The following is a 72,089-nucleotide window of genomic DNA, read 5'->3' on the forward strand; positions in this document are numbered from 1 at the left end:
TAAGCTTTATAATTAAGTTGTAAAATAATCTAAGTTTTAGGATGATATTTAACAAAAATGCAACACGAGCACATGTGTACCCCTTTTAAAGAATTTACGCAATAACTTTGGCATGCTATCCTTTTTTTTTATTGAGATGGAGTTTCTCTCTTGTTGCCCAGGCTGGAGTGCAATGGCACAATCTTGTCTCACTGCAACCTCTGCCTCCCAAGTTCAAGTGATTCTTCTGCCTCAGCCTGCCATGTACCTGAGATTACAGGTGCCTGCCACCATGCCCAGCTAATTTTTGGTATTTTTAGCAGAGACAGGGTTTCACCATGTTGGCCAGGCTGGTCTCGAACTCCTGACCTCAGGTGATCCGCCTACCTCAGCCTCCCAAAGTGCTGGGATTACAGGCGTGAGCCACCGCATCTGGCCTTCTTTTTTTAGTCTTAAGTTTTTATCATATCTTATAAAATGCCAAATGCCATCAAATAGTAATATATTTCAAAAGTATTGGATAAGATAAGCAAACTTTCTTCTTTTTGCTTGGAATTTATATCACCTATTCACATTTACATTGGAGCCTATGGTATAAAACATCTAGGTGTTTCTTCTCCCATGTTCAACTAGGAAAACAGATTACCTTTGTGTGCTCTAGAGAAAGTAATGGCCTATGGTGGCCTTCCTTTAGATTTTAACTGAGTAGGAACAAATTTAACCTTTGTACATACAGGCCTGAGTTGAGAGAAGATAAAGGGAGATACGAAGAAAGTGCCCAGGCCAGTTGTCCCCACAGGTGCTCAAGAGTGTAACCTTGCTAATAAAGAAATAGCCCGTGAAACGGAGTAGAAATCATCTACTGTTCAATTGTACTGGACAAGGAAAACAAAGTAGTTTCTAAATGAAAAGCAATCCACCAATATCAAAATGCATGGCCTTTCCACCTACCTCTTCCAGAAGAGGTTCCCTCCTCTGAGACCCTTTTATGACTACTTGAATTATTTAAAGTGTCCCTAGATTTGCCTATGGATATTTTTATCCACTGAAGAAAAGGAGTCTCAGCCCTGAGCATCCCTAAAATTAGCTCTATTTTTGTCACACTTATTTAATAATTACATTTAAACAAAATGACTTCTTTTTCACTGTTGTCCAGAGTTGTTTTTTTTTTTAAGTGGGGCATTTCAAGCTTCTCTTAAATATCAAAATCACTGCCCTTAAATTAAAGTTAAGGTTTCATGGAGAAAAAGATTTCTCTCTTACAAAGATTTAGTCATTTTGCAACAAAGTTATTAAGTCTCTGTAAGAAATGCCATATAGATTGTTAAATATTTCTTCCATTTTGATATCACACAAATAGTACAGCCCTACAAAAAGAAACTTGTCTTTGATCATGTAAGTTATTTTTAAATCTCTCTAAACATAATACACAATATATTATAAACTATTAGAGGTTAAGATTTTTTAAAAAGGTTTCCTTGTAAATGTAAATCAGATCATGTTAGTCCTCTGCTTATAACCTGCCTGTGGCTTCTCAATGCATTTAAAATAAAATATCTGTGCCTTTACGTGGCCAACAATGTCCATATGATCTAGCCCTTGCCTACTACTCAGATGCCCCCTGCTCCCTTCCAACCACATACTGGTTTCCAGCACAAAGCCATTGCCTCATCTGTCTCCCTTCCTCAAATGCTCCCCTGATGAGCTTGTCCTTAGCTCAAAGAACATTTCCTCAGGCCTACCTACAGTACATCTGAGTAAGGTACACTGTCTCCTTTCCCACCTTGCATTATTGTTTCATTTTTTTCTTAACACTTATGAATATTTAAAATTATATTTTTTTGCTTATTTCTTTGGTGGTTGTTTCCCCTACTAAAATATAAGACCTATTTGAACAAGGACTTTGCTTTTCTTTTCTGGTTCACAACTGTTTTCCCCAAGTCCAGCAAAGAGGCCAACACAGTAGGTTTCTTACAGAGTCTTGTTCTGTCACCCAGACTGGAGTGCAGTGGTCTGATCTTGGCTCACTGCAATCTCTGCCTCCCAGGTTCAAGTGATTTTCGTGCCTCAGTCCCCCAAGTAGCTGAGATTACAGGCGCCTGCCAACATGCCCAGCTAATTTTTGTATTTTTAGTAGAGACAGGGTTTCACCATGTTGACCAGGGTGGTTTCAAACTCCTGACCTCAAGTGATCTGCCCACCTCGGCCTCCCAAAGTGCTGGGATTACAGGTGTGAGCCACTGTGCCCAGCCAGGTTTCTAAATACATGTTGAATGCATGAAGTAGAGCTTGTATTATTATATTTGGAGCTGTTTGTTCAAGATACAAGCTTGATGTTACTATGATAAATCTTTTTATTCCACAGAAATAAAATATCTCAAATGAAATATTAGTACAAAAATTATTTTGAACACAGTAGTTATTCTTAAAGAAATTCAGGGGTGAATACTTACTATGATTGAATCACCACAATGTAATTTATCTTTCTTGAATATATGCATTTTTGTGGGACGGGCTGATGTTTTTTTTCCTTGAAGGGTAGAGCCATTGTATTGATGAAATACCAATGAAATAAACAAAAATGAAATGTGGATAAGCTAAAAATCTAAAATTAGATTAGTTGTTGAGTAAATATATACAATATGCAAAGAAAAAAGATTAGTATCAAAATCCAGAAACAATGGGGAAGGATAGAAATTCTAAATATCTGAAGATGAAAATATATTTACATCTAGTCAATTTAGTTTAACAATAGGTAAATGCCACAAAATGGGTCTCAAAACAATACTGTTACCATTATTCACTAGGGGGTTGATGGCCAAAATTAAAACAACCCTCTGGGTAACTTTTCACCTTGATTTTGCATTTCCCTATGTCTTTAGTTTGGTCACTTCCTTTTCCTTCAAAGATCCCACATTAAGGATGAGGGAAGGGAGTGAATATTAATTTGCAGAGAAGCAGCTCATTACATGATCATTTTAAGTAACACCCAAATCCTTATGTAAACATGGATCATGTGTTGAGCTTTTAATGAGTATGAATGCTTTCAAGGTAGGATTTCAAGTATTATAAAGTTAAATGCTAAAAGTGTTTTGTTTCCAGTGACTAAAGAGCTTGTTATTTTGCAATTAAAACGTAACTGCGAATGCAAGGTAGTCAAGATTCTATCTGTACCTTTCAAAACTTTGGCTTCTATGAATAAAAGTAGTTCAATCAGCCAGGTGAGAATGACCTTCAGATTATCAGTCTGGAGCATTTAGGCTATCCTTCATGTGTGAATACAGTTTATATAAGTTTCTACACTCACATTTTTTAAAATTTTATAAGCTGATAGTAGTAACATACAGAAGGAATTATAACCTCCAAGTCTAGAAATTTGCAGTCTTTCAATGTTCTTTTGTGAGTGTTAAAGTTTTACAATTTAAAATTACAGGTATGCTACAACTTTAATCAATACTTCAAATTCATATACAAGAAAGACTAGACAGTGATGATTCACTTTGTCAAAGAATGTGCCATTGAATGTCTGTAAATAGCTCATCTATGACAGAATATGGCTTCTCCATAAAATCATGGATATCTAGTAACTGCTTTCTTCTTCTTTTTTCAATTAACAAATGGTATTGCCAATAGTATCACATTGAGTTGCTATCTTTTCTTCTGAAGATGCCAAAGCTGCCACATCTGTGACCTTTTTCCATACTTTTTCAGTGGATTTGGTAGTTTAACACCTCTTTACCACAATGTTATTTCTTTTTAGTGATAGGGGAACTGAGGGAGTAATAGACTTGTCAGCAATCACAAAACGAGATTATAGCAAAACTGGAGCTTACTCTTGATCTGTCCAACTAGGAAATGTAGTTTAAAAAAAACTTCATCCTGACTGGCCACATATAATATTTAAAAAGAAAAATAAAGAAGTAATATAGTCATTAATGGATTTTGTTTGGATTTTCTGTTACCCTACATTGCAGCATTTAAACTAGCTTGTAAAACCACAGAGCTAATATCTTACATTCTAAGTTAAATTCCATAAAATATAATACAGGTCTTAATAGGACATTATGTGTATTTCAGTTCAAAATGCACCCTTTACTTTTACCAAATTGCTACATTTTGCTTGAACATCAAAGGTCTTTGGAAGTCAAGGAAATCTTCATTAAAAAAAAAAAAGACAACATTGTTTCATAGTATATTAAACTCAAAAAGAGTATTTAATAGAAGTTTCCTTAAAAACACCTCATTATCAAGTAAGCATTTGTGCATCTCAGTCAAATTATATTTTTCTTTATAATAGTATTTATGGAATTTTATTAGCCTTAGTTCTTTCTCATTACATTTTTTTTTCCTTTTTGGGCAATACCACACAATGGTCTCACTGAAAGGGTTTATTAATATGATATTGTTCCAGAAATGGAACCCTACGAAAATCATAGTAATAAATCAAGTACTACTTATTGAGACAACTGATATTTATTTCTAGCAAATGCTTTGTGGAACCTGAAAACTATTCTCCATTTTGTATTTTTCTATTAGGTTGGTGCAAAAGTAATTGCAGTTTTTGCCATCATGTAAGTGACAAAAACCACAATTACTTTTGCACCAAACTAATAACAATTTGGTAATAAAAAACACAGAAAATAAGCATAAACTATTTCTAAACTCCAGAAAAAATTGTTGACTGGGATATAGGTAGTCCAATTCTTAATACACAACACAGGGAATGTTCAATAAATGTCACTGTCTAACTGATAGTATTAATGCTAAAGGGTTACTTCTCTTTGCCTAGGCCATTGCTTAATTTCTATGGAAAGTATTTTCTTTATCCCATAATGTTTAATGCATCATTATTATTTTAAATATAATATACCTTCATTGAAAAAAAAGAGGTTTTCTTGAGGATCTAGAGTTTACATTCCAGGATTTTCTATGAAATAATTCACCATCTGGTACTGATGAGGTTAGATAATAACCTAGGAAAATTTGGGGATATGATGTTTACAGATGATGAAAAGATCTTGCTGTAGCAGTTTTTTATTTTCATCAGTAGAAACTGTCCTTAGTTTTTAACTGCTTTTATTCCCCTGCTATGTTTTCTAAATGTATCTCCCATGCATCACTGCAATTTGAAATATTTGAAAAAAGTACCAGGTACAGAAGAAACAGTCAAGTTGGGGGCTCTAAGAGCAGTAATCGAGGATTCCCACAGCCTCTAGTATGGTCTCTGGGTACAGGCATGCAGCCTGGTAACTGCATTAAAACTCCTAGTCTTGAGGTTTGGGACTCCAAGGATCTCTTTATTCCAGTGAGTTAGGCTACCATCTTACTTACTAACCACTCTCTATACAGGGAGCATATGTACTTGCATATACATACTGCTTTCTATCATTTAAATTAGTTATTGAAAGGCTTTCGATTCTTTGTGGACCAACTTTTGAATTACATACTTTTTTGTTTAGATATAGCTATGCCACTTTTTGTCCTCTACATTGATTTCCAACTTACTTGCAAAAATCAGAATTCTTATTTCTTTGCAGCAGTTTGATGTAATAAATTCTGTACATTTTTAAGGGCAAATGTATAAAAGTATCTAGGGCTTTTAAACTTTTGGAAAACAATATTTTCAAGAGAACTATTAAACACAAATCCTTAACCATCTAAATGACACTTTTAAAAGTTATAAATCATATGCTTTTCCTAAGATGTCTTTTAACATCTTTAGCCCCCTCCTCACCAGAAATTTAGTCCACTTCTGGATCTCTTCTAAATTATCTTTATCTTTCCTTTCATCTCATAATATATCATTTTAAGGAGAAATGGTCTTACAGATTACTTTAAGATTTTTCCTCTAAATGTACCATTTAAGAGTATCATAACGAGTAATCAAGAAGTTTATATGATAAGATAATGTAAAGGGATGAGCAGGCATATAATACTCATTTTTCCAAAAGCACCACCATCAACACTACCCATTATAACCACCTTAAACATCTGGTAAATCAATCCAAAATTAAATTAAGCTTTTATAAATTCATATTGGGTTTAACCATTTGATCTAACTTATTGATGGAAAACTGCCTCTAACAATTACTGAAATTACAGACTTAGAAATGAAACATTCCATTAGCTATCTCTGCCACAATAGCATAACGTTACATTTTGTTCCATTACTTTCGCCCACCCCCTTAAGAAATAGGGATTTTATGTCGTCTTATTTCACATTCTGACTCCAGTCACTTGGGTTTGGAGTGCATGGTTTCCACTAAAGTTAAAAGATCTAGCTCTATAAATTACAACTAAAGACCTAAAAAATTCTCTGCAAATTTAATTCTCAAAACATCTTTTGGGATAAAAAGTATTTCTATTCTTCAAAGATTAGAGAACCGAGTTCAACGATTTACTGATTTAAGTTATCATTATGTGATTGCTAACGCTGCAGTAGATATGAAATCACGATTTCCATTAAGACTTAGATTTTACCTAAATGACGACTGCTTTAGTATGTCAAAGTTTAGGAGCCCATCCCCATTTTTTTAAACTGCTTAAAAGAATGGCCTTAGTATGCCAAAGTTTAAGAGCCCATCCCCATTTTTTTTAACTGCTTAAAAGAATGGCCTTACCATTTTCTTTGGCCAGGAACTAACTACCAGATGATAAATTTGCCAGTACTTTCTTTTCATAGTTGTTCTTTGCATTGGAACAGGAAAGGGTGCTTTATCACTCGTTACGGTTGTTCATGGCCCAATCCAAATCATATAATACGCTGGCTGCTACTAACAGTTTTAGAATAAACAAAAAGAAGAACTATAATGCAGTAGGTTCTACATTTATAAAGCCCATGAGCTGATTTCGTGCCGAAAGTAAAACAGTCTCAAGAGTTTAAATGAATCCTGGAATCACAGCAAATTCAGGAAATTTAGGAATATGTTGGTAACCCTTAAGCTTTTTAAAAACTGACTACACCCTGGGCAAGTAACCACCCCCTGATGCCGTTGTTGGAGACAGAATTTCTGGCAGGAAGATAATTTTCTGACTCAATCTGGCTTGTCGTTCTTGTTTAATCATCCCCATTTCTCTGAACATTTTACTCCTCTGACTACAATGGTCAACATTTATTTTCAGAAGTTTTAAAGTGATTTAGTTCTTCCAGCCGCACCTCTTTTTATCCCATCTAAGTCTTCCCCAGCCCCCATTCCTATCGCCCTCGTTTCACTAAGATTTTGCTAAACATTAGACACAAGCACATGACCTCCAGTCTTCCACTGTCTCGGAACAAACCGACATAAAAACATCTGATTAGTTCCATTGTAAGCTTCCCTAGGCTTAGAATTTAAAATGGTCTTTAGCTCGTCAATGCTTAAAGAACCTACAACACAAAATTTAAATTTAAAAAATTTTAAATAAAGAAACCGCTCCCTTTTTTAACCTTTAGCCCCGCCCATTGCCCCCCACCCCAGGTTCCACGCGAAACTGCAGGAAACCGGAGGGGGCGGAGCGGTGACGTCACGACGCCGGTGCGTCACGGAACGGCGGCGGCTGCGGCGCTGGCGGTGGTTGCGGCAGCGGCGGCATTTTAGTCGGCAGCGGCGGCGGCAGCGGGGCTGCTGCTCCTCCCAGCATCCCTGGCGCGGCCATTTCAGCCCCATCTTGGCCCAGCGGAGGGAGCTGCAGCCGCCTCTTCAGCAGTTTGAATTTCAGTTTCTTCGGGGTTTAGGAATTGGGCGCACCGAGGAGGAGCTGAAGAAGCCACCACCGCTACCTCACACAGCCGGGGCGCCTCCGGTCCCGTGCCAGCGGTCTGCCGCCGCCGCCCCTCTCTGAGAGAAGCCGCGAGGGGAGGCCGAGACCGCCGTCGCCGCCCGCCCGCAGGGGTGGTTCCCCCTGTAAGGGGAGGACCGAGCCGGCTTTCCCCTCCCCCAGAGCGGGTTTCCGCCTGAGGCAGTCGACATGTCCCTGGGGCTGAGCTCCGGATAGAGCCGGGGAGGGAGGGCCGCCTGCCCGCGCCACAGCCCCACCGCCCGCCCGCGGACCTTCAGCCAGCTCCGGCCCGCGGCTCCCGGCTGAATTAGGCATCTCCGACTCCGGACTCGCCGCTCCTTCCCTCAGTCAGAGAGCCCAGCGCTGACGCCGGCACCGGCCTGAGGAGCCCGAGCGGGGCAGCACCGCCCCTCACGCCGCCGCCGCCACCGCCTCCTCCTCCTCCTCCTCCTCTTCGCCCTCCCACTCCCACCCCCAGCCAAGGCCTGCTGACCGCGCCGAGCGCCGAGCTGGACTGACCACGGCTGCCCGGAGACGAGAGAGGAAGCAGCCGACCCGCCCCTGGGTTCGCGCTCTCGCCGCCTCTGAGGGAATTGAATTGAGGCGCCGCGGCTGCGAGAGCTAAAAAGGAAGGAGGAGCCGCCGCGGGACTGAGACGGGGGCAGAGCCGAAGAGACCGACACGGAGAAGGAAACGAGGAGGAGGATGTCTCACCGGGCGGCCAGCGCCTGGATCAGCCCGTGACTCTTAACAGCGACGGGCCTCAGACCCCAGCGCAGACTCGGACTTTGTCTTTGGGGGCCCGTGCTCTGCCCTCCCCGGTTTCCGACAGGACCCAGAGGAGCCGGCGTGCCTCTCTGCCCTCCAGCCTTCTTCACCATGTCCAAGATGCCGGCCAAGAAGAAGAGCTGCTTCCAGATCACCAGTGTCACCACGGCCCAGGTGGCCACTAGCATCACCGAGGACACCGAGAGCTTGGACGACCCGGACGAGTCACGCACAGAGGACGTCTCCTCCGAGATTTTCGACGTCTCTCGAGCCACGGATTATGGCCCTGAGGAGGTCTGCGAGCGCAGCTCTTCGGAAGAGACGCTTAACAATGTTGGGGATGCGGAGACTCCCGGGACCGTCTCCCCAAACCTCCTCCTAGATGGGCAGCTGGCAGCGGCGGCTGCTGCTCCCGCCAACGGAGGAGGAGTCGTTTCGGCCCGGAGCGTGTCTGGGGCGCTCGCCAGTACCCTGGCGGCGGCCGCCACTTCGGCCCCCGCCACCGGAGCACCCGGCGGCCCCCAGCTGGCGGGCTCATCCGCCGGGCCAGTGACTGCAGCCCCATCTCAGCCTCCCACCACATGTAGTTCCCGTTTTCGCGTGATCAAGCTGGACCACGGGAGCGGAGAGCCCTATAGACGCGGCCGATGGACGTGTATGGAATACTATGAGAGGGATTCAGACAGCAGCGTCCTGACTAGATCCGGGGATTGCATTAGACACAGCAGTACTTTTGACCAGACTGCGGAGCGGGACAGCGGCCTGGGCGCCACCGGAGGGTCGGTGGTGGTAGTAGTGGCCTCCATGCAGGGGGCGCACGGGCCCGAGTCGGGAACTGACAGCTCCTTGACTGCTGTGTCACAGCTACCCCCGTCGGAGAAAATGAGCCAGCCCACTCCGGCCCAGCCGCAGAGTTTTAGCGTTGGGCAGCCACAGCCGCCGCCGCCACCCGTAGGTGGGGCTGTGGCTCAAAGCTCGGCTCCGCTGCCGCCGTTCCCGGGAGCCGCGACCGGGCCGCAGCCAATGATGGCAGCCGCGCAGCCCAGCCAGCCCCAGGGAGCGGGGCCCGGGGGACAGACTCTGCCGCCGACGAATGTAACCCTGGCGCAGCCGGCTATGTCCCTGCCTCCGCAGCCGGGCCCTGCAGTGGGCGCCTCCGCGGCGCAGCAGCCCCAGCAGTTCGCGTATCCTCAGCCTCAGATACCGCCCGGACATTTGCTGCCCGTCCAGCCCTCCGGCCAGAGTGAGTACCTGCAGCAGCACGTGGTCGGCCTGCAGCCGCCAAGCCCCGCGCAGCCCTCGTCCACCGGCGCCGCAGCGAGCCCCGCCACGGCGGCCACCCTTCCCGTGGGCACCGGCCAGAATGCTTCCTCGGTGGGCGCGCAGCTCATGGGCGCGTCTTCCCAGCCCAGCGAAGCCATGGCCCCCCGGACGGGACCAGCGCAAGGCGGGCAGGTCGCGCCTTGTCAGCCGACTGGAGTGCCCCCGGCTACTGTGGGAGGCGTGGTGCAGCCGTGCCTGGGTCCTGCGGGGGCTGGGCAGCCCCAGTCCGTGCCTCCGCCGCAGATGGGTGGCAGTGGTCCGCTGTCAGCCGTACCTGGTGGCCCTCACGCCGTGGTGCCCGGAGTTCCAAACGTGCCTGCAGCCGTGCCCGCTCCAAGCGTGCCTAGTGTGTCTACCACTTCTGTTACTATGCCAAATGTACCCGCGCCTCTGGCCCAGTCGCAACAGCTGAGCAGCCATACGCCAGTCAGCAGGAGCAGCAGCATAATCCAGCATGTTGGGCTGCCCTTAGCGCCAGGCACACACAGCGCACCAACAAGTCTACCACAGTCTGACCTAAGCCAGTTTCAAACTCAGACCCAGCCTTTAGTCGGGCAAGTCGACGATACTAGAAGAAAATCAGAACCCCTACCTCAACCACCACTTTCTCTCATTGCTGAAAATAAGCCTGTTGTGAAGCCGCCTGTTGCAGATTCCCTGGCAAACCCCCTTCAGTTAACACCTATGAACAGTCTGGCCACCTCTGTATTCAGCATAGCTATTCCTGTTGATGGTGATGAAGACAGGTATGGAAATCTCTATTTTAAATATTTGATAGAAATGCTTGGCCAACATTGTAGCTTAGGATGCAACTTTGGGAGATTTGTTGTCAACGGAGGCCCTTAGCATTTTTAAATACAAAATTTAGTGTTTGGTAAAATTGATTTAGATTGCTGATGCTGATGTCAAAGGGTGTAATGAGCGAATTGGTCTTGTCACAGGTGTTTAAAAGCAGTAAAATGGGTAGGGATGCAACATTGTTTACTCAAAAAAAGGTGAATTTAAGCTTAATGCTTACCATTTAATGGTGGTAGCTAGTGTGTTATGCTCCCATAGAATTGTCCTTTTCTTACATATCAATCACACTTGAACACGTAAGGCAGAGAGATTTGTCAGTGTGAGTTTTGAGGCTGAGACATAATATTACCTACAAGTTTTCCTTTCTGGAAAACCAGAAGGTCCTCTAGTGAAAAAAAAAATCCATGTAAGGAATCTTCTCCAGTGTATCTGGAAAGGCTGGAGACATAATGGTGAAATGTCAAATCCGGCTTTGAAGATCATACTTAGTTCAGCCTTTTGATTAAAGGAGGTACAAGGTCACGAGTCTTCCCAGGGACTTCTCTAAGATACTATTTTTTTGTTGTTAAGCAAAAAATGTACTGGAAAGATATTCTTACCTTCCATCAGTCTATTTACTATAGGAAAGGGAGGTTGAGATCGATCCTTTAAGTGTAGTGAAAGCTACAGTTCTTAAAATTAAGAGTAATTTTATAATAAAAGTGTAAATGTTAATAATTGGCTCCCTGTATTTAGGGATGCTTTTTTTAATGGCCTAAATAAGAATTGGTGTATTGCTACACCAGTGCCACAACAGCTGATGTTTGGTTATGGTTTAGTGAGGATTTTTGTGGTTTTGAGGAGATGTCACATGTAAATTTGACATACATATTGCAAAATTTTAAAAGCTGACTTGTTGCAATGTTTTAAAATTATATTTAAAAATTATAGAAAAAGTTTCAGGAATTTCACAGTTAGACATTTCTTTGCTGGGGTTTTTGTTTAGCGAGAGGCTAATTTTAGGTGTTTTTAAAAGATACAAACTAATATTATGGATTTCCAGAATAATTAGTATGTGGAAGAATACAATGACATGTATGTTAAAGCTTTCTCTTCCTATGATTTCTTCTGAGTTCCTTCACATTTCTTAACCTCCCATTTCTAATTAGCCTTGTATTTTTGTTATATACTTCTGTGGTTTGAAAAATACTCACTGACTGAAATTCATTCATCTTCTCTGCTTTTTGTAATTTAAAGTTCATCTTTTTTTGTAGGTGACTTGCTTATGGGGAGTCTTTCTTCACTTGAGAACGCTTAGAGAATACCACGTGTCCATAAGTGAGCTCAGCTAGCTAGTCATTGAGAAATTTTGTGTGTATGGGACTACTAAGTAAACTGACTCCACAAGCCACTCAGAAAAATCCCTCTACTTTTATAGTTGCTCCCATTGTCACACACAGGGACACACCTGTAACACAGATTGAGTTTATTTTTTCACCTTTGGTAATAATCAACAGGCATCTTCACTTTTCTAGCTGCCACAAGCCAATTTTTTCCTGATAAGTTGGCAAATAACCTTTTGCTTTCCTCTGTTCCTGTATACTGCCCATATCTCTTCAAGAAATGATGACTGGTTTCCTGAGCTACCCCGCTTTCTGTACACACACACACCCCTCCACCCGAGAATGCAGATTACATTTTCCCTTCTGTGCACACCTCTCTCAGTTTACAGCATCCATACTTAGATTCCTCAGAACTTTAGTACGATGATAAGGCATGAAGCAGAGACTTCTGTTGATAGATGGAAACTGAAATGTATTCTTTAGGGTATGACATCAAAAATGCATTTATTTTTTCCTCTTACTGTATTAAGAGTCGGTAATCTGAAAACTCTCATTTCCAAATTTGTGAATGGTTGAACTACAGATACTACTGTATCAGTGTTCTTACCAGTTGCCACAGTTAATTCAGTGCAGGGGTTTTGATGTATGTGCAGTCCTATTTTAAACATGACACTTCCCTCCCTTGCCCCAATCATTTAAAATCTACATTGCTTACCAATGTTCATTTCTGATTTTTGTTACAGTCTTTCATTGGTTTTTAACTTGACATGCTAGTTTCCAAGATGTAATATTACACATTTGACTGTTTTGTCACTGGTCCAACATACCTGGTGAAGGAATAAATCCATTAGGTAGAAATAGTTGGGTTTTTTGTTTTGTGTTTTTTTTTTTAATAGAAAGCTTTGGTTAAAAAAAAAAAAAAAAACAGGGTATTTTAAAATTTTGTGTTTGAAATTAAATAACAGTTTTCCAGGCATATGTTTAAATTACTGAGATGAGTACTTTTGAGGAGACTACTATCTTAACTGAAAATTTTAATTTTAATGTGATTTTGGGTTGCCGCCTTAAAATCTGCATGTTTTCAAATTTGAAATAAAACCAACTGGAGTGAGAGGTCTTGACTAATTGTGATTTAAACTTTGCAAGTAGTTTGACAAATTTCAGATCCTAAGGAAATATTTGTAAATAAGATATATGCTTTTTTTAAAAAAAATTAGGACTTTAGTAAACAGTCTATTTCTTTGAGAAAAGAAAGGAAAATGGGAAATTAACAAAAAGATTGAGGTGGTTTAGGTTGACACATTGAAAACTCTTATCTTGAGATTTTGGTTCCATTACCTAATGCAAAGTTCTATATTGGCTTAATTTTGAGATCATTTATAATTAAAGAACCGGGCCTTATAGTAATACATCTTAATATTATCACACCTTTAAAAGGCTGATGGTTGTATATGCAAAAAGTTCTCAATTAGCATTGCCTATTGACTCTACATTATTAATTACCATAAAGTTTATCTTTCTGGCCATTTTCATTAGAAAGGTTTATGGTCAGTTGTTGAGACTCTTCAAATTGATTTTGTGTAAACTGGTGGATGTGCTGGTTGAAAATACAGTTCTTAAATATGTAGCTACTTTTATAGTGAACTTTACAAAACTTGTTTAAACTACGTACACACTTAACAGTCTCCTGTAAATGAGAGGAGGTGCAAAATATTACTGGCCCTTTTGGAAAAGGAACACAGTACAGATCACTTTCCATAGATAGCCAACCAGTGTGAACTCTGTAGGCCGCATTCCAGGAACTCTTAATGAATGGCTGCAATTGTGAGCTGTCATCTGTGGCCAAAAGACTGTAGAAAACCTGATTCTAAGGATCCTTTGGTGGCAGATATTTCTATGTCTTGTTAATGGTTTTATTTGTGTGGTTTGCTAATGATCACTGATAAAGTATTATACATTGTGAATGTTAAGTGGTGTGTCCTGGTATGTGCCATAAATACACATTTTGTTTGTACATTTATATATATTTTAAACCAAATTCTGCTGCTTTTTTTACTTGAAGTTTAAGTGAGAGGATTAAGTAAATGTATACCAGGAGGCAGAACTGTCTCAGTCTTCGACCTCTGTTGTATGAAAGGCTCACTGAATTGAAGTCTCTAAAGATGGAAATTTCTTACTTGAATCTCTGTTTCTTGGAAGCTGACATTTATCTGTTAAATTGTGAAGGTAATTTTGCTCTTGTAGGTTTACAGTTGATGTCTGAATCACATACTAGATACTATCCTATGCCTATCTACACGTTTAAGAGTGTTCTTACTGAGGAGTTAGTAGTAAAAATGTAAATTCGTATATATGTGACATTGTTTAGCATAAAAACTGATACTGATGTATTCATCAGGGATTACTGATGGATACCACATGGATTACTAAAACATACTTTATTCATAAACGTGGCTTGAAATAAAAGAAATGACAGATTTCCAAAAAGGCTTACGATTTTCCAAACTACCCGAAATTCCTAAACCATGAGCTATATCTGTAGGAGTGTGGCCTTTTATATTCACAGTGACACATACTGTATAAAATTTTATGTGCACTAAATCATATAGGCCAAACATTGGTAAATTTTTTTAGAAAACATGATGGCTTATATGTGTGTGAATAATACAGATTTCCAGCTGACTATTTTAGTAACACTTGTTTTTTCTTTTTAGGAGATCACAACCCCTGAACTAAATCACCTTTATGAGAAGTCATTTTATATAGGACTGGTGGTAGGGGTATATATGTCCTCTACTTCCTGAGAATAAATATAATGCCAATTCATTTTTAAGAATCCTGGGCCAGGAGCGGTAGCTCATGCCTTGTAATCCTGGCACTTTGAGAGACCAAGGTCAGAGGATTGCTTGATGCCAGGAGTTGGAGACCAGCCTGGACAACATAGCGAGGCTTTGTCTCTACAAAACATTTAAAAATTAGCCAGGTCTGGAGGCCAACACCTATAGTCTTAGCTACTTGGGGAGGCTGTAGGAGGAGGATCGCTTGAGCCCAGGAGCTGGAGGCTACAGTGAGCTATATTATAATATTGCACTGAAGCCTGGGCCACACAGCAAGACCCTGTCTGTAAAAAGAAAAAAAATAATTCTGATAGCACTAATTTGGAAATAGTGAAATATGGTACTGGATGTATGAATCTGGTACTTCCCAATTAGGAATGGGAGTCTGTCTTTCTCTGCACCAGAAAAGATCAGAAGCAGTTATGAACAAATAGCAGCCCCACCAATCAAGTAGTAGAGAAACCCAAATAAATCTGTTTCCTAATAAAGGAATGGTAGTTAGGAAAGTATAAAAGGAATCTGACCTTCCTTTCCTAAAATGGCAGGAGTTGGGGAAGGGGAAGTGTAGAATGATAGCAGATAATCAAAATGGAAGAAAGTACAGTGGAGTGGCATGAAATATAGTCTCAAAAGAGATAGGAACACTTGTGAATACTGAGGAACGGTGTTCTAATTCTTTCTTTGAAGAATTGTTTTAGTCCAGTGTGTATTTCCTTTTCTGAAGATTCTGTTTATTTCTTAATTGCATTACTCTTTAAATACTTAAAGTATGAGGAAGGAGAGGCCTTACAAAAGCAGGTCTGTCTGGTTAAACATAGCCTGAATGATATTCCGTAAGTAATTCCTTAATTGGAAAAGCAGATTTTTAGTAAGAAATATTAATCATATTTAATTAAGGGGTATGTGTAGCAAAACTCCTAAATTAGAATAAATTATTTAAGTGTATGGTTTTTCTTTATACTAAACCAGTGGGCTTGTGATTTGAGGCTACTATTTTCGATGGTATTGTATTGAGTCCACAGAGAATATGTATACCTGAATCATTGGTATAATGTCTTTTCCACAGCAATTCTTGAACATATCAAATTACTCGATATTTGTTACATTCTTAATCTGGCATTGCTTAGGGCAAAAACTGGGTGTCCCTCATAAAAAGGTAGGAACAGTAGCCAGTTTGCACCATTCCTATACATTATTCCATGACTTTAGGAAGTATACTTTGAGGTATACTCTTCAAATTTGGTTTAGTAATATTAAAGGTATATTGATGGATTGTTTCCTGTATGAAAGTATTGCATAATTTCTGCTCTTAAATCAGGTGAATTAAATTTCATCTAGATTGCTTATCTCAAATTTAAAGCCTCAAATCAGACTTAAATAATTAGTATTTAGTATTTAGTTTGATTCCTTTGTACCCAAGCTAATTTTTGTTTAAAAAGAAAAAGTGCTTCCATCCTTTTAAGTAGTACATTTATTTGTGATGTTAGTGAAAGTTCTGCAGGTAACTGAGTTAATTTTATTAGTGTTTGCCTGGGACATATACCTATTATTAGGGTAGGCAGGACAAATAAGTAAAGTCTAAATGTTAAATTACTTAAAGCTTCTTTTCCCATAAGCCTTTCCTAAAATTTGTCTAAAGAATATTGCTTTGTAGAAGATGGAGTTTGTGATTAATGTGTCAATTATTGTAAATAATGATGGCATAGTTTTAAATGTTAGTTTTAGGCTGTTCATCTTATTACACAAGTATATAATTTAATCTGAATAAAGGATTCCCAAAGGTAAGTGTAAAGCCGCTAGTTTCTAAAGTAGAGTTAGTATTTAGTTTTTATCAAGTGGTTTTATATGTTAAAGCAAAACAAATCTTTGCTTGGTATACCGTCTACCTAGTCTTTGAAGACAAAACAAAGGAAGGAGGAGCTGTTTTGATCAAATAAAACCAGTAGCGTGTTTAATTATGTGTTAACATATGTGAATGACCATTACAGAGACAGTAGAGTCAGACATACCCGGGCTAAAATCTAACTGCTACATCTGACTTTGAGCTAGTTGGTGTAGATGCCTTGTTTCCTCTTATGAAAAATGGGGATTGTACCTACCTGGGAGAGTTTTAAGGAATTAAATGATGTGTGCAAGTAATTTGAACAGTCTGTAACATAATATATGTGGCAAACGTATATCACAGTAATGTTAATATTTCAGTGTCCAAACTGCTCTCCCAGATCACCCCTTTACATGTTATAAATCATACCAAGAATCTTCCATTTTAATATGAAAGCGTAATTGTATGGTATGGATGTAGTCAGAAAAAAGGAGATGATGTTTTAGTCTAGAGGAGTCATGATGTTGTAAGAAGTATAGGGAATTGTGTTCCAGTCCTGGCTCTTCTATCATTTAGCTGGTTTCTTTGGTCAAGTCATTTCACTTGTCTGTTTTTCTTTTTTGAGACTTTGTCAAATTTTAAGATTCCTTCTAGCCTTATGTATATGAGACCATACATTCAAGTGTGCTTCATGAGAGAACTGCAAACTTAAACTTTCTTCTTTTTACCCCTTTCCTGCCACTTGACTATTGTGTGGCAATAAATGAAGTTTGTAAATACTCATTAAGTAGGTTGATTGCCCAAGAAAACATTTAAAACAGCTTATCAGTCATTCAGCTTTCATGATGCTCTGTGAGTAGTGAGCACTGGAATACAAATATGAGACTATGCTGCCCTCCTAGATCTCAGGCATTTTCATCATCATGAAAATGATGATCAGATGTATACTTTGACATACATTGTAGGTGGTGATGGAGTAATATAAGGTGCTAATGGGAACAATTTGAGACATCAGATCAGATTGGGATTGGGAGGGTAGTAGACTGACTTCTATTTAAAAATTATTCTCTGCATAGGTATTTATATAGTTCAAAACTCAAAATATATAAAAGAGTAAAATCGAAAGCCTCTCTGCTACCTCTGTCCTCCAGCCACCCTGTTTGTCCTTAGAAGTAACCCATTATTACTTGTACATTCTTTTGAGGCTAACTCTTGAACTAAATCTTAAAATGGTCATTCAGATTAGGTCACTAAGAAGAGAAGGGGATAGTTTTCCAAGCAGAGGTAAAAGGCAGTTTGTATAATGATGTGAAAGAGTGAGAATCTATCATTTGGAAAATGGTATTGTTAATTTGACAAGAACCAGAGTGAAGGACTTTAAATGTCATGGTAAGAAATTTAGATTTTTATAGTAAGTTGCTGTTAAAGGTATTTCTGGAAGCTTTTATTGTTAAAATAATATATATCTTGAAACGATTTCAGTATCCTTTTAGTGATTATTGCATTTTAAATTATAATCTTATGATAAAGCTGTGTTAAGGGAATACCTTCGGAGCGCTGAGTCCCAAAAATCAGAATTCTTACCTAATGAAATGTGCTAAATATTTTGGTACCCCTGGCTCTAAGTTTAAGTATTCTGTTTCCCTCAATATTACCTTGATAATGTCAGAACATTTGGTACATGTTGAGATACTCTACCAAAATTTGATTTATAGGTAGCATAATTTGGAAACTAACCTTATATTAAACACAAAGCAAGCTTACTTGTGTCAGGTCCTATGTATATAGACTTTCATTTGATCTTTCCAACAATTTGTAAGAAAGTGGTTTCTTCCCTTCCCCCTTTCTTATGGATTAAGGAAACTGAGACTCTTAAAATTTGAGTCACCTAGGTATTGGGTGACAAAGCATAGACTCATATTCAGACCTTTAACCTAAAGCCAGTGCTTTTGAATATTCCCAGAGTTAGAAGTTTGTTTTATTACTTGGCACACAATAAGTTAGGAAGAAGGAAGAACTACCATAGCCTCTGATTTGTTGTGTTGTAACCCTTTACCTAAAGGATTTTTTTAATCATTTAAATTCCCCAGATAATAATACTGGAGATGGTGCTTGTTGATATTCTTCATATTGTATGTCCCTGGTTTCTATTTAGAGATCTCTGAAGTCGAATTTTGGCATAGATTAAGAGAAAGAGGTGTTTGTTGAGTGCTCAAGTACCTTATGCTTTAAGCTTTGACAATTTTTGTAGCTTAGTTTTGAGGTATGGAATGTTTGTTTTTTTCTCCCTGTTGTACTTAGTTACCCTACAAAGATAGTGTCTTGCAAAAACAGGTAGACATGCCACATGCTTTGAGTCATTTTCTGATGTAGTATTTTCACATACTTGGAAATTAATGTGATGGACTATTGAGTATATAAAGTCAGAGAGAAAAGAATGTATTTTGTTCAGTGATGTTAAAGAATGTTTACAAATAGGAAAACAGCATTTTTGTTTAGGTGGCTGAAGTACAGTGTAAACCACATCTCAGTCTTCCTAGAATTGCTTCGTTGGCTCTATATTTAGAATGGTAGTTTATATTAATATCAAATAAATTGTTAAAAAGCTGGTTTCAAATTTTATTTCTTGAGTGGAAGAGAATTTGTGACCACAGCTGCATAAAAAGTTAGTATTTCCTTCTAATAAAATTTTTAATTTCAGTTGCCTCTTCATGCTTTCAGGTTTCATGGACTGTAACCTTGAAATGATCCCATTAACAGCCTTTTCCTTGGGCTCTTAATCTCCTCAATTTTATGCCATTCCAAAATAGAAGTCTCTCTGATGATCAAGCCCTTCAATCTTTACAAATGGCTCTTTTCCCTTCTACTTCCTTGATCAGTGATTTCACAGACTTGACTCCTTTAATCTGTTAGTCAGTGTTTGGAGACTAATTATTGTTGCTGTTTGCTACAAACCCCTCAGTTTATGGATAACATCCCAGTTATAGTATCCCAGAAACAAAATTTCATAGCTTATAAGACTATCTAAATTTTTACCCTTAAAATCTAGACTGTTTAAAGTTTTATGTAGTACATAGATTGTGTAACTGTGTACTATAGAAAACCATGTACTGTGGCTTCTTCACTTTGAATGTATGTAGAAAGAGTGATTGTTAATTGTTAGCTTTTGCAAATTAAGTGTATTCTAATATGTGCTGAAAACTTTAGGTCCATTTATACAGTATTTTATTTCACAGGTTCTTTCCACATCCCAGTATTTACTACTAACTACAAATATGTTCATTTTTCACTTTTACATTTGACTTAAGAGATATTGCACTATTCTGTAAAACTGCTGGAATTTTATAACAAGTCATATGACTTCATTTGGAACCAATTTACCTGGAATATGAATTTGATTCAAATTAAATATTTGTATTTCCAAAGTCAGAGGATCTAAAGGTCTTTTAAAGATGCCAGGTGTGGTGGCTCATGCCTGTAATCCCAGCACTTTGGGAGGCCGAGGCGGGCAGATCACCTGAGGTCAGGAGTTTGAGACCAGCCTGGCCAACGTGGTGAAACCCCATCTCTACTAAAAATACCAAAAATTAGCTGCGCGTGGTGGTGGGAGCCTGTAATCCCCGCTACTCGGGAGGCTGAGGCGGGAGGATCATTTGAACCCAGGAGGCAGAGGTTGCAGTGAGCCGCGATTGTGCCATTGCACTCCAGCCTGAGCGACAAGAGTGAAACTCTGTCTCCAAAAAATAAATAAATAATAAAGTTCTTTTAAAGAATATCATCCTTATAAATATATTGTCAGTACTCTTTAATGAATTTTGAATTGTAGACTTGCAGAATAACTTCCAAGATACTCTTTCTTATTCTTTTGTATATACTACTTTCCTCTTTGAGTCACTCCATTTAAACTGGAGGTCTCCAAACAGACCTTTGAGGATAGCAAACTAGTTCCCATATGTTCCTGGGCAAGCCTGTTTTTTTATAAAACAAAAAGAAACAACAACCAAAAAAAAAACCAGATTGAATGTTCAATTGGTTCAGTTAGTTTTCATTTGATTTGGCAGACTGACTTCTAAGTACAGCGAAAAAAGTGGCCTGACAAATACATCTTAAGAGGATGTAAGCCGTTAAATAAACAGTAGGTAGAAGCCTCTTAAGCTTTTCTTGTTATTAGCAGGTCTAATCAGTGCCTTTGATTGCCTTAGACCTAGTTAGGAGAAAAGCGGAGAAAGGGTTAAAAGAATAGAAAGGAGTTGAAGTAGGGCAAGCAATGAGAAATACACGTATTAGTCTCCTAATTAATCAAACAGTTACTTTGGTGATTCTCTGGCATCTTGGAAGTCATTTTTTTTTATTGTACTAATAATTCTGCACAGACTTTAAGGCTCTTAATAGGACCCCAGAATTGCCATGTTGTATCTAAACCTCATTTTGTAGATTAAAATAATGCTATTGATGATTCACTGTATGCCAGGAACTTTACATTTAGTCTCAGTTCTTTAGCCTGCAAAGCTAGGTAGTAATGTAACCAGTTAACAGATAAAGAGACAGACTTAAAGAGGTCAAACTTTAACACTGCTATGTGTTTAGTGTAGTGGTTTAAGAGCATAAACTCTGGAACTAGATTGCCACCTACTAGCTCAGTGATGTAAGGCAAGTTACTTCTATCTGACCCAGTTTTCTCCTCTATGAGATGGGAGTAATAATGGTGCCTACCTCTTAGGGCTGTTGTCAGAATTTAGTTAATGAGTGTAAAGCACTTAGAATAGTGTGTGGTACCTAATAAACACATTCTTAACTGCTGCTGTTCTGCTACAGTGTGGGCTAAGAATTTTAAAAGTTATGTGGCAAAGTTTTTTTGGCTTCCAGATGTACAGTTTGAAGGTGGGGGAGACTATGGAAGTTGCTGAGGAGGAGGGAACAGGTTTGTCAAAAGTTTAAATCCCCGTGGAACCAGTCCCTAGATTTGAAGTGAATCATACTTACTGGGAGATAGTCCAGAAGAGCCCATCAGTTAAGAGTCTATGGTGAAAGCCCTAGGGAATGGTAGAAATGAAAGATAATTATGATAAATAGGCTTTTACCCCTAAAGTAACACTGTACCAATGCTAGAATCAGAAAGCTGCCAAACAATTGCAGCGCCATTTTTTGCCCTAGACGAGGAAAAAACACATATAAATAAATGGATTTTGAAGGTGGAAATGTGTCAAGTCCAACCCAGGAAAGAATTCTTCATTGTTAATCAAACCTTTGCTACTTTTAACAGAGCCTAAGAAAAGTTTTTACATTGTGAAGATATAGCTTAACTTACTTTATATGAATACCTAAGAACAGCCTTGTTAAACTGCTAAACAAGATAGATATTTATAAAGGCATTTGATACAGAAGAGTGTTGATTAGGCTATGAATTTGTCACATTTATATGCACGCACACAAAATTGGATGCTACTTAGTGTTTAGTTTCATCTGCATTACCTCTTTATTTTATAACTGTGATCCTGAATTATTGTTGAAGTCTGCTGGATTTTGTCCAGTTTTTAATTTCTTCTAAAGTGTTGTTTTAAGCAAACTTATGTGGTTTTTAAATCTTTTTATTATTAAAAGTTACACTGTATTAGAAATCTAAAATCTTCCATCTTCTTTTGAAAAGTAGTGATTATACTGTACGTTCTCAACCTCATTTCCATTTGATTCTCGGATCTCACAGGAATCCTTCAACTGCTTTCTACCAAGCGTTCCATTTGAACACGTTAAAGGAATCAAAGAGCCTCTGGGATAGGTATGAATACTTACATATGGAATGCATACATGCAAAACTGTATGCATGAATTGCTTTGCACTGTACTGGTTTCTCATTAAAACTGATCTTTGTTATTTTAGGGGGGAAATCACATGGTATCTAGCATGGGACAAAGCAGCAAAATAAACCAAAAGGACAATCTCTATTTTATATAGAAAGTAAACATACTTTTCTGCATCCTGTGTACTTTAAGTATATCTATATTTTTGAAGGGTTCATACTGTGTTGAATTTTTCTTATGAAATAGTCACTTCCCCAGTGTATTTTAATGCAAATGCATATTCTATAAAATAAACTATATTTTAATTTTTGTGCTATTTTATGTTTTTTTTCTGTAAAAGCCATAGTGATTCAAAGCAAAATGTTATTTCAAATTATGAAATTGGAGGAGGAACAAGACCAAGGTATCAAAGTAATCATTGTTTAATTTTTGGCAAGAAACTTTAACTTCAAGTTTGTTTGCTAGAATTCACTAGGTCTGCATTACTGATTTGTAAGCCCCTAAAACAGTTTGCTTTCTTACAGAAATGTTGTATAGATTTTACTGTTAACTTTTAAAAATACAGAATGAAGTCTTGGAGTTCTTTTATGGCAAAAGATACTTTGGTTTATCTTTCTGCTTAACACACATTTTAAGTAGTGTATGCTCTGTTCTATCGTTTTGCTGAATATTTATTAGCATTCCATCACTTTGTGTTTAATTAATAGAAGTTGAGTTCAAACAATGTTTTTAAAATTCACAGAAAGCTCGTTAGATTCTTTTAACTCTGCCTGGCAACGCATTTGTGTCTTCTGGCATAGTTTTGGATAACACTCATGAACTCAACTCCATCTCTTTCATTAGAAAAGAGTATTGCTAAGTGCATGTACATGTCATATTAAGACATGATACACATTGCCTAGAAATGCTAAAACAGTCTTAATTCTTCGGCTTGATTTGCTTGTGTGTGTCACTCTAGGGAAATTTTCTAACAGTATCTTTTTGATGGTGTGTTCCAGAAATCTTTTTAAATAGTTACTTTTAGAACAGGAAGTTTTAAAATTTGTAGTACCATGTTTATAAAATAAATTTTTAAATAGTTTTCTAGCCATTTAAATTAATACATAAATGTAAATTGTGAGATGAGATAAACATGAAGGTTTAATCTTTCAAATAGTTTTCCAAATGTAGCCAGAATGTGAGTACTTTGGGGTATGCTTTATAGTTTCCCTTAGAAAAAGGAAAAATAGCACTCTGTTTAGAAATGTAATAAGAGTAGCTTTCAAAAGTATGATGATTTATTTCAAATAGCTAACTTTGAGCTGTCATGATGTTGATGTGAATGATATATATTATTTTTATCAGTGTAGGAAGGTTTGAGCTATATTTTTGATAATTTGAATATGATATTGAAAGGTTTATTTTGTTTCATAATAAAACCACCATAGAAGTTGCCTGTACATCATTTGTTGTTACAGCTAAATACTCCTTATATGTTTTCTTTTTTTAGATACCTGAAACTTTTAAGGTATCAGAAATGAGGCAAGTTGCGTATCTATGGTTTCTCATGGGTTGAAAATATTTATTTTCTCTCCTCCTTGGAGCCTGTTGTTCAGAGCCAAAGAAGTTAGTGGATATTTGTCTGTAGTGTGTTAATGCCAAAATATAATAAAATCAAAATATAATCAGATCAGCCATTCTTCACTGTAAGTTGGCCTCGTTGGTACTAAGGTGACAAGGCCAACCCAATGGAAACTGACTAGTGGCTTTCTTTTAACTTTTCAACTAGCTTATTAAATTTTCCACTGAGAGGAGCAATCATGGCTAACTTTATTAGTTTTAATAGTCTACACTTTCAGTTGGCAACTATCTACAGAATTACTGATAGGTATATCAGCTAATAAAGTATCATGAGACCGTTTATTCCAAACGGGTTGAAGATCTGTGTGTGTTAAGCTTTAAAAAATATTAAATATAACTTCTGACCTTGATTGTTCTGGACATCACCAAATCACATTGTTCATTTTTACTATTATAAATTTAGGATTTTTTTTTTATTTTACTACTAATTTGGCAAATAGGTATTTGGCAGGGGTGATTCTCCTATTAAAGAGAGACATAGACTGGGTGCAGTGGCTCACGCCTGTAATCCCAGCACTTTGGGAGGCTGAGGCAAGTGGATCACCTGAGGTCAGAAGTTCGAGACCAGCCTGGTCAACATGGTGAAACCCCATCTCTATTAAAAATACAAAAATTAGCTGGGTATGGTGGCACATGCCAGCTACTCAGGAGGCCAAGGCAGGAGAATTGCTTAAACCTGGGAAGCGGAGGTTGCAGTGAGCTGAGATTGCGCTATTGCACTCCAACCTGGGTGACAAGAGCGAAACTCCATCTCAAAAAAAAAAAGATGTTTGGAAGTTTAAGGGACTGCAAGTCCCTAATGTTATCTTCTACATTATCTATCTATTTTGAGGCATAAATTTGTCTCGCTATTACTAGATAACAAATTTTAGGCTCCTATTTATGAAATGTTGGAAATCATTTTCAGTAGGGGCAGCTTTTAAGTGCCCATTTTCAGTAGACCTACCCTAAATAGCTGAATATCCCTAGTTTGATTTTGTCTAACTAGAAAGACAAGAATCTCCTTTTTTCCTCAGGAATCTTTCAGTTTAGCAGAATATCTTTTAATCAAAATGTAAGTAACTAATATACCTTTCTCATATTGACTTAAAGTTCTCTAATGGCCCCTTTGTTTCCTTCCATATTTAAATTAGAATTGGCAAATTAATAGACTTTTCACCAAGCAGCCTGCCTCTGCCTATATTTAGATATTTCTCCTTCCATTTATATCCAGTGCTTTACTCAGTTATTGTACTAAAATTGAAGCTACCCTCAAGCCTTCCTTTCCCTTTTTGTGTAGGTGCCATCATGGTTTCTGTCTTCTCTGTTTGCCATTTGCAGAGCCCTCAGGGAATCAATCAGCTGAACCATCTTCAAATGTAGGGACAGTAGATACTGATAACGCAAAAATAATCCAACCCTTTCTTCAGTAGCCCAAACTGTTTTGAGTTGACTCTTTATTAAAATAAATACTATAACTTCCATAGTTAGCTTTCTGGGAGATTATCTTACTATGGAGGAGTTAATTTTTCCTGAGATCCTAGCCTACTGGCATTTGAGAATAGTAACTTTAAAATTTGACTTCCTGTTTTCTAAAGAACAGTTTTCCAAAGTTAATACTTGGCATTGCTTTGTTAAATTGGCAGAATTAGTTTAGAAACCTATCCTGATGATCACTGGGGAGCGTCAAGCAGGTTCTCATTGGGAGTCCTTTGTTTACAAAAGCTCAGCGTAAGGGTTTATAGCAAACAATTTTACCCTCTTCTAAATACCAGGTCACTAAAGTAAAGGAGTACTAAGGGGAAGAAACTTCAGCTAGACTAAAGGAAGAAATCAGGTAGCTTGTAAGGCTTTAACCTCATCGATAAGCACTTGCAGGGCTTTTGTCTTCATTAAGAAATGCATAAATGTAGTTAAAACAAGTGAGAGAACAGTTGCTAGGTGTACATCCCCTTGAGTCTGCTTGTCTGTCCTTATGATAGCACCAGTATTTAGAGAGAAGTTAATAAGGAAAGTAGTAGACATGGGTTATTAACTTAAAATGAAAGTCTAGTAAGTTTATCCTAAGTTTTTTTACTAGATAATTGATGATCTCTCAAATTGTTTTCTACAGTGATTATTCACTTATTACCTCTAATTTTAAAATTATTGGATAGAAAAAGTCTTCTTATTTAAATAGCCTCAAGTATTTTGTGTAGGGAACGCCTTCCAGTATTTCCTATCATTGTTTCCTATGAGATTTTTTTTTGAAGCTAGGAATAAATTAGAACTAAGCTGTTTATGTCATAAATACCATTGGTACCATATGAGACAATTTATTTTGTTTTGCTCATCTCTAAGAATCTTGGGTCCATCATTAACATCCACCAGTACTTGTTATCCCAAATGGTAAAACTCAAGTTATGCAACTTAGCTGATCTAGTTTTTGAATGCTTGGTGATAGGACTTGTAAAATTTTTTTATTGAAGTATAATTTGTATCAGAAAAGTGCACCATTCATAAATGTATAGCTCAAATTGAACACACCTGTGTGGCCAGCACCCAGATCAATACATAAAATATTATAAGCCCCTTTCATGTCCTCTTCATGCCCCCCATCAGTCACTTCCCCTCCCAATCCTAATTTCTAATGTGTTATATATGTAGGACCATACACTATGTGTTTTGTGTCTGACCTCTTTCATCCAGTATTGTATTTGAGATTCATCTGTATGGTTCTGCATAGTTGTAGATATGGACTATATAATTTTAAAGAATCACTCAAGTAGCTTATTTGTTGGAGATCGGTATTGGTTAAATGTTCTCTCCTAGTGATTATGCATAAGTATCTTGAGGATATGTACCTGAACCATTTTGTGACCAACCCCAATATATTCCTTACTAATTTGTACCTAGTACTTACATAATTTATTATCTGATTATATTTCAACCTGTTCCACTAAAAGACATCTAGTAGAGGATAGTCCAAGAAGCTAAAAATTATAGTATAGCTTTTTAATGATTGTCGCCTTTTATTCGTCCTCCCTCCCTCCCTCTTTCCTTCCTTCATTTCCTCCTTCCTTTCTTCTTCTCTTCCTCTCCTTCCTTCCTTTTATTTTACTTTTTAATCTGAAATAATTTTAGATTTAAAGTTGCAAAAATAGTGCTGAGGCTTTTTGTATGTCCTTTACCTAGCCTCCCTTAATGTTAACATGTTGTACAACCTTAGTACAATTATCAAAGTTAGGAAGTTAACATTGATAGAATACTATTAACTAAACTACAGATCTTATTTTAATTTTACCAAGTTTTCCACTTTTGTAAGTGTCCTTTTTCTGTTCCAGGATCCAATTCAGGATTCCACATTGTGTTTAGTCATTGTGTCTTCCATTTTAATTTGTAACATAGCACTGTTCCTTTATTGAACATAGGGAGTAGCAAGTCTGGTCTTACTGGTGTGGAGAGTCCGTTAACTAAGATTGCCTACAAATTTCCACCTTTTCTGCAGTGCTTACTACAGTTGCTATTCTCACAGGACTCTTTCATATCACGTATATAAATGTTTTCATCAGTAGTTTAGTTTGTAGTTCTTAAGTGGGGGATGGGGCAGGCCCAGGGTAGGAGGGGCAGGTAATCACTGGTACTTAGAGGATGAAAGCTTTATATATTCCCTCTAAAACTCATTTTTGGATCCCTGATTTAGATGGAAACCTCAGGGCGTGGTTATGTTCAGATGACATTAAATCAAGGAAGTGATAGCCATTGTGAATGACAGCATTTATAAATTTAACTGAAACAAATACAGAAATCAAGAAATTGGAAGAATTTATATGTAAATTCAGGGAGGTTGAAACCTAGGTTGACTAGGTATAGTAAAAAAAAAAAAAAATACTTAGATATGTGTGTTAATGGCATTTTGTAGTATTGGTTAGCAAGTGACAGCGCTGCCACAAAAACTAATGTGATTTTAGGTGATGTTGAAATGATGGTGACTAATCTGTTGTACTACATTTCTACAGAACAGTTGTTCTAAATACAAAACTAACTAGAAAACCAAATTTCTTTATACTCTATTTGCATATCCAGGGGTATTTCAACAGGCAGGCCTGAACGAGCTTACTGAAAAGTAAACAGATCCCTTGGGAACTGGTCTTGCCATCACTAGAAATAATACAACTATCTTCCTGTCTGTTAACCAGGGATGCTGATTTTAAGTGAAATTTAATTTTAGTTACATTTAAAATGCCTACTCTGGAGTTTTATTTCCCCAACTTTTCTAAATGGAAAAGAAAAGAGGTAAGTACAAGCATTGGAATTGAACTCCTTTACTTCTGTTTCGTCATTATTGGCTGTGATTATCAGTAAACCTTAAAGAGCTGTGTATTTGCTTAAGGAATGGAAGGCTAGCAAACTATTCTGCTTTTTTAGGGAAGAATTCCATGTCAGAGGCAGTAAATGTTGATCTGAATAGAGAAACCAATGGAGCTTCCCTCAGAAGAAAATGAGTGACAGTAAGCTTATTTGGAAATGAGAATTGCCATAGGAGTGGTGGTAAATGAAGCCCCACAAATAACTAGGCACCAGTTATCACCATGCTGATGATTTCAGCAGCATCTTAAAAACTAGTGAATTCTTCCTACCCAGGTGCCAAGGGGAGGTAGAGTAACTCATGGAGAAAAATAACTACACATTACAGACTGACTGGCAGAATTTAAGGTTAACTTCATTTAGAAATCATGGACTATATATATAAATGGGCATCAGTCTAGGCATAGTCATAGGACTGTAGGGAAAACCAGGTCTCCAAGTTTTTAAAAGCCACATGCTTGGTTATGAAATTGATGCTCTCAAAATATAATTCAAATTCTTGTTGATCTGGAAATAAGAATAGTGTGTAGGAAAGAAATAAATTGTATGTAGAGTGTAGTGAAGGTAGGTCATTGGGATTTTAATGGAAGATGAAAGAAGCCACTTAAAACTGTTTGAAACTCATGCCTACGGTGTTCTGAAAAGCTACTTGGGAAGTTCAGTAAAGTATTAGATGCTTGGTCATATTATAAAGTAGTCTCTTTAACAATACGTGTTTGTCCCCAATTATAGTTACTTGCTATTTAAGGCATTTTCCTGTTACCATCTTCAGTGGTCTTAGATCACCTTTTCCAACCAAAAGATTCTAAAGCCTTAAAAATCTCACTTTTTTAGAGTAACTCAGAATGAAGCTAAGGGAAAATACCAGGAACGTTTGCAATTACTTGACTCAGCAAAAGTTTGTTCTCCTATAATTAAATACTAGAAGAAACAATAAGATTTAGTAACTGCTTTCAGTGAGCTTGGTCTTAATATGGAAAATGGTAAATACATTATCACATGATTGAAAGTAATAACTCATATAAAATGTAAGCACTTCATATCTCTCAAGTACAGCTGGAGGGATTGGTCAAAGCTTCTTCAGGAGGTGGCTTTTGAGTTGGAAACTGAAAGGTGGGTAGAATTTGGTCAAGCAGAATTAAAGAACTGAGGGGAAGGGAACATTCCAGTTAGAGGAAATATTGTGCACCACTATGGAAGTACTGGCCTTATATGGTAAGGATAAAGTTAAATTTGGTAGGTGTATAACATTTGAAGACAGGAGAGGAGAGCAGTTAGATTAGAGACAGAGATTCTAGAAAGGTACTGAAGCCTGAATTAGGCAATGGGGATGAGATAGGAATTACAGGATTTTACAACTGATTGGTCATGATAGGGGAGCAGTCAAACTTGACTCCAAAGTGCCAAACCTAATTGACTGAGGGAATGCTGGTACTGTTAGAAAGTATTAGTGAAAGAATTAGTTTGGGAAGGAGAAAGTAGTGATGAGGTTTTTGTTTTTAGCTGTTTTTTTGGATGAGTTGATAAGCTGGTACAAAGTCAAGGTGAAAATATTTGGGGTGCAGCTGAGGCTGCAGACTTGCAGCTTGGTATAGAAATTAAAGCTAGTTGAGATTTGAGAATGTTTTATTAGAGTTCAAGCTTTAGGAAAGGCCAAGGTTGCCAAGGATTAGAGTAGGGTAAAGGGTCAAGCCAGGACCTTAGGCAATACCACCTGCATTTAGATAACAGAAGGAAGTCTGAAGAGGATGATTGGTTTTAGAGATTAGACCATTCTGAGGATATTATTTTCTAATCAAAAAGAAGAGAAAGGTCTGAATCTTTAATTTGAAGTAATTTCAAATTTACAGAAAAATTACAAGAATAGTTCAAAGAACTCAATCTTCTTACCACGATTCAGTGTTTGTTAACATTTTGTCATATTTGCTTTATCATCCTAACATATTATTTTAGGAACCACTAACAAGGTGAAACCCCATCTCTACTAAAAATACAAAAATTAGCCAGGCGTGGTGGCAGGCACCTATAGTCCCAGCTACTCGGGAGGCTGAGGCAAGAGAATAGCGTGAACTCAGGAGGCAGAGCTTGCAGTGAGCCGAGATCGCGCCACTGCACTCCAGCCTGGGTGACAGAGTGAGGCTCTGTCTCAGAAAAAAAAAAAAAAAAGAGTAGATAGGAAATACCATATCCATTTAACTTCAGATACTTCAGCTTATGTTTCCTAAGAAGATTATTCTCTTACCAACAATATAATTACCAAATTCAGGGTATCTTATATTAATGTGCTATTATCAAATATGAATATACAGTGCATATTCAGATTTTGTCAGTTATTACAATAATGTCCTTCATAAACATTTTTTAACCTGTTCGAAGAGCCAGTATAGGTTCACCAATTATACTTAATTAAACAGTTGTCTTTTTCCCTTCCTGTCTTGTTTGAATATGTAAGTACTTGTGTTAGTCACCTAAAGGATTATTTAAAATTTAAATATTTAATAAAAAATGCAGTATTAATGTTTTTGGATAAAATACTAGAAAAAAAATGTACTTGCTTAGCTAGTTTGTACTATTGGGAGTATTCGAAAGGCAAGGGAGTACTGCCTAAAATCCAGCTGAAACGACTACTAGAATTGGTGAAGTTTTATAAGGGGAGGTCTTTTATTGCTCAGAGTTGGGTGGTGGGTGGCAAGAGTAGGAGAACATTTGGATATTAATGTGTCCCTTAGAATAGAAATTGAAGTATATTCATGTACTTCCCTTTCTGTACTGTGATTTTTATATGTATGTATTAAATTGGGCTTTTAATTATTTTGAGTTGGAAAAAATAGTGTAATTTGAAGACATTTTACATCACCACTTGGGTTTGCAAATTATGTATTGCTATCCTGTATATACTGTTGTATCCTCTTAGTTTTATTCTGGTAGTTGTGTTAGGTGGCTTGTCTGCTGCGAGATTTTTAACCACAAATCTAAATCTCATTATTCGAAGTGGTGTTTCACTGGACCCTAAACATCTCTTCTCTTAGCTTTTCTATGGCTAGCTGAAGTGGGACACTAAACATTCTGACATCTATTTTCGACACATTACCAGGTTTCAGAATTGGCAAAGAGAAATTATTTCTTAACTGCTCACCCACCATTATATATGCTTTCCATCCATATGTTTACCACCTTCCTCTTTAGTAAATTTAATATGTTATTTAATAAATTTCTAAACCTAAGTCACCCCAGCCTATTTTGAGATGTTTTGATAATTATTTTCAGGTGAAATTTTAGAAACAGTTTTGAAAAAGGTGGGAATAGCTGGTAAGGTCTCTTTATTATTTATTTATTTATTCATTTATTCAATTCTTTTTTTTTTTTTCTTTTCACCAAATAGATTTTAGGTAAACCAAGGCTTTGAATAGAACAGAAAAGTGTATGTATGTTTGTACATGTGAACTAATTCGCCAAATTCGATGTATTTTTTTCTACCGAATCTAAAATTCTATTGAAGAGCTTTTTTTTAAAAAAAAAAATAAATAAATAACTGAACTTGTTCAGACAAGAAAGAAATTTAAGGAACCTGGAATTGTTGAACCAGGATAAACATAGAACATCTTTTAGGGTTTCGTCATTGTTGTTGGTTTTCCATTCTAGTCCTCAGCAATTTAAAATTTTAAATTCACACCTCTTCAGTTGTATTTAAATCCGCAGTTGGGCAACCTTTTGGGAAGAAAGAAATATTAATGGAATTATTTTAGTTTTTTATTTTTATTAAGATTTGGGGTGGTAGGTAGAGGTAGAAGAAAGAGATGACTGACTCTATTCTAGCCTGACATTCTTTTTGTTTGTGTGCATAAACATGCTGATAGTATATTCCAAGTTACTCAAATCAGGGAATATATTAAATTCTTGTGATTGATACAGAGCTTTTAAATGCCTTAGCTTACCAAAAATTAGCTCCTGTGTTTAAACTTTAGTTGGCTACTTCTAAAGTATTTTTCATATTTGACAGAAATAAATTTAAATAAGTGATAATAATTTAGAATGTTTATCCATTAGTAAATATCCTCAAGAAATAACATTTTTATGCCAGTTTATCTCCCAGTTGTTTCAAAGTTTGAAGATTGTTGGTTATAAATACTAAAAGATTTGGAAGGTGCTATTGTATTTTTCACTTTTTAATTGTGTGATATTTGGCCCAAAAATAGTGGTGTCTTCACTAAGTTAAAGTATGTATGCAGACAGCATGGCTGTCAGTGTCCCCAGCTATTTATGTGGCCACATATTGAGAATTTTATTTGTAATTTCAGTATCAATGCTAATGGCGGTATCCATAGTAGCTACGTATTTTCTACCAATAGCAAGATGTTCAGAATATATGTAACCTTTGTCGTAGAAGACAGAAACATCTTTCTGCATATCTGCCTGGTGATAAAGAAGGTATATTTTCCCTAGTCCTACACAGTATCGGAAGGGGAACAAGGAGGGAAAAGAGTTGCAGTGTCTGGCTGATAACACTCCTGTTTACAGTGATGCTAACCATTGGTCTTCAGAAAATTTCTGCGTTTATTTGCAGTAGCTGTTTTTATTTTGGATAGTACTTAGTCCAGAAAATGTTGCTAAATGTATTTTTCTAGAGTAGTCATAACTACTTTTGTTTCAAGAAATAAGAGATATCAACTCTTCAAAAAGCATAATATATTATGGTTTCTTTACAAGTTCTGTTTCTCCCAAGCACAGTGGCTCATGCCTGTAATCCCAGCACTTTGGAAGGCCAAGGTGGACAGATTGCTTGAGCTCAGGAGTTTGAGTCCAGCCTGGGCAACATGGCAAAACCTCATCTCTACAAAAAACACAAAAATTAGCTGGGTGTGATGGTGCATGCCTGTAATCCCAGCTACTTGGGAGGCTGAGGCACAAGAATTGCTTGAACCCACGAGGTAGAGGTTGCAGGGAGCCGAGATTGCACCACTGCACTCCAGGGCCACATAGCGAGACTCTGTCTCAAATAAATGTATAAATAAACGTTCCATTTCTTTTATGTTAGCTATTATTAAGCTCAGAGTCAAAAAATAGGAGGGTTTTTTTTTTTTTTTTTTTTTTTTTGGGACAGAGTCTTGCTCTGTCACCCAGGCTGGAATGCAGTGGCACAATGTTGGCTCACTGCAACCTCTGCCTTCTAGGTTTAAGTGATTCTCTTGCCTCCCGAGTAGCTGGGATTACAGGCACCACCACCACGCCCTGCTAATTTTTGTATTTTTCATAAAGACAGGGTTTCAGCACGCTGGCCAGGCTGGTCTCAAACTCCTGGCTTCAAGTGATCCACCCTGCCCTGACCTCTCAAAGTTCTGGGATTACACATGTGAGCCACTGTGTCCAACCCAAATATTCAGCTTTCTGTTAACAAAGCATGCAGTTCCTTATTATACATATATTTGAGTATTATGTAACTGGCTTCCACTTCCTTTGATTTTCCATTTTTAGAGGGAGCTCTACCTTTAATTTCAATATCTTTTTCCTTTGCCTTCTTTCTAAGCTGTTTCTACTCCTTTGAAAGGATCAAGTGTATAAATCATTTGAGAGTAAACATGTTAAAAATACCAATAGCCTGTCTTCTTAGAGCTGTTTTTCAAAGGTGTATTAATGAAATTCTTTAAGCTGTGTATTTGGTGTTTCTTCTACCAATAGGTGCATTTGCTATAATGCATAACATACCAAACACTTTATATATGTGTATATACATGTACTTATGCTTATATATGTATGTGTATATATGTACATATGCTTATATATGTATACATATATTTATATATATTTAGTTTCTGGCTTAGCTAATTGTGTCTTAAATTATATCTTGGCTCAACCACAGATATATGAAGTTTCTTGTCATTGTGTGTTATGTGTCTTTTTATTTATTTATTTATTTATTTTGAGATGGAGTCTTGCTCTGTCACCCAAGCTGGAGTGCAATAGCACGATCTCGGCTCGCTGCAACCTCTGCCTCCCGGGTTCAAGCGATTCTCCTGCCTCAGCCTCCCGAGTAGCTGGGATTACGGGCGCCCACCACCATGCCTGCCTAATTTTTGTATTTTTTAGTAGAGATGGGGTTTCTCCATGTTGGTCAGGCTGTTCTTGAACTCCTGACCTCAGGTGATCCACCACCTCTGTGGGATCCCAAAGTGCTGTGATTACAGGCGTAAGCCACTGCATCCGGCCTTTTTATATGTTAATTTTTTGGAACATACTGTCTTCTTAGCAGTTTTATTTTATTTAGGTACATTTGTACTAATTTTTAAAGTAAATTTATCTTTGATATTTTAAAGCTTATTTTTTCAATATATATAACCTATGGAATGACTCTGTGTAATTTATTGGAGGACATAAAGGGTTGCCCTGTTTCCCCCCTTTCTCCATTTAAAACTAAGTATTTCTGACCAAGCATTGGTTTATCATGGCTAGGATTTCTCCAAACAATGTAGTGAACTTTTTTGAACAGCAGGTTGAAAATCTGGCTATATTAGTGGGTAGTCTTATAGAATTTTCAGAATCTTTTAAGGAAATGTGGTTTAAACCTGAAAACAAAATTTTCTATCAAACTAAGATAAGCACATTCATTAAAAAACCAAGTTCCTTTAGGAACTCTTTTAGACCTGTTTGATTTAGCATATCCATTTTCAAGTAATTACTTGGAAATTATAAATCATCTACCTTCTTCCCCTTTCACTGTTTTTTTATTTTAATATAGTTTCACCTTCTCACAAAAGGAAATGATAAATAACTGTAGGGAATATTTGGGATTTGGTTTTGGTAGCAGTCTTGCCAGAGATTCAAGATTATGATTGATAATATTAGTACAGTTTTCTCATTAAATATTCATTTTTAGGAAGAATTCTAATTTTAAATTTTGAAGGGTATCTGGTTAATCTGAACGCTGTTCATCTGTACTTTAGTTACCCAATTTCATTTCAGGTTGTTAATAAGGATGTCCTACATGTTGGAATTTAATGACTTAAACTCTTGAAATATGACCCTGTACTTGGTAACAACTAATTTTGAAAATATATGCTTAGGAAAATTTTGATATATAACTTTTGTATCTTTTAAAACGTATACAGCTCTAAAGTCCTGATTTAACCATATATTTGTGTAATGTATACACCCTTAAAAATTTTTTTTGTAAGTTTCGTAGTAAAATAACTGCTTCATATGACTGGTTTAATTGTATCTTCCAAAAAGACTTTCCAAGCATTTACCATAACAAGGCTTTTTTTGTTGGCAGGCCCTTTAACAAAGGGTCAAGCAGTCGGCCCTTTAACAAAAGGTCAAGCAGTCGGCCCTTTAAATGACCTTAAATTAAAGCCTTGCAGACAAGCAGATTTACCAGCATTATAGATAAGTATTTCAGGAAGTATTTACTTTACTAAATATGACTGTATATTTGTCCTATAAAAAGTAAATCTTCAAAAGATTTTAAAAATTACAGTATTTTGGTTGATAGGAGATAAGAATTTTATTAAAACTTTCTTAAAACATTTGGTAATACATTAATGAAATGACCACAACTTTAAACGACCACTTATCCTCATAAATATGGATTTTTGCCTTCACCAGGTGATTACATTATAAAGCTGTGCTTTCACAGAAGACAAAATAAAGTTGTATGATTTATATTGAAGTCAAATGTGTTGTGAGATTACATTTGGAAAGATTATATTGGAAAAATTCTAATAGTTTTTCAGACTATGTGAGAGACTTAAGTGACCATGTGTAATAGAAAAGTTCCACTGAAAGTTAAAATCTGTAACAGCATGACCCAACCTGTACATTTGGGTCAAGTATCTTTTGAGATAGCTGCAGAGTTTCCTTTACAATGCTGTCTTTCAGTTTTCTATAGCTTTATGCGTATTGATCATCCTCAGTAAGGGCCCTTTTCTTTCCCCCATCCCTTCCGCCCCTTTATAGTGTTTTATTTAGGGGATTAATTTAGGCAAAACTATGCCCACAAATCTATGGGTTTCCTTTCCTATGGGTTACTGGCAACTAAAAATATAAATGTACATTCTTATCAGACAGAAAATGTTATTAATGATGTTATTCAGTGATTAACATAGATGCCCAATTGAAAGCTTTCTGGTAAAATTTAATAAATTTAACAGGATATTTTTAATGAAGTGATTTTTGCCATTATTAAATCTTCCTACCTCCAGTTTTCTTCCGTGCCCATATACAGGTGAGCAATAGGGACCACCGCTGCATAGGATACATTGTTATTCGGTTACATAAAGCACATAATAAAATTTAATTCTTGCCATTATGTTGTCTATTTTCAAAATTGGGGGTAGTAGAGACAGATGAAGATTTAGATATAGAAATGGAATTCTGTCTTAAGCACTTAAATGATCGGTATGGATTGTTACTGATCCAGCCACCCATGCTATAAGTCTAGAAACTCAGCCAGGCATGGTGGCTCATGCCTGTAATCCCAGCATTTTGGGAGGCCGAGGTAGGCAGATCACGAGGTCAGAGATCGAGACCATCCTGGCTAACACAGTGAAACCCCGTCTCTACTAAAAATACAAAAAAAAAAAAAAATTAGCCAGGCGTGGTGGCACGTGCCTGTAATCCCACCTACTCGGGAGGCTGAGGCAGGAGAATTGCTTGAACCCAGGAGGTGGAGGTTGTAGTGAGCTGAGATCGCACCACTGCACTCCAGCCTGGGCGGCAGAGTGGGACTCCGTCTCAAAATAAATAAATAAATAAAATAAAATAAAATAAGAAACTCATATACATGGATGTGGACCAAACAATATAACTCAAATGCCTTTCTACAGGACTACAAAGCTGTCTGTATCAGGTTATGGTGTTAAATCATAATTTCTGGATCATGATCTTAAGCCTTTAATTGGTTCCATTTCTACTTTACTCTTTACTAACAAGTATCCTGATGGCCTGAAAATCCATGTTGAAATTTGAAGTTTGAATTTTCCAGATCAAATATGAAATTTATTTTCATTTTTTAAAGTACAAAATATCAGTTGTATAATCATGGTAAAACATAAAATTTTGCTATAAAAGATTTTTAAAGGCTATTTGATTAAAACATTTATTTACTTAAACTCTTTGCTAGAATTTTTTTTAGAATTCAGCATCGGAGGAGGAATGTGACATAATAATGATCGAAAGCCGAAAGTTTAAAAGTTGTGATGCCCTCACATGGTTGGAGGGTTATTCTAGCTTCTAAGGACTGAATGTTGTCCACAAGAGTGTCATCAGGTCATAAATTGGTAAGACTTAATGGCTTAGATTTTATGTATTATACCTGATGTTATTGTATTGAGATGAATATTTATGAACAAAATGAGCACATTGTGTAAGAGTATAGTATTAAATATAAGTTAAAACTTGGAATTTTAAATACTTGGAGTATGTAAGCCTTTCGAAGTCTCTTGAGGCTGAAGGCCGTATCTTTGCAGTGGTGTTTAGTAAATACATCAGTTTAAAAAAAGAAAGTGAAATCCTGTATTATAGTAAGATTATTAAAATATTGCTATTGCATCTGCTGTAGATGCCTACAATATAGTGAAGAACCCAAATACTTTTTAGGTGTTATACCAGGAGATATTTGAGAAATAATATATTCATCTTTTCTTTAAAAAAAATCCATTTTCTTAATAACATACAGCTTAATTTTATTGCTTTGGGGATTTTATTTCTTAATAAAAGACATGTTTCCTCTAAATGTCTAAAATAAAGCCAAGAAAATTTTTTCAATTCTTACATTGAGAATACCTAAGATGCCAATATCATATGAAAATGATATATTAGAAGTCATTGCACATTTTTTATATTCCCCGAAAATTAATTTTCTCTCAGTATTGTATTCTGCTTAGAAAAAAACTACTTTGTTTTGTGCAGTTTCTTATTTTGCTTTGTTTTACACAGCTGTATTTTGTAGGGGGACCATTGGAAGGATAGAGTTTAGCTCAGGATAAGACCTTATACCTTTTAATCTCAAGATTATAGTATTTTGCAGATGAAGAAAAGGAGTCTGGATTATTTGTCCAAGGTGATAGAATTGTAGAATTCATATTTTCATTAAAGTGTGGTATGCATATCCTGCATGTCAGTCAAGAATTATTTGAAATTATTTATTTTCCAAAAAAGCCAGAAGGTATGGGTTGATATCAGCTAAACAGGCCACTATATATATTCCAACTTTATCCTTAACCAGAGATATGTTATTTTATCCTTTGCCCATTCTGCCTTTTGAATAATATTCTAAATTGTTTCTGATATAGTATTCCATGACTTCATTACATTCTGTAAGCTTAAGTCCCTTAAGCCAGTAATTGCAATCAATAGTAGTCTGGAAGGAAATACAACAAACTAATTAAGTTATCTCTTATTCCGTATACTTTTCTATTTTCTTTATTTTCTATAATCTACATAACTTTGATAATCAGGAAAATAACTTCTAATTTCTCTAGTATAGGATATCCATATGTAGTAGTCAGTGGCTGGGGTTCAGGAGATCATGAACCATGTGAGATTTTGGGTAGAATTTTTTTATGTTCACTTTTCTGTGAAAGGTTCAGAGCATTTGTCAGATTTTTTTTTCAGAGCATTTGTCAAATTTTTCATCTGTCAAAAACAGTTAAGAAACATTGCTAGTGAATGTTTTGTGTCAAAAGGACAATCCTTGTTAGACACCTAAGTATGAGTCGTGAAAGAAATTTCTAATAAGAACATTGGTCATATGACTTCTACTGATGTTTATTCAATGCTGGGTTACTATAAATGCCCATTAGACTGATGGGACAAATCAGAGCCAAGCCACATTTAGTTTAGGAATTTCGTACTGTCAGTCTCTGTGCTCAAAGGTCAATTGGATTTTTCTGCAGAGTAGTCGTGTTTTGGCTATTGAGTGTCAGGCACTGTGCTGAATATTTTTGGCACATTATCTCATTTAATTTTCACAAAGTCATATATTAATAGATATTATCAATATCCTCAGTTTACAGAGAAGAAAATTGAAAGCTTAGGGAAGTTAAGTAACTTGCTCAAGTCGCATAGCCATTGAGTGGTGGAGCTAGAATTCAAATCTTATTACTGACTGGAACCTGGGTATCAGTATGCTGGTATCCTCTGAAAATTTGAAGGATAAGATAAAGGAGAATTTTACATTGTATGAAGATGTGAATTCATAAATTTGATTTATCTTGAACTTAAGTAGCAATGGGTCATCCTCCATTACAAAACTATCTTTTAAAGTATTTGCCAAAAAATAAATGTTGGAGGTTGCTTACTATCTAAAAGTTAAGTATTAATTGCATTAAAAAATAAATTCTTTTTCAGGTTTAATACTTATGAATATAAGCAAATATATGTGTATTTTTTTTTAGAAAAGTCTTAGTACTTATTAGAATAGTATTATTAAGGAACTCACCCTTTAATATTTAGGATTTATAAACAGCAAACACTAGGAAGCATTAATTTAAAAAGCAGCTTTGAACTGCAGATATTTCTTGGGATAGTGGGATATATTGCATGTAAAACCCTTATTAAATGCTATGTGAGAGTTTTCCATTTGCCTTTAGTTGCGAATTAATTCTACTGAGAAACCTCCTTTTTTGCCCACTTTTAAAGCATTTATCAGGCAAAAATTAATTTTTTGGGATACATGAGGTTTTTTGGTTTTGTTTTCCTTTGTACTTTGTCATATCCTTTTTGTTGATTTAATTTTACTCTCCAATGAGCTCCACATCTTATAACCTTTTCCCTGTTTTTAAGTATTAATAATAAAAGGTTGAATCTGCAATAATAGTACTGCTTAAAACCATAAGAATTTGTTTGCTCCTGAGTGATGTTGAAATAGTCTGCAGAGCTAGTATAAACTGTTTCTTTAGCACCACGATTAAAAATGCACAAACAACTTGATAGGTCATCAGAATATGAGAATTCTATCTAAAAGTCTTTTTATATATATATAAAATATATATATAAAATACATATAAACATATAAAATACATTTGTACCCCAACTTCTGTAGTAGTAATATGTTTGCCTTTTCAAAATTCAAACTGGGAAGTTTGGAAAATAGAATAAGAATAATCATACTTAATCCAAGTTTTTTAACACAATTACCATCTTAGTGTTTGCATATTCCCAGACTTGGAATACATATATATTAATAGTTGCAATCATGGTAGATAAGTAGATTTTCAATAGTTTTTAAACTGTGTAGTTAAAACTAAAGCTAATACTGATATGTGATACGTTTTTAATTTTGAACTGATATTTGATATTTTGACATCTGTGATAGCATTCCCTCCTGTTTTTCCTTCTACCTTGCTGGTTGTTGCTTCTCAGACCATTTGGCAGGCTTTCCCTTCTGTCTGCTCTTTTAAATATTATTGGAGGCCGGGCATGGTGGCTCATGTCTATAATCCCAGCACTTTAGGAGGCTGAGGTGGGCAGATGACTTGAGCCCAGGAGTTCAAGACCAGCCTGGACAACATAGGGAGACCCCGTCTCTACATAAATAATTTGCTGGGCGTGGTGGTGCACATCTGTGGTCTCAGCTACTTGGGAGGCTGAGGTGGAAGGATTGCTTGGGCCTGAGAGGTCAAGGCTGCAGTGAGCCATGATCGCACCACTCCACTCCAGCCTGGGCAACAGAGTGAGACTCAGTCTCAATCAATCAATCAGTCAATAAATGGAGTCATCAGAATGCTGTCTTCTTACATTCTTCATCGTGGTAAGAGCTTATAGATGGCTTCCATGCACATATCATCTTTATGCTATAGGAAGTCACCTGTATGCTCTAAGGTGCTCAAACCCATTACTTCCAGCCTAGGCATCTCTCCTTACATTCAAACTTACCTGATCTCTCATAGCCGGTTAATCACAAAGTACTGCCATATCTGCCTCCTGAGTGTTTTGCCAGCCTATCCATCTCTTGTCCTCATTCAGTGTACTATCCTTTCTTATGTGAAAATGCAACAACCTTCTGACTAGTCCTTGTCGTTTGAGTTTTCTAATGTGGCCAACTGCACCTACTGTTCTTTTTACTTGGAACATTTTTTTGTACCTATCTTTTTTTTCTCCACCCAACTGTGGCACTTCCTCTACTAATTCTTTCCTGATCCAAGAGCTTATGTGCCCCCAGAACACCCTCTAAAATCTTGCTCTGTCTTAGCACTTATCACACTTAATATCTTATATATCTCCTGCACTAATTGTAAACTCACAAACTCTGGAATTATGTTGATTTGACGTTGTATCCCCAGGGTCTGAGAAATGTTTAAGTTCATTACAACCCCTTTGGAATGTGGCATCACAAAATTTGGTGTCTGAAAATAATGTTAGAGATTATTGTATACAATTAGAGACAAGACTCAAATGTAGAAACCACATTACCTAACTCCTAAGTCAGTGTTTCTTGTGTATTTCATGACATTTAGATTTTGACCACTATAAATTATTACGGCAAGTTATTAGGTAACATAGTAAGTGTTTACCATATGCCAGATACTAATGCATTATCTCACTGAATCTCAGTACCCGGTCCTATTATTGTCCTTTGGGGAGGCTAAATATTAGCTTGTCTAAAGTCATATCTCAGTTTTGGTGCAGTGGCTCAAGCCTGTAATCCCAGCACTTTGAGAGTCCAAGGCAGGAGGATTGCTTCAGGCCAGGAGTTTAGGAGCAGCTTGAGTAACCCTGTCTCTACCTGCAAAAAAGAAAAATTAGCTAGACATGATGGCACATGCCTGTAATCCCACTGAGGCAGAAGGATCACTTGAGCCCAGGAGTTTAAGGCAGCAGAGAGCTATGATGGCGCCATTGCATTCCAACCTGGAAGACAGCAAGACTATGTGTTATAAAATAAGGTGAGAGATGGGATTCAAACCTGGGTATAACTCCAGAACCAATGCCCTTTTATTTAATATCAGCTCTCAGAATTTATCTTGTGAGTTTTGAATTATAAAACTGAGTTAGAAGGGAATTTAATGGTCATTTATTCTAACCACCTATCCTATACTTGGATCATGTCTACAGTGTTCCTTTCAAGTTGTCATCCAGCCTCTGAATACCTCCAGTGATGTCTTACTTTTGCATCCTGGTCTCTTTTTGTATTTATAAACCTCTCATAAACCCTTTCTGTAAAATAGGGAATCTTAAAATGTGAAGCAGAAAAATCAGATGATTGCCATCACTTAAAGCATATATAAGCAGCACTAAAAAGTCTGTGGAGACATTGAACTGGGTACATCCTCTAGATATTTCTGTATTTTCATAGCTGCTATAATCAAGAATGTGGTTTCCAGTTCATGGCCGTAAGTCACTGGTTTTAGTACATAGTCATAAAGTTCTTTTTCAAAAATGGATAAGGAGACATTGCTTAATAACTTAGAGATCACAAGGACGTTTCTCTACTTATTGATTCTAGTGATGATACAAGGACTTCATGGGAAACCTTTATATGTGACCTGATCCTCAATGTAAAAAGAGTGAAATAAATGTGAATGACTTCAGACTCCTGGATCTAGTTTACATATAACTTGCACTTATTCATGAGTCATGCTTAAAGGCATGGTAGTTTGAATTGTCTTTTTTATCTGACCAAAAGCATTTAGGATTTTTAATTCACCCTTTAGACTTAATTTTGATTCAATAGAGAGTGAGATTAGTCAGCTGAGAGAACACATAGATACTTATGAGGCATGATTATACAATAAAGCTTTTCACCAGATTTACAAATGGTTTCTCCTTAAATCCATGATTCTAATGTAAAAAAGTCTGTCAAGGTTTTTATCTTCAGATCATTAAGTTTTTAACATCCACTTTATTATCCATGAAGTCTTCTATGATTTAGTCATCACCATGATCAGTATATGGAGTTACCAAGTTTCACTGGCCATGGCAGCAGTAACCTGGAAATTCATAGAGCCTAGCCCTTTTCTGTTACTCAAACTTGAACCCGTTTTTCTATTTACATCAGTTGCCTATATTACATAGAAACTGGCGCACTTTCCTTCTTTCTCAGTAGGTAACAACCAGATGCAAGGAACATCAAAAACCTACCTTTATTGGGGAGAAAAAAATTCTCGAGGTCTGCCCATATTTTACTGTGTTCCAGCGATACCCTTAATTAGTTTCTAATAGTTTAAATAGTTGGTTAATTTCTTAGATCTTTGTCCTGGCATGATGAGCTCAATATAACATCTGTTTATACCAAACTTATAAAATATAATTAGATAATATATTGTAAGTTGTATTCTTTTTCTTCAAGTAATATGTTTACTATCAATTATATGCAGAGTAGTGTTGTAATAAGTAGACCCTGGAGATGGACAGTTTCTGCTTTTAAGGTTTAATTCAAGAGAAAGGAACATTTGATAAAGACAAAAAAATTATGGACGAATCAGAGAAGTGGAGCCTGTTGGCAAGAAAGGAAGAAGGCTAAGGAAAATGTAGGTGGAGCATTCCATCTCAAGTGACAGTCTTATCTCTGGAATCTAAATCGATTTAACAAATTTCAGGTCATGATGTAAGTGTAGAATTCATCATAAAAGATTTCACACAAACTATTGTAAAATTCTGTCATTCACCATGTCTAAATTATTAGAATTATTACCTAAAAGAATTCAAGGACATGAATCTAGACTGAAATGATAAAAACTTAGATGTTAAACTTTTTGTCTCTGAAAATGTGCCTACTTGAGTGCAGTTTTGCTTGAGTGAAAAAAACCTAACGACCCTTTAGATTTTATAGTAGTGCTATTTTTTTACTTTATGTCAGAATCCCTTTGAATAAAGTAATTCTAAAGCAGTGATTCTCAGCTAGGGTAATAATTTTTTTAAAAGCAAACAACACGTTATACCACTTTTCTTATTTGCTTTTAGTAATATTTATTGTTGAATTTTCATATAACACTACTAAAGGAAGACCTGGGATATTTTTAAATACTCTTTTTGGAAATTTTTATTTGAATTAAATTAGTTATATTTCAGTGGGCTTTGGAAAAATTTCCCACAGTAAGTTAAGATTATTTTACTCTAAATAATGAAACATCGAGATCCCAAAGAAGATCCGTAAGAATGTTATTAATGTCCAATCCACGGGAATCCTGTGTTTAATATGCCTTGTACAGGAGAATCGCTTGAACCCAGGAGGCGGAGGTTGCACTGAGCAGAGATCGCGCCATTGCACTCCAGCCTGGGTGACAAGAGCAAGACTCTGTCTCAAAAATAATAATAATAATAATAAGCCTTGTAAATGTAAATCAAGTCAAACAATTTTTATTAACATATATTTTGTGGCTGCATTAAATCTTTAACATTTAATTGAATACAAAAAATCAATTAAGGAATAACTAGGATTTTATTTTGGGTGAAACAAATATAAAACCTGTTTCTTAATACTAATCATAATTGATTTTTATTCATGTTTCACTGCCTTGGGAGATTAACTCTTATTTAATTTTCCCAAGATACACTGGGAAAGTAGACCTTATAAAGTGTCAAAGTCCAAATTGATCCAAATGATAAAAGGAACTAATTGGGTTGTTGGTGCATACTGTTGTAAACAGTCTCACATAATCCTTATAGCCGTCCTTTAAGATATGTACAACTGTATCCCATTTTATAGTTGAGGAAACTAGTTTCAGTATGTTAACTTGCTAGGATCACCCCACTAGTAAGTGGTTGGAGTTTGGATTAAAAGTCAGCTAGCCTCACGCCTGTAATTCCAGCACTTTGGGAGGCTGAGACAGGCGGATGACGAGGTCAGGAGTTCGAGACCAGCCTGGCCAACACAGTGAAACCCCATTTCTACTAAAAATACAAAAATTAGCTGGGCATGGTGGTGCACACCTGTAGTCCCAGCTACTCGGGAGGCTGAGGCAGGAGAATCGCTTGAACCTGGGAGGTGGAGGTTGTGGTGAGCTGAGATCGTGCCACTGCACTCCAGCCTGGGCAACAGATCGAGACTCCATCTCAAAAAAAAAAAAAAAAAAAAATCAGCTAGTCTAATTCTAAAGTCTATGCTTTTAAGCCATTTTATTATTCTGTGTGAATTCAACTTTTTGCTTAGACAACTGCTGAGTGAGAAACTGTCTTACCCCTCAGAATGTCTGACCCCAGAATGAAGTAGAGAAGAAAAAATACTTTAGACAAGAGATAATAAACTGAAACGTAGACAACTTTAATTCTTCAGGGCCTGTATTTAGAGTGTTGCCTTTATATTTGTTGAAAGTGAAAAATGTAATCCTTGGCTGGGTACGGTGGCACGCGCCTATAATCCCAACATTTTGGGAAGCCAAGGCAGGAGGATCACTTGAGCCCAGGAGTTTGAAACCAGCATGGGCAACAGAGTGAGATCTGTCTTTACAAACAAGTCAAAACATTTTTAAAAAGAAAGATGTAATTCTTTGCTCAAACCCAAGCCACTATAATTTTAAAAAACATTCCAAAAGGAAAACATTCATTGATTTATTAAAAATAAAGACTAGGCTTTCCCCCCACCCCCAATATGATATATTCTGTTCATTTCATTAAGGAATGATGGCCATGCTTGTACTCTCCCTTTAGTCTAAATCAGAATCAAGCAACTGTCTCTTTAAAAACCCCATGATATTCTTCTGAGTTTAGCCCTATTTTGAAACGGTCCCTTGACAACCTTTATTTATTACTGTACTTGGACTTTGGGGGGCAGATTAGGAAGGAGACTTGGTAGCAAAGAAAAATTAGTTAATAACTTTGGAGCAAATTCTAGTCACGAAATCCTAGTGACTAGCCTAATATAATTTTACTTTGTCAAATATATTGTTCATAGAATTATGCTTTTTCTAGAAAGCTATTTTAACTAACATTTCTGCACTTTCAAGAAATAGGCATAAAGAAAAGAAATAGGCAAAATGAAAAGATGAGCAAAAATTATGTGCTTTTCACTGGTATTTGGCTTTTGGTATATACATATACCAAAGGGGATAGTCTCATTTTTACTTTAGTCAGGCCTCACTGTAGAAATGGGATTGAGAAGATATTTAAACAAGGCGTCTAAACAAGAATGACTTTAATAAAAAGAAATAATATGTTGAATGCTTGAGAAAGAGGAGGCAAATGTGAGGCCATTAGATGAAAAGAATAAGTAGCATTCCTAAGAATAGTTTCTTCCCAAGCCCATCTTTTTCCATGACTCTTTACATGTTAGTGTTCTCCAGTGTTTTGGCCCCACTTGTCTTTTCATTGTTTATGCAAGTTTGTTTTCTCCTATGGTTTGAGTCGCCTACTGCATTCTTACAACTTTCAAATCTAGACTTCTAGGCCAGAGATTACTCTGGAGTTCTCAATACCTATTTCCAGCAGCCTTCTCTCTATATTTCTCCAATAGGATTCTACATTTCCATGTCTCCAAATTCAGTAGTCCCAAGTGAAACTTAAATTTCTTTTCTCGTCTTTATTTGCAGTGCTTTATTTGCGCCACCTACTCCCCACCCCACTTCATCCCCCCGCCAAATCTAGCCACCTTTCTGTGATACACCAGCCAACTCCTAGTTGCTCCAAGAATAAAGCCCCAGGCATCCTTAGCATTTTCTTTGTCACAGATAGTCTCTTTCCCTTATCATCTCACTGATCTCTCAAGATTCTGTGTGCTTCAATTGACACTTGAAATATGTTCTAATCCCTCTCACCCTGTTTTTCCTCTGAGGTACCAGTGTACATCTAAGTCTAGGTAACTGTCAGTCTTACATTATTTTTCCAGTCACCAAGAAATAATTTAAAGTAGCAGGTATTATAGTGTCGAGTTTTTAATTTGGGCTTACATCCCTTGGTATGTATTATTCACTCCTCAATAATGTGCTGTCATCAGATTAGGTAGTTGCTGCTATGTAAACAGTAAAATGAAATCTCTTTCAAGAGAGCCTGCTCTAAATGTTAAGTACTTCAATATCAAGGAAAATGCCACCCTCCTCATACCCCTTTCTCCTGTCCTTTCTTAGGTCTTACTCAGAGGAAGGAAATAATCTTTTCAACCTGTTAAACTTTGCCTATTGTTAGTCTATTAAGAAATAATGATTTCATCTAATAAGAAATAATGCTACGTAGGATGACTGGTTCCTGTAATCCTAGCTACTCAGGAGGCCGAGGTGGGAGGATTGCTTTAGCCTAGGAGTTAGAGACCAACCTGGGCAACAGGGTGAGGCCCTGTTTCTAAACAACAAATTTTAAAAATCAGCTGAGAATGGTGGTGCACACCTGTAGTTCCAGCTGCTTGGGTGACTGCGACTGAAGCAGGAGGATTGCTTGAGCCCAGGAGTTTGAGGCTGCAGTGAACCATGATCATGCCACTGCACTCCAGCCTGGGCATCACAAGACCCCATCTCTATAAAAACAACAACTAGCTAGCACACAAAGTCAAGTATCTTAAATAAATGTAATTCCAATATAACATTTAATTATTAACTTGAAATAGGATATTAATTAAACTTAGTTTGTTTGGAATATTTGGACTGTAATAGTGAAATTGCTGTGCAAATTTTACTTTTGTATCAGTCTTCAATTTCTCCAGACTAAATTCTTATCTCTTCCATTTTGAATGTTTTAATAGATTTTTAGTTCAGCTAGTTTTAAAACGAAGTTTCTTTAAAATGGCTCTACAAGAAAAAAGTAATTTTATCAGAATTTTACTACCAAATATTAAAATGATCCCCCCAAAATATCATAACTTGGAAATGTGAAAGAGATCTGGAAAAAGAAGATAATGTTAATTTTAATCTTGTATATATATATATATATATAATTAGGGGATACGTTTTTAATGTAACATTTTTATTGTGTAAGTTTACATGACTTTTTGTATTATAGATCTTTACCACAAATGTTTACCATTTGCTTACCAGATTTACTTTGAATAAACAGAAATCGCTGTACTGGGAGCTATAAACATAATTTACATCACATTCTCAGATGGTTATAATTCACTCTAAACCAAGAAACAGGATTTTTACAAATCACAAATATCACTTATGTTGATCATTATTTTGTTTGTTGAATATAGTACCTTATCTTGCAGAATGAAATAGTTGCTAGAGAAAATAGAGTTGGCACCTCTTCCCTCCTTTCTCCCTTTCCTATTTTCTGTCATTGCTTTTCCTGTCTGCCATTTGTTCATGTCTGGAGTTTACACTGTAAAAGATAACTCCTTCATGAGTCATTTTCATTTTGGAACATGTTTTTCATTGTTCTTCAAAATGTAGTAAAAGTACTCTTGCTTCTATCTCTGTCCTGCATCCGCCTGCCTTCCCAAACAGCCACTTTCTTAATGTGTGTATATCCTTCTTTATGTGTATATAAGCAAATCAATGTATATTATCTTCTTTAATGTAAATTATAATGTATTGTGCACACATCTGTACCTTTACTTTTAAAGATCTCCAGAATACATTGTTCCCATCTCAGTACTAGAAAAGTATCTTTGTGGTTTTTTAATAGATGCATACTATTTAATTGAATGGATGGCTACACCATGATTCATTTAACCAGAAGCGTTGCTGTTATAAACAGTGTTGTAATGAGTAGCCTTGTTAACATTATTTGCTATGTATATAAAATATCTAGAGGATAAATTCCAAGATGAATGATTGCTGGCTCAGAGAGTGAATAATTAAGGGGAGGTTGGGAGAGAAGAGAGAAAAGGAGAGAAATCTGTTTTGGAAAATAGTATTACATTATAGTTTTAATTTGTATTTTTATTTTATGATTCAGATGTTGAGTATTTTTTCATGTCTTTCTTGTTAATGTTCAGTGTGAATTCTCCCCATTTTTCTATTGGGCATCTGGTCTTAACAGATTTTAGGAAAATTTATTAGAGACTTTTTAACTTTAAAAAAAAATTAGACATGCAGTTACATAGTCCTTTCCCACCAAAGTATTAAAGAAATTCTAATTAAATGTGTTTATTTAAAGTTCTTAGTACAGATGATAAGACTGACTCTAGACAAAGGGGGTCTAAGGTAGGAGATGGACTTCGTATAGATTGCATGCTCTTTAATCTACGCTTTACTGGCTAGTCATTTGACTAAAATTAACAAGATAAATATAAAATATGCTGAGGGCATTGGTGAACAAGGTTTTTGTAGAAGATGCTGACAATAAATATCAATCATTATATAAATATTTAACTGAGTTTTTAATAGTTCCTTGGTAAAGGCATTCATCACACCATTGCAGGACTGGCTACTTGAGAAAAAGTAACACTTAAGTTTTGTAAGTAGAAATTTTACCTGCTTGCTCAGGATGAATAATAGCTTTAAAATAACTTATTTTGTGTTACTGCTAATAATAATCTCTATGGGGCATTTTGGGTTTTTTTTTATCATGAAATTAAACATTATTTGTTTTACATTGGTAGAACTGATGGTCAATAATTAGAATAACATAACATTTTGAGTTCTTAGTTTAATTTATTATTAACTTCACCCAAGTTTTATTCTTAACCATAGAGGTTTGCATTCAGCCAGAGGTTGTCTATATGAATTTTATTTATTTAGGCACTTTTGAAAGGAAAATTGTTATTTGTTCTTAAATTAAGCTGTAAATGTTTTTTAGTCTCCTCTTACAGAAGAGTGGTGGATTTTTAAAATTATATTTAACCTCACAAGTTTACTGAACTGTAGATTCATTAGATTTATTCCTTTGTAATCAGTGACTCGCATTTTCTTAATTTTCTTTCTAAAAAAATAAAACATGCATTTGTTAGAGAATAGGCAAAATGTTACCCAGGTTAGAATTAATGCATTTTAGTAGTAATGATGTTATTACAGTGCTTATTTTGGGAGATGGGAGTGGGTGGAATAAAAGTTATAGATGATTTACTGGAAACAGTGTATGATTCCTTAGGACTGCCCCCAAAGAAAGGTATAGCTTCCTTCTACTTGTGAGTTTCTGAAGAATCAGTTTTAGTTGGTTTGGGCAAGGGGGTGTGAGCATGAAGTATGCCAGATTTACCAACTTAAAGGAGTTTGTATTACAAAAGATTTGATTGTGTAATTTGGAGAGTTCCTGTAGTGCATTTATAGTTGTGATTGTAACTCAATGCAAAGTTAGAGGAGTCTTTGAGTAAAGCAAGGCATTTATTTTATTTATTTATTTTTTGCAGTATTTTAATTAAAGATACATAAAATTTTTAAGGCATCTTCAGCTTTCTAACAAACCAGAAGAACATTTTCGTTCTTAGCAATTAGGTAAACTGTATCAGCTATAAAAAGATCACTAAGCAAGTGCCTTTTCTAAGAGGTTCCCTCCCTTATTCTCAGAGCTGAACCTCTTCTAGGAATTTGCCAGATAAGATAAATGGCATATTCTGAGCATGGTTTAATCTTTGGATCCATGCTTATGGTTTCACAACTTAACATTTGGTACTTAGTTAAAGCACTCTTAATAATATACATAATTCTGGATTTATTTCAGGTCATTAGAGATTATTTTTTCACAGTCTTACTATTATGGAAGAAAATATGTGTGTTTTGACATTAGGTCCAGGTTTGAATCCTGTTCCTAGTATTGTGTCTTTGAGCAAGTTACTTGACCTCACTTTCCTCAACTGTAAAATGAGAATGTTGCTCAGGCTTATTGTAAGGACTCATTAAGATAAAGGTGTGCCTGCCCTAAAATAGACAATCATTAAGTGTTCTTTTCCTCTATCTTGTTGATTTGTTAATTAGCATTTATATCTAGGGAAAGACAAAGTAGTCAAAATATGTCCATTTTGAAAAAGAGAAGTAGTTCTCTTATTTTTTTTAGAGACAGATCTGGCTCTGTCACCCAGGCTGGAGTGCAGTAATGAACCCTGAGCTCCTGGGCTCAAGCAGTCTTCCCACACAGCCTCCTGAGTAACTAGGACCATGGGCTTGCTTTCTTTTCTCTTTTCTTTCTTTTCTTTCATGGGTTCTCACTATGTTGCCCAGGCTGAATTTTTTTATTTTAAATAAGTAGTCACCATGTCTCTGTCCACATTACTACAGATAAAGAAAAAAGTTGGTTTCTCATAGTTTTTTAAAAATAGAGATCAAGGCTGGGCGTGGTGGCTCACGCCTGTAATCCCAGCACTTTGGGAGGCGAAGGCAGGCAGATCATCTGAGGTCGGGAGTTCGAGACCAGCCTGACCAACATAGAGAAACCCCGTCTCCACTAAAAATACAAAATTAGCTGGGCGTGGTGGCACATACCTGTAATCCCAGCTACTCGGGAGGCCGAGGCAGGAGACTCGCTTGAACCCGGGAGGAGGAGGTTGCGGTGAGCCGAGATCGCGCCATTTCACCCCAGCCTGGGCAACGAGAGTGAAACTCTGTCTCAAAAAAAAAAAAAAGAGAGAGAGATTAAATTAGATTACCTTTTTCTTTAGTGATTTTAACTTGTGACAAAGTTGGAAATTCTTCATCCATCCTCTTGCTTTCTCAGTAATGTTGCAAGTAATCTCATGGTAAGAGTAAGGAAACCTAGGAGGAAAAGCTGTGGTGGAGAGCCAGTTAGGATCAATTAAAAGATGAACAGCATGGAAAGCCAACCTGCCTTACTGTAGCATTGATACTCTGAGTTATACTTTTTCTGTGAGTGTAAGTATAATTAGCTTTAAACACTGAATTCAAGCTCATTTAGTTATTTTGGAGCAGCAATTCCAGTAAATAAATATTTTCTTGTAGGTCTTTCTTACTTTCCACAGCTCTATATTTCTGTTCATTCTCTCCATATCCACAATTTTTAATGCATCTGTAAATGCTAATAAATGTTTGATTTTTATTCTAAGAATGATTCATAGTAAATGGAAAGTTTATTTTTAAAAATTATCTTTTGACTTTATTTAGCATTTCCAGTTTACCATAATAGTTTAAAAAAGAAAATTCTGAACTCATTTTTCCCTCATGCTTCTGTAGCAGTAATTGTAACACTTGATTTAAAATTGACTTATTTCAGTTTGAGTATGTATCTATACATACACACTAATCTGAAATATTTATACTACCACCATTGTAGGGTACCGGGTATATATACTTTGTGCTGGAAGTAAAGACAGGAAGCCTTTTCTTAGGGAGCTTAAGTTTGGAAACTGGTTAACCATCAAAATATAATGTGCTGAATATAATAATTAAAAAGAAAACAAGGTATATAGTATTATAACATTAGGTGAAGGAAGGAAATTATTGATTCTGCTTCAGTTGATCTTTCTCATTTTAAAAGAGTCAAATCTCACTATGATAACTTTGAACATAATAGAAAACATCTTGATACCCTCATTGAAACAGTATTTTTAAACCATATTCTGGGATCTTGAAATAAAATAGTCTCTTATTTGCTTAAGACTACCATATTGGTATCTTCATCGTAAATATGGCTAAAGCAGTGGTTCTCATACTTTAGTTTCTATCTGAATCGCCTAGAGAGTTTGTTAAAATAGATTACGGGGCCCTGCCCCAAGAGTAAATCTGGGGTGGGTCCAAATATTTACATTTCTAACAAGGTCTTGGTGGGTCCAAATATTTACATTTCTAGCAAGTTTCCAGGTGATGCTGATGATTCTGGTTCAGGGACTACACTTTGAGAACTGATTTATCTGAACTCAAAAAATTTTAATGCCTTCCTCATATGAACCATTAATTGTTTCAAATCTATCATATCTAATTACTATCAGTATGCATTGAGTTACTATGTGTTAAGCACTGAATTCACTTATTCACAAAGATGAAGAAGTTATGGAACCTTTCTCAAAGAGCTCAATCTAATAGGATCAACAGTGGTAGTATTACAATACTCAAAGTAATCACTGTCTGTATTGAGTGCTCAGTGTGCCAAGTACTATGCATTATGTAAACTCATTTAATCCTCACAATTGGCATATAATCCTTATTTTAAATGAAAAAACTGAGGTCTAGAAAGGTTAAATAATTTCCCAGAATTCATATAGTGAGTATATGGAGGAGCCAGAATTTACTATTCTGCCTTTTTGCACTATAAAAAGTTTGCGAAGATTGGTAGACCCCAGAAAGGATGGAGTCATTGGCTCTACCTTAGAAAATCAAACAGCATCACAGAAGAGATGGCACTGGAGCATCTTAAGGGACAGGTCTAAGATAGCCAGATGAATTGGAACTGTGAGCATTTCCAGCTGAGGGAGCAGTTTCTGCAAAGCCAAGGAAACCCGAGAGAACATATGTTCCACAGACTACAAATAGTTATATAAGACCATAACACAATAGGCAGATGGAGTATAAGAGGAAAACAGACTGTATAAGGCAGAGGTCAAAGTCATAAAGAATTTTATATGCCAGGCTAAAAAGTTTTAAAAATAGAATTAGGCTTCTTAATTTTTCCTCCTATAACTTTCATTTGTAAGCCAGCAGTTCTCAAAGCATAGTCAGACAGTAGATTCCACATCATCTGGGAACTTGTTAGAAATGCAGATTCCTGGTTCCATGCCTACTGAATCAGAAACTCTGAGTGGGGGAGCCCAGCAACCTGAGTTTTAACAAGACCTCCAGATGATTCTGGTGCATGCTAAAGTTTGAGACCCCTGCAGTAGGTTATAGAATTCTTGAATAATAGCCTTCAAGATAGTTAAAGGTCACTATAGTGGTAGTAATTATATTTGACACTGATTTATTCTATTAGAGTACAACACCTAACAGTTGAAATATTAACACCATTTAAGGGATACATCTTCATCATGATCTATTTATACCTTGCAAACCTGTTTCTTCTGTTGTCTCATAAAAGAGATCTTAGGACAAGAGTTTGTTAGGTCAGCATTCAAAGAATAGCATGCTAACTATTCTTCCTTAGCTACGGGAATCATTCTAAAACTCGCCGACTGATTTTAATTATCAAAAAAAAACCCAGTAATTTTTGTTTTTTTTACTGCTTGTTAATACATAAAACTGATGTTGTAGTTAGTATTTAAGGTGTGCTATTTAAACCAAATGTGTTGAAGGAATCAAATGATTTAAGTCATGACATGACTTAAAAGTAATTCAATCTTTCCTTGTCATGTCAATAAAAATATAGAAAGTATAATCTGGGATTCCCAAGCAAACTAATTTAAATGCCTGTCACCGTCTTTTTTGCCAAAATGTGTTCGGTATTTGTGGTGAATATGTCTGCATGGTATCTGGCACTGAAGTATATACTAAAGCGTTATGGTTTACTTAGTGGTTCTGTAGTTTATAGTTACATATAGTCATACTTTGCACAGCTCACTAAAAGCATTTAAAGCCCAGCACATATAAAGTATTTGTTAATGATCCATAAATCCTTTCTAGATATTAGATATACAAAACCTCTTTTCATCTTAGAAATAGTAGCAGCAAGAAGTGAAAGCAGTATGCTGTAATTAATGTGGTTAATGCTCAAATAAACAAACTTAGTTTCCCATGTAATGATTCAAGATTTCAAGGATTTAGAAGTGGAAAGTCCATTGAGGTATTGACATCAACCCCTTTGTTTTACAGATGGGGAAACTCAGATCCAGGGAAGTTAAATAGGTGATTTGCTGATGTCACATAGGAAGTGAATAGCAGGATATCATAGGACAGGATATTTCTGAGCCTCAATCTGATACAACATTGTGGGTCCACACCATCTAAAGTAAAGTAGTTTCCAGGTATTTTAGCACTAAAATCTTAGGTGGAGTATACTTTATGAAGAATATTTAGTAACATATGAAAATTATCTTTTCGTATTGATACAATAAGCTACAGTATCAGATTTTTCTTTACAAGAGTAATTTTTAAAAACCTAATAACTGTTTTTAGAAATAAAATTCATTAAAAAACAATAAAAGGGTATAAATTCCAGCTATTCTTACTACTTAATACATGGTAGAATATAAACCACCAAAGAGGACAATTAGCCTTCTGTGTTATTATCATACAATTGCTAAGGTGATATTTGAACTTGGAATGTGCTTACAGGCTGGATAACTTTTCAGTTATTCCCAAGAAGAACTGATCTAAACCACACATACCTTATAGGTGATTTTTGCCAGCAAGTAACCTACAGTCAAATACATGTAGGTCTGCCAGAATGTTGTTTCTTTTTGTTTTTTTTTGAGATGGAGTTTTGCTCTTGTTGCCCAGGCTGGATTGCAATGGCGTGATCTCGGCTCACTGCAGCCTCTGCCTCCTGGGTTCAAGCGATTCTCTTGCCTCAGCCTCCTGAGTAGCTGATTACAGGCACCCGCCCCACGCCTGGCTAATTTTTTTTGTATTTTTAGTAGAGATGGGGTTTCACCACGTTGGCCAGGCTGATCTGGAACTCCTGGCCTCAAGTGATCCACCTTCCTTGGCCTCCCAAAGTGCTGGGATTACAAGCGTGAGCCACCACACCTGGCTGAATGTTGAGTTTCTTGTTAACCAATCCTGCCCAAAGACTTTCTGAACCATTTTTAGAAGCCATTAAGTTTTTTAAAAAAAAACTAGATGTTAAAGTATAAAACTTATACCAGAAAAGTCTTACTAAGAGGAGGGACTAGAAAAAAAAAAGTCAAGCCATCATCTGAATTTTACTACAATAAGTAATTATTGGAATTTCTACATGAAAGGCAATTAGAATGTATAGTTGGTTAATGAAGAAATTTAAGAGATACGGAGAAGACACTGCCCATTTAAAATGTATCCTTTTAAAACCACTGAACAGAGAAATTCTTAATACAATTGAGAGTTAGTTTTAAAGTAGCATACATATATCACAGGCAAATTAGAAATGTTGGCACTACAAAGGACCTGTAGAAATCATCTATTTACTGAGACTTTCATTTTAGAAATGAGAGCTTTGAGTACTGAAATTGTCAGAACAGAATAAGCTATTTTAAATTACTGTATATTTGGTTTTAAGTGAAACACAAATGTCTTTTACATTCTTTTAAGAGTTGGAAGGGAGGTTAAATTTTTTAGAATAATAACATATTCTAATTTTTTCCAGTGCATCTGGGGGAGGTGTTGTAGCCATTGACAACAAAATAGAACAAGCAATGGTAAGTAAAAGTTTACAGTTCTCCCATTTCATAGATTGTTGGTTGTATGGAACACTTAGCTTTTGTCAGTTTTAGAAAACAAATAAGTTATTTAAACCAAAGGTGACCAAATCATGTTTTTTGATAATGAGATTTAGTTGAAGATGCTAGAACATTGAGAACTTTTAGTCTAGAAATACTATTTAAGTAGATATTTCTTCCATTTGAATATCTCACATTTCGTGCATTATCATTGATAAGGGCCATTGGTGAGGGGGCATACATATTTAAAGACAATATGTTCCCCAGATATTTCAGCATTGAAAATACTTTAGAGCGAAAAAGAGTATTAAAGCAAAAACAGCTGGAGGTCTGATTGAAGTAGACTGTAAGTAAGCTATAAGTAGGCCAGGCACAGTGGATTGTGTCTGTAATCCCAGCACCTGAGCTGAGGTGGGAGGATCACTTGAGGCCAGGAGTTTGAGACCAACTTGGGCAACATAGCAAGACCCCGTCTCTACAAAAAAAGTTGGTATTTTTGTTTGTTTTGAGATAGTCTCGCTCTGTCACCCAGGCTGAAGTACAGTGGCATGATTTTGGGTCACTGCAACCTCCACCTCCCAGGTTCAAGTGATTCTCCTGCCTCAGTCTCCTGAGTAGTTGGGAGCACAGGCACACACCACCACATCTGGCTAATTTTTGTATTCTTAGTAGAGACGGGGTTTCACCATGTTGGCCAAGGTGGTCTCAAACTCCTGACCTCAGGTGATCTACACGCCTCAGCCTCCCAAAGTGCTGGGATTACAGGTGTGAGACCTTACAGGACTGTTAGTCTCAAACTATTTTTTTAAAAATACTAAAATTTTAAAGTCCAAAATTACAGATCACTTTAAAGCAGTACTATGACTAGTTTAACATCAAACAGCTTTCCGTTGGAATATTTTTCCTTTGTTCTCTTGATCTACCATTTTAAGCATGTGATTTTAAACTTTTTTTTTTTTTTTTTAATTCTAAGCTTAGTTGACAATTTAAGAAGCTAGTATTTTTTGGAAATCGTCCCAAACTTTCAAAAGAAAATTCTGGGCTTACTGCTCTGGTTGGGAACTGGATTTTTTCCAACCCATCTTCCATAGGCTCGGTCAAGATAAAGCAGAAACATTAAAAGCAAGAGCAGGAAAACTAGTATAAAAACTTAGCACCAAGTAGGCCAGAACCAGATAGCACCACCTTTATCTTTTCACTCTTTTGACATTCCTAATTTTGTTTTTCACAGGATCTGGTGAAAAGCCATTTGATGTATGCAGTAAGAGAAGAAGTGGAAGTTTTAAAGGAACAAATAAAAGAATTAGTTGAAAGAAACTCTTTACTTGAACGAGAAAATGCACTGTTAAAATCTCTTTCAAGCAATGATCAATTATCCCAACTCCCAACCCAACAAGCCAATCCTGGTAGCACTTCTCAACAGCAAGCAGTGATAGCACAGCCTCCGCAGCCAACGCAACCTCCACAGCAGCCGAATGTCTCCTCAGCATAAAGCTTTCTTAAGCCTCATTAAGAAAAAAACTGAAAGCAATCTATCCTTGTGTGCCACTGGTGTTCTTTCCACTTTATACGAAAGCAAGTAGCCATGCTTTGGTTGTGTGTTTGGCCTTTTCAGTATTAGACAATCACTCTACAAAAGCTTTTCCTCTCTCTGAGATGTCATGCAGCGCTGTTGATGTCCAGTTCTATGTCATCAGTACACAAGGAGAATAATAGATGGGGTTTATTAAAGCGAGCAAAGTCTGCATTTTACCTGGTGCGCATGAGTGGGGTCTTTAAGAGTTTTGGTGGCTCTCCCATGTTTCCTATTACCCATGGATTTACCCTGAGCCTTCCTATCACATTATAAATAACAGTTCATCTAAAGAGCCACTTTTCTTTCTGATTCAGTAACATTTGCCTACATAAGTTTTCATTTATTTGTGTTTTATTTATTACAGGGCTGCTATTTTCATAATGTACATGAACAATGTCACAGAACTTTTTTAATTTTTTTGAATAATTATAAGTATCAGTAAAGGAAGTGAAAGACAGGATTGCATTTAATAGATAAAACGTTTAGGCAATAATTGAACAAAAGAATCCTGGCATATTTCTAACACTAATGGCAATTTACTTATGGTATTTATTTTCAGTAGTAAAGACCCAGCTTGAATGTAAATTTTGTATAGTGTAAGTATGAAGAACATAGTGCAACTGTACAGGTAGTCACCAGTTATTGTGATATAATAAATAATTGGGCTATTTTGATGAAGAAAACTTTGTTCATTTGTTTCTACTTTCTAAGAGAAATTGCCACGATTCCTCTGCTTTTCAACATTTCGTATGACTTTTTTTTCGGGTGGGAATAAAAAGCTGTGAAATTGTTCAACCTACTTTGTAACCAAAGAAGCAAAGCTGTGTAATGGAGTTTGGTTTTTTTTTTGTTTTTTTTTTTTTTGTCTTTTTTTTTTTAATAATGCACATTCTTTATGTATTTTTATTTAGTGTTTTCTCAGTCACAATTTTCTTTACTGTCTAGCATGATCTGCATGACCTATAATCTTTGAACCACTTTCGTACCTCATGTTTTTATCCAGCACTCTTATTGTAATATGTACTAGTCTGTGAACAATGTCAAATAAAAGAGAACGAACAGGTAGTTTGGTGGAGCTGAGCTAGTGTACAATACACTAGTTGTAAAAAAAAAAAAAAAAGTGAGCCATCTTTTGTTCATTTAAAATGGTGTTTTGAATTTCGTATGCAGAAAACGTTTTGTTACATTGCAGATTTTAATGTATTTAATAAATGCAACATGCAGATTAAGTGCAGTGTATACTGAGTATTTAAATTAAAATGTACATTTCATAAATACAGTTTCAAAAGAAAGCATCATTTTGTGTATACTAACACATTAAGTGTATGTCAGAAATTGATGTATAAATATATATTTTAACACATTTTCTGAAATTAAACTGCAGTTTTGTTGAAATATTTGGCTCTATATGTGTTCAAAATTTGACTAGATTTGTATTTTCACAGTTCAAAATACTCCTTAAAGACCTGTTAATAATGACTTACTGATAGTTCTTAAATTTTCAAAGTAAAACAATTTAAAGAATGCAAAAATAGTGAGCAATATTTGTACTCAATATTCATATTATGTTAGTGATACTTAAGTAGGAAATCCTTGTCTACCAAAACTTTTACTTGAATTCAGAAAGGTGCCTGTAGAAATTAACATGCACTGCATCTGTAGCCAGCTAGCTAATCAGAGTTAATGAGAACCAGTAGTTAGTTCTCCGTGTTAAAAGACTTATTTGAAGTAAAAATTTAATCAGATTAGCCACAAACAAGGCATAAAATTGGGATGTACATGAGATTGCCAAATATTTTCTATTCTAGTTGTGCTGCAAAACATTGAACAAAATGTTAATGAATAACATTATAAATCAAGGAACTAAGTACATAGGCTTGAGTAAGCAACCCTAAGGATGTGTAGTAAGATTCCAAGTAGAGCTGCTACAGGTGAGATACTTAATGGAATGTGAAACTTCACTGTTGGACTGTTAACCGAAAAGGTTTGCTGGCTGTGCCCCTCCAGTGCTAACTGTGACATGTGATATTTAATACAGGTGGAGAAAAACTAGTCTTAGAAAGAGTTGGGATTTTTGTGAAAATAGATTCCATTTTGATTCTGGGGCTGGAAAAACACTTTATAAACAAAGTAATACTCTCCAAGGAAATGAATAATAAGGTTTAAAATGGTAACAGCAGTTATTACTACTTTTATATTAAGAAAAACAGAAAAGGAGAGAAAACATGGGTAGTTCACAGAAGAGATAAATGGCAGTTTCTAAAGGTTCAACCTCTAGTAACCTAAGAAATGCAAATTAATGTTTTTAGCGAATTGTAATAAGTGTCCTAAGTAGCAGGACTTAACATAGAAAGACAGGCTTTCCTGTGTACTTTTAGAAAGTAATTTGGCAGTATGTATCAAGAGCCTTAAATAATAAGCTTTCCAGTGTAACGACAGGAGAAGATACTCAACTCATGGTCCATTGTTCAAAAATGCAGAATTATTGTGGTGTCTGCCCTCTGCTTTCCCATCATCCCCTCCTTCCCTCAAAATCCAAACTATCCCTACTGTCAACCCTTCCCCCAGCTGATTGTTTAGGATCTTAAGTAACTTCCAATTCAGCTTTGGAGATTTAGTCTCCTGCTCCAAATAGTTGTAAATATTAACTGATTGAGATCCCAATTTGGAGGCACAGTCTTACAGGAATGCCATCTATCTAATTCTGTCAGTGTAATGCCCATAGAGCAAGGTCCCACATAAGCTTTTCTGTTTTAATTTAGCCGGTAAATCATAAGTAGAAATTTTTCTGATATGGTAATTGTCTACAATTCAAACCTAACTTTCCCCAAATAAAATTTAGTTTGTTCCGATGTGATCTCACAGCTTGCCACACCAAAAACAAATAGTAGGGGTTAGGAGGCATTAAATATACAGTTTCCTTAACTCCTGATTGTCCAAAATAGCTGAATTTTTCCAATTCTACTTATAATATCCTATGCTAATTAGAAGTATTGAGATAACGTTTTATAATCAAGCCTCCAGTGGCTGGGGATCACAGCTGCCATTAGTCACAAGAATTTTCACAGGTGAATGATTATATTTCTCCAAGTTGCAAACTCCAGTAATTCATGGACCTTTTTTTAAAAAAAAAGTCTTAATAGAACCAGAATATCTCTGTTCTTGAAAATTTATCTTTGCAGAACCAGAAATAGCTAATTGTCTGGAAACAATTTTTAAGATTTGAAGTCACATTTTTAAAAGAAGCTTTATGGCTCAGTGGCAAGCACTTTGTGACATGGCTCAATTTTCTTTAATAATCCTATGAAAAGGACAAAACCCAGCCCTCAAAATTGACAATTTGAGGACATAATAAGCCAACTGATAATGCAGTGAGGAATACTTGTTACTATGTACAGTCAGGGATGGTTTTGTCAGGGTAGGTTTCCTCAAAAACATGACACCTGAGTCTTGAAGGTCATAAGAGCCAGAGGGAAGGGTGTTCCAAGCACAAGAAAAGAGAACTCAATGGCTTAAAAGTATAAACAAGGCTCCTAGGGCAGCCACAGAATTGCATTGGAGACAGGCAGGCAGTGACTTCCCCACTGACCTAGTATTTTGGCATCTATTCAGAAAGCAAGAATGATTTATTGAATGGTTTTAAGCAATGGGATACTATGCTCAAATTATGCTGGATGTGCACAATTCCAGTGGCAGATGGGAGGTAGGTTAGAGTAGCTGAAACTGGAAGCTGAGAAATAATTTAGGAGGGATGACAATCCGGAAAATAAATGAAAGGGCAAAATTACATAGGCAATTTTGTGAAGGTCATGAAGGAAGTTTGTCTTGGGTCTTTCTGTACCATTTTCCTCTCCACAATGAACATCCCATTCCCAGTGTCAGGTATCAGGTGCCTATTTTCTTTTTTCTTTTTTTTTTTTTTTTTGAGACAGAGTCTTGCTGTGCTCAGGCTGGAGTGCAGTGGCAAGATCTCGGCTCACTGCAACCTCCGCCTCCCAGGTTCAAGCGATTCTCCTGCCTCAGCCTCCTGAGTAGCTGGGATTACAGGCGTGTGCCACCATGCCAGGCTAATTTTTGTATTTTTAGTAGAGACAGGGTTTCACCATGTTGGCCAGGTTGGTCTTGAACTCCTGACCTCAAGTCATCTCCCCTGCCTGCCTGGGCCTCCCAAAGTGTTGGGATTACAGGCGTGAGCCACCACACCCAGCTGCCTATTTTCTTGTCCCTCCAAAAAAAGATTAAAGAGTCCCAACTCATACTTGAAAATTTGACTCGGTCTTTTCCTTCCAACAGTTATAAATCTGTGAAATGAAAGTCTTTGTTTCCTTAAAGGGATTTCAAGAATTTAACAAAAGGGTTGGGGAATGGAAGCTTTGCTGTCACTATGCCTGTCTCTCAATTCTACCCTAAAGGTAAACTAAATGGAATCCTTTTATGGTGACTAGGATTAGGATGTTGATTCCAAAGCCTTTCCCTAAAATCTATTCCTTGCTCCCTGGAAAGGATAATACAGGTTCTGGCCCCCACTGTAGGTACTGACAGCCCAAGGCAGAATAGGTTTCGCTAGGCTTTAGCCTTTTATTCTTTGACATAGGTCAGTCCTGCAGGCTTCTTTTTTCTAAGTCTCCTGCCTATCCAAAACCAGACCTTTTCTCCCACCTCCTTCTGCTTCAAGCCTCTTAATAATCCATATTTCTATTTTCTAGCAATAGTAATAGTTTATTATTTAGTGATGTATACTTGCACCCCATTTACTCCTTTTCAGTATTTCAGGATACATCTTTGTCCTGTATTTCTGTACCAGTTCACAGAATTTCTACAGCAAGATCCCTTTAAATGTATGGCTTTCCTTCATAGGTTGCAAGGATTACTTTATACAAGTGCTACTGTAACTATATCTTTTGTGGAGTACAATTGGTATGACATGCTGTGTTCATAAATGAAAATGCTAAGTGAGGCACTCTGAAGCAAGTTAAAGTTCACAGACATTCTTGCTTGCCCACCACCCCCCCCGAACCCCGTCATGGAATCATCAAATAAGAAAAATAAGACAGATTTTCAGATTGGTGATGGCAAAGTAAGACGCTGGTATTTTGCACTGGCGCAGTCCATTTAGTTGTTGAATTTGTTCAGCATACCTGGATGGTGAGTGAGTTAGCTTTATTTTTCATTCTCAGCAGGGAAACTGATAGACTAGGCAGTTTGGGGAATTTTCCCATTGTCTACTGTCATGGGTCCATAGTATTTAAGTTTACAGACTACAACATTGTCCACAGAAGCCATATTTATGCCCTTGGAGGGAAGGGAAAGGCGTGCTAACTTAGATCATAAAAACAACTGAATTTTAAAACAAGGCAAATGCCACAGTTCAACTTTTCCATAAAAAAGTTAAGTTCATCTCTTCATTCTTTTGCATGCCTACAATATTTCCATATAACAACTGTAAAATACTCTTGCCTGCTGCAATCCAAATGTTATCCGGATCACAGTTCTTGCTGTCATTTCACAGGCATGCAATGTATCTATAGATAGGTCATACCTGAGGAAGATCAGAGACAGCAAGGGAACATTTTCCCCACACTTGAGATGGAAATAATAACAGGTCAGTGGCTAATAAAAAGAAACATGTATGACTTTGTAAAACCCTAAAAGTGACGTTTTCAAGAAATTTAGGTTTCTTTTTTTTATTTTATAAAAAAAATGTTGACATGCAATTTAATTCTATTTCAATTTAGGTGCTGCAACCTGTACTGGATGTTTGGGGATAGAAAGATGAATGGGACATGATTTGTGTGCTCCAATGAGCTCAGTCCAGTGTAAGTGTAAAAGTTAAAGTGCCATATTGTTTATTCAGAGTATATGTTATAGTTTGTGAACCTTATATCATTTGTTAAATGAAAGGTTTTTATAAATCAACAGTAATATTGCCATCCCATGTAAAAATCCTTTGATATTGCCAGGAAACAACTTTAAATCACCAGAAAGCTTTAACATCAAATAATACTTTTAGAAGGAGGGGAAAAGCCTTCCACCTCGACATCGAGCCTATGAAGTATTCCCTAAAAAAGAGGAACTAATCTGAGAAAAGTTTACACATTTTTAATACTCTAAGTTGTAGATAATGAAATTGATTTAAATCAAAGTTAACTAGAATAGGATTCATGTGTCATGAATTATATTGTCTATTGTCTCATAAGCAACAAGTGACACTTATTATCTTGGCTGACAAAATCAGCTACCATTTAATGAACCAAGTTAAGAATAACTCAGGTGACTGATACCAAAAATAAATCTCTAATACAGCTGAGAATCCAGAAACACAAATAATATGTTGAGTAAGTAATAAAAGTGACATTTCAAATTAGTAAGGAAAAAATGGATTATTCAACAAATAGTATGGGATAGCATAACAATTTAGAAGAAATATAAAGTTAGATCTTTCACAAAAATTAATTCTAGCTAGACTAGCAGTTAGTCTTCTACTTTTTGGTTACTCCCTTTTAGAAATTGGAAGCTATGAAGCTATATACCCTGTCCATTTGAAAATGCACATAAGCAAAGAACTTTACAAATAGGTTATAAAGAGATGCTCAATCTCAGCAAAATAAGGGAAGTGCACATTAAAACACAAGAAACCATCTCAGATCCAACTAATATTTAGCGTGCATACAAATCAAAAGCTGGAAAGGGTGTGGAAAAACAGGAATACATTGCTAGTGAGCAAACAAATTGGCACAGCCTCTTTTAAAGACAATTGTGTATCACCCATTAAATTTTAAAAGTCACATACCTGTGACCTAACAATTCCAACTTTTAATGTCCTAAAGAAACATACATGTGTTCACAAGATAGCCTGTACAATGATGTCAATTGCACCTTTGCTTGTACAGTAGACCCCCTTATCTGCATTTTCACTTTTTGAGGTTTCAGTCATCCAAGGTCAACCACAATACAAAAATATTAAATGGAAAATTCCAGAAACGAACATAAGTTTTAAACTTCAAACCTTTCTGCATAGTATAATAAAAATCTCTCACTATCCCTCTCCATCCTGCCTGGGACAGGAATCATCCCTTTGTCCAGTGTATCCACAATGTATACACTCATTATATACCCATTATAATGCCCATTAGTCGTTTCTATTATCAGATCATAAAAAAACATAGTACATAGAGGGTTTGGTATTATTCATGGTTTCAGGCATTCAGTGAGGGTCTTGGAAAATATCCTCCATGATGGGGGAGCTACTGTAATACTATGAAATTGGAAAAACCAAAATACTCATCAAGAGGATGGACTATGGTACACATGATGAAGTATTAAGTATCAATGAAAAAGAGAGAGTCCTACATGTCTGGCATGGAAGGATCTCCAGAAGACAATGTTAAAAGTTTGGGGGAAAAATTGAAAGACAATACCTGTAATACATATGATACTATTGATGTTAAATCACATCACACACACACACACACACACACACACACAAATACTGTATAGTGTACTTCTACAAGTACATATTTGTGTATTATATAGAGAGAAGGTCTGGAAGGATACTAACCAAACTGTCAACAGTAGTTTGGTAGCGTGCATTAGCTTTAACTGTAATGTTTGATGTTTTTGAATATGCATTTATGTATTGTTTGTGTAATGACAAATTAATAAATTAGAAATAAAATAAAATAATGTGTTTTCTTCTTGTCTGCTGCTAATGTTTCCCCTGGTACCTGGGGTCTCATCATGTTCAGCATCTTTCCTCCCCAGGAATATCTTCCCCCACTACCTGTTTCTTCTACTTCGCCTTCTCCCATGGCTTTTTCACATCAGTATTTATACAGGCTCAATAAATAACTGGCCAATAAATGAGTAGCCCACCTCCCCTAACTGAAAATATGTTCCCTCCACTTGCTTTTTCAGCTCCTTCCTCTTCCTTTCCACTTTTTCCTCTTCCACGTACAGCTTATCACAAACGCCATCTGGCTTTAGCTCCCATTGTGCCACTGAAACTGTTCTTGTCAAGGTCATTGATGATCACTTTGTTGCTAATTCTATCCCATATCTTATTGAACTGCTTTACTCCTAATTTCTCTTTATGATCATTTCATTACTCTAGTAGTTTTCTATCTCTTCATTTTCTAACTTCACTTTTTTTTTTATAAAGAGTTTCCCTTATAAAAAGTATATAGTTGAATTTTCTTTTCTGAACCAGGCAACACTTCATTCCATAAAATAGAATAAGAAGTGTTCCCAATTTTTTTCTTTTATAGAGATGAAGTCTTGCTATGTTGCCCAGGCTGGCTTTGAACTCCTAGGCTCAAACAATCCTCCCACCTCAGTCTCCCAAGTAGCTGGGACTACAGGTATCCACCACTGTTTCTGGCTTGAATTTTTAATTTCTTAACCCAATCTGTCTTTTGATAGAAAAATTTGATCCATGTCTATTTCATCAGTGGCATATTTGGATGTATTTCTGCCATCTTATTTCATGTTTTCTCCTTAAAATGCTTTCTAGACACCCCACCCCCGCACCGGCCACTGCCTCGCCACACACACACCCTTTTTCCCTTTTCTTGGCTTTCATTCAGTTGTTTCTTATTCATTTTTGATCCCTCTTTTGGTTGGGAAGTTATACATTCCAGATACATTCTTCCAGTGGTTACCTTACAATTTTGTTTATCATTTTGTTGTGGATTTTTCAACTATATACAACAGTGAACTGTATAATGAACTCCCATGTACTTATCACCTAGCTTAAACAATTATCTACTCATGGCCAATCTTGCATTATTTATACTCCCACTCATTTCCCCTCCCCAGGATACTCAAGAATGTCACCTCCCAGAAGGGAGTTCCAAGAGGAGGAGGAAAATGTGAACCCCAGGAGGGAATTCTAGGGGGAGGAGGAGAAAGGGCTCTGGGACCTACATATGGGGCTTAAAGTGAAGAGCCTAGGAAACTTGGGGTGACAGAATGCCAATACTTAGAAAGAATCCATGATCCTCTGGATTATTTTGAAGGAAATCCAAGATATCATAGACTTTATCCATATATATTTCAGCGTATACCTCTAAAGGACAAAGATTTTTTAAAGAAAAATTATAACTAAAATACCATCACCCCACCTCAAAATGAACAATTCCTTAATATTACTAAAAATCTACTCAATGTCCACATTTCCCTGATTATCATAAATTTCTTATGGTGTATTTGTTTGAATGTGGATCAAAATAAGGTCCATACACTGCAATTGGTTGGCATTCCTCTAAAGTCTCTTTTAATATGTGGGCTCCCCATACCTCTCTTTTCATCTTGAAATTCTTCAAGAATCTCAGTTATTTGCCCCATAGTTTTTTCTGAAGTCTGAGTTTTCCTAATTGCATTCTTATAGAATCCTCTGTCCCTGTATTTCCTAAATTAGTTCTAGAAGTTTAATCAGATTTATATTTTGTCAAGATTAATTCATAAGTGGTGGTATATACTTCCATCATATAATGTCTGTCTCTATTTTGTGATGTTGGAAGCATTGATAATCATTACCTAGACCCATTAGCCTATTAATTCTATTATCCCTTCTCACTCATTAGCTAAATACTTCTCTGAAGAGAGACTTGCCCTTACCAACTATTCAGCTACCCTGTGGTACAGTTTGTATAAGAAAGGGAGAGACTTAGTTCTTTCCTTTTATTTCCCAGTTTTCAAAATAATGAGTTGAGTACCTACAAAGGAATAAAAATAAATAAGGCATGATTAGGGAAGACTTACTCTGATATTTTATTCTGGGAAGAAGGAAAAGAGAATGCAGTGAGTTGATTTAGGATGCTATGACTCAGGTGTTAGTAGAGAGAAGCCAGGAAAAAGCCCCCAAAAAGTTGATAACAGGAAATGGCGACCTGAAGATTTGTCTGTTTACTGCTGAGTCTGGAAGTAACTTCTAAGTGAAGAGTACCTTGAGGGAATAGGGGTGGGAAGCCCATGTCTGGGCAGAGAAGGGGCTAGTTCAGAAGAAGTAACTGCAGGTAAGAAAAGCAGGTCTGTTAGCCCACGGATTCAGAGAGTGAAGAGTTACAGAAATGAGCAGTGGATTTTTCTGGGTTTACTTTCTGCCACACAGAGACTAGACATACTATCCTTACAATCTGACCATGAACCAGGAAGTTTACTAAGAAAGGCTGCATGGGGTAGGTAACATTTAGCACATGCAACAATACTTTTTATTTTATTTTATTTGAGATGGAGTTTTGCTCTTGTCGCCCAGGCTAGAGTGCAATGGCGCGATCTCCGCTCACAGCAACCTCCACCTCCCGGGTTCAAGCCATTCTCCTGTCTCAGCCTCCCTGGTAGCTGGGATTACAGGCATGCGCCACCATGCCAGGCTAATTTTTTGTATTTTTGTAGAGACAGAGTTTCACCATGTTGGTCAGGCTGGTCTCAAACTCCTAACCTCAGGTGATCCACCCACCTTGGCCTCCCAAAGTGCTAGGATTACCTGCGTGAGCCACCGCGCCCGGCCAACATGCAACAATACTTCTAAGCAAGGCAATACAGATCAGCAACTCTGGTGCCGATGTGTTCTATTTCCTTTGGTATCTGTGTCTTGATTCTTCACGCAGACCAATTTTGTTATCATCTTAATGGTCTTTCCCATAAGGAACCCACTAAGAGGTTTCAGTGTTGGGACATTAGCTTAAGAACCTAGGTAGTCAGCACGAGAACCTAGGTCTGTGGGACTCTCCTATTAATGACTCCTCTTACCTACCATTCTCCAGCCAGCGTTGTCTCCTGTTCTTTTCCCCTCCCCCTATTCCATCCTGCCCCGAGTAGTCTATTCGTGCTAAAGCATTCACTGAGAAAAACTGTAAAGGGAGAGTCCCTTCTCAGAAACACCAGCTTCTTTTAAAATGGAACTTTTGAAGACCTCCCTGTTCTGTTCTCTGGAGAGAGTGAACAAGCAGAGACTTGGCAATAGCTGTGGAAACACCGCCAGCCTCCTGCTTCCAGCAACCTTGAGTTCCAAACCTGTGAGTCTTAGTTTTATATTCACTGACTTCAGCTTCCTGAACCCATCCCAGTTCAGCATTAGGTAATGGCTGTGATGACAGCTGACTCATCTGGTAATGCAGCTTTCCTGGAGGCTTCCTCTGCTCAGATAATCACACTCTGGGAGGGAAAAAAGGTTACAACAATCTTCTACCCCAGGATACTCAAGAATGTCATCCCCCAGAAGGGAGTTCTACGAGGAGGAGGAGAATGTCAGCCCCAGGAGGGGAGGTCCAGCGGGAGGAGGAGAAGAGGCTCTGGGCCCTACATAGGGGGTTTAAAGTGAAGAGCCTAGGAAACTTGGGGTGAGAAGGTGCCAGTACTTAGAGACAGAAACTGAGTGGTATAAAATGGAATGAGAATCCCCTCATTGCCCTTTGACAGCTGAGAAACTTCAAACTGAGCCCCGTTTGAGGGTAAGTTCTGCGAGAGTAGAGACTTCTACTTATTTATTCACAATTGTATTCCTGGTAACTAGTACGGTGATGTATTGCTTAACAGGAATACATTCTGAGAAATGTGTCGTTAGGATTTTGTCATTGTGCAAACATTATAGAGTGTACTTATACAAACCTGGATGATCTAGCCTACTACACACCTGGGTTATATTGTATAGCTATTGCTGCTAGGCTATAAAACTACAGCATGTCACTGTACTGATACTATACTGTGACACATGGTAAGTATTTGTGTACCTAAACATAGAAAAGGTACAGTAAGGATACAGTATAAAAGATTTAAAATGGTACACCTGTATAGGGCACTTACCATGAATGGAGCTTGCAGGACTGGAATTTGTTCTGGGTGAGTCAGTGAGTGAGTGGTGAGTGAATACGAAGGCCTGGGGGCATTACTGTGCACTACTGTGGACATTATAAACACTGTACACTTAGGCTACACTAAATTTATTTTTAAAACATTTTCCTTTAATAGTAAATCAACCTTAACTTATTGTAATTTTTTTTTTTGAGACAGAGTCTTGCTCTGTCTCCCAGGCTGGAGTGCAGTGGCATGATCTCAGCTCACTGCAATCTCTTCCTCCCAGGTTCACGACATTCTCCTGCCTCAGCCTCCCGAGTAGCTGGGACTACAGGCAGCCACCACCACACCCGGCTAATTTTTTTTTGTATTTTTAGTAGAGACGGGGTCTCACCGTGTTAGCCAAGATGTTCTCGATCTCCTGACCTCGTGATCCACCCGCCTCAGCCTCCCAAAGTGCTGGGATTACAGGCGTGAGCCACTGTGCCCGGCCTTTTTTTTTTTTTTTTTTTTTTTTTTTTTGAGACAGGGTCTTGCTCTGTCACTCAGCCTGGAGCATAGTGGTATGATCATGGCTCACTGCAGCCTTCACTTCTTGGATTCAAGCAGTCTCTCACCTCAGCCTCCCGAGTAGCTGGGACTACAGGCACATGCCACTGTGCCTGGCTAATTTTTTATAGAGATGGGAGTTTCCCTTTGTTATCCAGGCTGGTCTCGAACTCCTGGCCTCAAGAGATTCTCCCTTAGGCCTCCCAAAGTGCTGGAAATACAGGTGTGAGCCACCATGCCCAGCCACTGTAACTTTTTAGTTTTATAAACTTGAAATTTTTTAAACTTTTTTACTCCTTTGTAATAACACTTAGCTTAAAATGCAAACACATTCTATAAGTGTACAAAAATACTTCCTTTATATTATTATATAAGCTTTTTTCTATTTTAAAATTTTTTAACTTTTTAAACTTTTTTGTTGAAAATTAAGACACAAACCCACATATTAGCCTAGGCCTACACAGGATCAGGATCATCAACATCACTGCCCTCTACCTCCACATCTTGTCCCACTGGAAGAGGTCTTTAGGGGCAATTACATGCATGGAGCAGTCATCTCCTATGAGAACAATGCCTTCTTCTGAAATACCTCCTAAAAGGCCTGCCTGAAGCTGTCTTACAGCTACCTTTTTTTTTTTTTTTTTAATAAGTAGGACTGCACTCTAAAAGATAAAAAGTAGAGTATGGTAAATATATAAACCAGTAACATGGTTATTATCATTATGAAGTATTATGTGCTATACATAATTGTATGTGCTAGACTTTTATACGACTGGCAGCACAGTAGGTTTGTTTACATCGGGCATCACCACGAACATGTGAGTAAAGCGTTGCCCTGTGACTTTACTGATGGCGGCCCACAGTTGACCTAAATGTTGTTATGCAGCACATGATTGTACTGTTATTAAATGAATGAATGAGGGTTCACACCTATCTTACATATTCTTTATTCTTGAGCTTTCTGATCTCTAAATGTAGCCTGAGATAGCCAAATCATAGCCTTGTTGTAAGGATCAAACAATATAAAATATGTAAATCATGTAACTTGGATCTGGCCCACAGCAAGCATACAGTAAATGCTGGCTCTTGTTTTCTTTCTCACCCCTTTCTAGGCATCTGGTTGAAGCAATGCTCTTTCTCCTCACTGCTTTTTGACTAAAAGCTTGGGAAAAAGACTAGGCAATTTTTAGGCCCAGGAAATAGCACCTGTGATAAATCCAAGGTCACCTAGATAGGTTTAATCACCTTCTCCAAATAATAACACTACCAAGTTTTACAGCACTCCTGACAAAAATCTATTTTTCCTCCTTTTCTTTCCCTTTAAGACAGGGTCTCACTCTGTCGCCCAGGCTGGAGTATAGTGGCACGATCACAGCTCACTGCAGCCTCAACCTCCTGGGCTCAGGTGTATTTTTCCTCCTTTATCTCTTTAGAACCTCACAACTACCCTAGTAAGCCTTGGGAAAGCAAGTATTTGGCTCATTTGACAGATAAGGAAACAGGTTCAGAGAATCCAGAGAGCTTGTGACCTGCCCAAGATCTCAGGACAGATTAGTGGTAGAACTAGATTCCAGCCCATGGGAGGCCATAGCCCACATTTTTCTCCCCATTGTGCTTAAATAGGTTAGAGGTCACAGGAAGAAAGAACCCCTTTTCTGGAAAAAATTATGTTGAAACTGTACCCAATTTATTCCTATTCATTGATTCATCTACTTGATTTCATTAGGCAGCTCTGTGATTCAAGAGATGGCCATTTGGGATGGGCAAAAGAGAACAATATA

The 72,089-nt window shown here is 36.8% G+C and overlaps 1 protein-coding gene and 1 long non-coding RNA gene across 5 annotated transcripts; one reads left to right on the plus strand and one right to left on the minus strand.

Annotated features, from left to right (window-relative positions):
- The first annotated feature begins 2,489 nt into the window (after window positions 1-2,489).
- Window positions 2,490-59,361, plus strand: TSC22D2 (TSC22 domain family member 2). Of its 4 annotated transcripts, none has more exons than XR_010111467.1 (4): window positions 2,490-10,574; window positions 22,312-22,383; window positions 37,467-37,623; window positions 56,318-56,370. XR_010111467.1 is itself a non-coding variant. In XM_003826641.7 (4 exons), exons 1-4 carry the CDS (start codon window positions 8,617-8,619, stop codon window positions 57,880-57,882), a joined length of 2,343 nt encoding a protein of 780 aa, XP_003826689.3. In that variant the 5' UTR covers window positions 2,490-8,616; the 3' UTR covers window positions 57,883-59,361. The 4 variants fall into 4 exon arrangements, 2 of the variants coding, with proteins under 2 accessions (XP_003826689.3, XP_034813485.1); XM_003826641.7 differs by lacking the exon at window positions 37,467-37,623 and adding an exon at window positions 57,622-59,361 and having other exon boundaries at window positions 56,318-56,369; XR_004670771.3 differs by lacking the exon at window positions 22,312-22,383.
- Window positions 20,731-55,862, minus strand: LOC129397460 (uncharacterized). Its single transcript, XR_008624912.2, has 3 exons — window positions 51,574-55,862; window positions 21,591-21,640; window positions 20,731-20,811 (listed from the first exon to the last, which is right to left on the minus strand). It is a non-coding gene; the product is annotated as an uncharacterized LOC129397460 (long non-coding RNA).
- Window positions 59,362-72,089: the final 12,728 nt, after the last annotated feature.

This window comes from Pan paniscus, chromosome 2, assembly GCF_029289425.2.
Source record: "Pan paniscus chromosome 2, NHGRI_mPanPan1-v2.0_pri, whole genome shotgun sequence".
Lineage (NCBI taxonomy): Eukaryota > Metazoa > Chordata > Mammalia > Primates > Hominidae > Pan > Pan paniscus.

Coding starts and splice junctions, on each gene's coding strand:
- TSC22D2 (XM_003826641.7), top strand. CDS start 8,617: ATGTCCAAGATGCCGGCCAAGAAGAAGAGCTGCTTCCAGATCACCAGT. Junction 22,384..56,317: donor TCAAAGAGCCTCTGGGATAG/GTATGAATACTT, acceptor AATTTTTTCCAG/TGCATCTGGGGGAGGTGTTG. Junction 56,370..57,621: donor ACAAAATAGAACAAGCAATG/GTAAGTAAAAGT, acceptor TGTTTTTCACAG/GATCTGGTGAAAAGCCATTT.